This window comes from Salvia miltiorrhiza, chromosome 8, assembly GCF_028751815.1.
Source record: "Salvia miltiorrhiza cultivar Shanhuang (shh) chromosome 8, IMPLAD_Smil_shh, whole genome shotgun sequence".
NCBI lineage: Eukaryota > Viridiplantae > Streptophyta > Magnoliopsida > Lamiales > Lamiaceae > Salvia > Salvia miltiorrhiza.
The window spans coordinates 51,543,715-51,614,728 of record NC_080394.1 but is presented as its reverse complement, the minus strand read 5'-3'; the positions used below and the strand labels follow the sequence as shown (position 1 = coordinate 51,614,728).

Genomic DNA, 71,014 nt, shown 5'->3' with positions numbered 1-71,014 from the left:
GGAGGAGACAAACTTGTTTAGCTACTCATCAGTAGCTAATACTTGTATACATAAAATAAAAGAACTAAAACTTTTTAAACTAAAACTTTGAAAACTAAAATATAAATATTACAAAGATAGATTCTAGAGAGAGAGTGTGTTGTGTGAAAGAGTTGTGAATTTTCTGATGTCTCTTTCTCTCCAGAGCTCGGGGTTTTATAGAGGTTTGCTGCTCTCTATAATTGCTTGGTAGTTGGCCTTGGATTCCTTCTTCGTGGCCAGCTAACTTGGATAGTGACAGCCACCTTCTTTTGTCGGCAATAATTGTCGACACCAGCTATGCCTTCACATGCCTCCGTGGTCCTTTACTCCATTATTCAGCTGATAATGTTGTAGGAGGGGCCTGCTACTTTTATCCTCCACTCACTTCTGCTTTTGGTGAGTTGTCCGCCTGCATGATAACCCACTCACCTTTGTCGTTTTCTTTTTGGTGAGTGGGATTCCTGTTGTGAGTCACATGACTCCCTTTTCTCTGTCGGGCATTTTACTTTTTTGGTGCCCGAGGTACTCGTCCACGTGGAGTTTTGTGCTCCTCATGTTCATCAGATCGGAATCTCCTTCGATCGGGTTTTGGAAGAAAACCCTTTCCGAACTCCGGTTCCTTCTGCGTCGGACATTCCGCGCAGATATGATCGTTCCAATGACCCAAGTGAGCCATATTGCAGAACTTGCGACGAGTCTCCTTGCTCCCCGCGATCTTATTTTGCCAGAGCGTTTGCCTTTTTTCTTCAAAGGCCTTCTCAGCAAATTTGGTGGTGGTTCCTGTCATAGTGTTTAACAGGAACGATCCCAAACTTGAATTCTGGAAGAACTTAAATCTGGACTTGACTTTGTCCATCTCCGTGAGACAGACCCACAATCCCCATGCTCGTCTGGTGGAGATTTGATCCTCCTTGTATGTGACGACGATTGAGGACTGATAATCAGGGGCCTTGATTCGGTTCAGGGCCTGGTTGTCGGGTCTTCGAAGCTTTATGAAATGGAAAGCTTCGTGGTTCCCCTTCCCTGCTGGTTCTGGTGATGCACTAAAGAAGTATAGCTCCAAAACATCCCCTCGTTTGAGGGACTCATTGTTTGCCCAAGCATCATACACCGTCTCTTGGATCCATTTTGGTAGACCCTTAATTTCGGTAAATGCTGGAGATATGGTATAAACTGAAGCCAGAGCTCCAAACTCATACCATTCCTTAACGTCCTGCGGATGGGCGCCGGTGGTCATCCACACCCTCGGATATTTTCCTCCGACATCAACCTGGCAGTTTCCTGGGTTAATACCTTTCCTTGTGTTGAGTTTCTCCCATCTGCTCTGGTACAGCTGCCAAGAAGGAGACATTTCAACAAAATTACTATCAACCTTAGATTTGCCCGTCACCGGCCTAAGGCTGATCTCTCCCTCTTTTTCCCCAGAGGTGGAGGGTTGACATGTTGGTTCGGGCGGTGAAGCCTTAGCAACATCTTTTTCTTGAGGATCTAGTTTTGACACCTTAGCCTCAGAACTTGTGCTAGGGGTACTTGAATCCCCTGCTACCGGTAATCTGTCCGGTACGGTAATGCCTGCTTCAATCAGGGGAGCCCTAATCCCGAGCAGGAGCGGCATGTGGATTGCCTCATGAAGATTTATCATCTCCTTGAGACATTCTCGTATACGGTCAGACACTTTGGCTTCATCAGCTGACTGTATCCGTCCAGCTTGTTTAGCATGGAGTACGCACTCTTGCCATTCTTGTTGTAGCATCTCCATGTTTTCAAGGAGTTGCCTCTGGTTTATGATGATGGCGTCAACCTCAGTTGGCTCCATCCCTTGTTAAGAAATCTGCAAGAACATTATCATCAGATTTCAAAATGACATTATCAAAATCATAATATTGGCATTCAGCTTGCCATCTAAGTAATCTAGCCTTTTCAGGTTTAGATTCAATTTTCTTGGTTAAGAAAGCCTTAACGTTAGTGTTATCGACTTTCAAAACAAATTTCTTTGCAAGTAAGAATAGCGGCCATTTTTTGAACGCCTTTCTGACTGCATAGAATTCCTTCTCGTTGATGTGCCATCGCACAACTTCACTGTTGGAAAAGAGACCACTACAGTATCTGCACGGTTCCTGTTAGGTCCTGAGGGTCTCGAATAGGTGTATGGGGGGGGGGAATACACCTATGGGCTATTTTTAAAAAACTCCTCAATCAGAGGGATCTCAGACAGAGATCTAAACGAAACTTTACACGCAAACAAAGACACCTGTTCAACTGAAAACAGTTTTGACCAAACAGGGTTGACGATAGATACTGAAAACTCTTCAGTAGGGAGTTATCAGTTAAGTTGCTGGAACTTAACTGATGAACGTAAGGGCTTCAGTCGAGTTTGCTAAAACAGAGATGATAACACTCTTCCTGACTATCAGAAGATAGATCAGTCAGACTGATATCATACGCAGCGGAAATTAAACTTAGTTTCACAATAGCCTCGGTGGAGCACGTTGTTGGTCTTTAGGTTTCTCTTTGCAGTTAATCAGTGTTCAGTTTATGAATTGAAATAACACAAGTAAGAATATAAAACTGAAAGCTGTAAACAACACAGAGATTTTTACCTGGTTCGGAAAAACCCTTTCCTACATCCACGGTTGGTTGATCAGACCAACAATCCACTCCGCAAGTGCTTAACAGGTGCACTGCAAACCAAACCGTGTGCTTGTTGTTCGCTAATATTTTCACCACGCCGCAAGTATACGGTGTAGTTGCAATATAGGGAAGCAAGGTCGTATCCCACAAGGATTAGTAGTTCAATCTAGTGATTATCCTAATTCATTATGCTAGAGCTATTTAGACTAAACAAGGAGGTGAGTGGTTTGATTAACTAAAAAATTCAAAGATAAAATAAGAACAATCAAACAAAGTGGATTAATTAAGTGATGAAGGTGGTTTAGGGATTAGGCATCGATGGATTAGCAATGGACTTCAAATAAGCTCAATATTAGTCTTGATATTCCTATTTATCTAGAGTGATCTCCCCACTAGTTCTAGCCCCCTCCCGGACGACTAAAACGGTAGATTACGGGTCATAGTTGCCGTCCCCGGTCAACTTCTAACCTATAACTCCCAAAAGCACAAAGGATCGGTAAACTCTCACCTAACTCTCAACCTCCCGGTTTATTGAGTCAATATGTTTCAAGCTCCTAATCTATTATGATTATCCTCTCCCAATTCAAATCACAAATTAGAAATGCATAGAAAGTGGCCAACAATCCATACAAGAATTAAAGCTAGGGCTTGAAAAGATAATGAAGAAGGCATAATCAAAGACAAATATTGAGCATAATAATCAATCCATCACATAATCAACTAGCCTAATCCCCAAACCAATGGGGGATTTTATCCAAACATGTTCACAAACAACAAACCTAAATCAAAGAAATACATAAATGAAAGAGAGAGTAAGAAGTGACAAATCCTATTAATGAGCTTTCTCCAATCTTCTCTCCTCTTCAATGCATTCAATCTTGGTAAAAAGATGTGGTAATGGAGGCTAGGGTTTGGTGTGGAGGAATTGGGGAAGATGGAAAATGGGTGTGTTGAATGTTGGGGATGATGAATAATGTGAGGAAAAGGGGAAAAATGGGGGTTAAGGGCTGAAAAACGCGACTCCGCTCTTTTCCCGCGGTCATGGCCCGCGCCCGTGGTGCTCAAACGTGGGCAAAACTCAGGGAACCCGCGGTCCCGCCCCGCGGCCGCGGGTGGTGACCGCGGTACACCCCTGGAATTGGGAACAGCTGACCCGCGGTCCCACCCCGCGGCCGCGGGTGGTGACCGCGGGGTACTGGGCGTTTTGCACAGTCCGCTCGTTTTGCTCCGTTCTCCCTCGTCCGGACTCGGATTTGGTCGCCGTTTGCGCTCACGGATTCCTCTCGAGACGTACTTCAATCTCATATCTTCAAAATGCTCCAATTAATCCTTTATGTTTCCTGAAATTACTCCAAAACTACACCAAGATATCAAATCTTCATAAAACTAAATATTCGGGCACAAACAAGCATTCACAAGCAAAACATGAAGGGAAATGACAACAAAACATGTGGAATTGAGGTATGAAAACCATGTTTGTCACTTGCCGGGTGCACACAACCGTACCACTGAAGAAAACCCTTCTTCAGTACCCACGCTTCACTCGCGTCGGATTTCTCTTGCTCAGCACAACCCGTGCTAAGACTTCTCACTCAGAGTCAGAGTACCTTCCTGAACTCCGAATCACTCAAACACTCTTTTGGGGGGGAGGTTTGAACGAGTGCCAACTATACTACAAAGAACAAGTTCTTTGAAGCAAGTTTGACCTTTGGCTTCTGGGTAAACAGAGGTTTGCCTAAGGTCTAAGAGAATATGTGTAATCAGCAGTGACTGATTTTGGCTTTGGAATTCTCTTATTCGATTCAAGCTTTGGGGAGGTTAAACTTTAGGCTGAGTAGCAATTTCGGTAGAGCTTCAGCTTATGTCGTTGAATCGGTGAAGGTTGAAGTGATCCTCGAGCGCTATTTGTAGGAGAACTCTTGAATAGATCCGTTGGCGTAAAACGTCCTCAATATTTCTTCCGTTGGAGAGCAATTCGAATTTGGGCTGAGGCTTCAATCTTCGAGGTTCCTTGTCTGGGTGGAAATGGCTCTCTTGATGGACAGGAGATGTGACGTCTCTGAAAAGTAACCACCAGATAGGAATGACCTCTGCAGAGATAAGGATATCCTGAGATCTCTGCATTTAATGCGGCTGTACTTTGTGAGTACGTGGCTTCCTCTGAACGTTGGAAGATCAGTCCGAAGAGGAATGTTCAACTGATACTTGACTTTAGTATCAGTCCATTGCGCGCATTAAGTAATCAGTTCATAACTGATTCTTTAACTGATTCTTCAACTGATACTTCAGTTGGTATCTGCAGTCTTCAGTCTTCAGTCCTTCGTTCTTCAGTCTTCAGTCTTCAGTCTTCGACATCGCAAGCTAAACTAGAACCGAACTCTAACACTTGAGTTCAAAACAATTCTAGTCTATTACAATTACGACCTATGAATTTTGGTATCATCAAAACAAGGATTAGGATATTCCACAAGGCTTAGAAGGAGGTTAGGAAGAAGAGTGAGATGATGAGAGAGACAAGAAGAGAAGCAGAGGTTTTGAGAGGTGAGGGGACATCAATTCAGTGGTAGTTGTGAGGGTTCCACTGTTGACGTAGCGCCGGTTGACAACGAGCTCCTGCTCATTGTTGTTGCTCCGCATCGAAGCTTCACAAAAGGCGAGAGGCCTTTCGGAGAAGTCGATGAAGTCTGTCCTATTTCAGACAGGTACTTCAAACCGATGCACCGGGCATGAGGATGGAAGACACTCGCTCCGCTGGATACAAGTGAGGGTAGAGCAAACTTTGACGTCGGAGAGACATTGAGATCCAGTGGAAGGGTCCGGTGAAGACCAAGTATGTGAGCGTCATTCTCCCACTCCATGACTTTGCAGTCATAGATTTCTCCTTTAGTCGGAACAAAATTTCTCTGCAACTTTGAAGGTTTGAAAATATTCTCACAGTGAAGGCTGTGGAGAGTTGTTAGTTGATGCAGAAAACGAGTGCAGACAACATGGTATAAATAGACAAGATGTGTACCACTTAAGAAGATGAAAAGTTTTTCGAAAACTGTGCCTGAAATGCTTTTAAAGAAAAATTCACGTCCGCCGTCACTGCAGGGGACTGAGACTTCAAAAAGGTGAGAGGCATCATTGCATTCTGTCATGTCAATGAGGTTCTCAAGAAATTTTATCGCAGAGGCAAGGGGGTTGGAAAGATTTTTGGCAAAAGATCAGGACAAGTTCAATTAAAACAGATTTTCCCTTTTTAAAACACTTGTCCTTCTCGGATATTCCATTTTCCAACAATCAGTTAAAGTTTTTGAAAGAAACTGATCAGTTAGAGAAAGATTTTGAAGTAAAACTCAAAACTCTTAACTGAAATAACTGATTTAAAAAGTAAGCTTTTAAAATACTTACTGATCGACTGAACATTGTAGTCAGTCGATACCACTTGATCCTGGTTGAATCATCAGGATAACTTTTTCTTCAGATGAGCGTTCTGACTTCATTGCTTTCCACATCGGCGATCGTAGACTCAGCAGTTGGTTGACCACCAGTCAGCATGACTGTTTGAGAAAGTCTTCAAATACAGCATCACTCTTCAGGGTTGATGAGGCCGATCTTTCCGCACAGATCATTGAACCTCTCTTCTGGAAGAGCCTTGGTCAGCAGGTCCGCTCTCTGAACAGCAATGGGAATCCATTCCACAGAGATATTCTTCTTTTCGACATGATCATGGATTAAGTGATGTCGAATAGCAATATGTTTGACTCTGGTGTGATGAACTGGATTCTGGGAGATTGCAATAGAACTGGAGCTGTCGCAATAGATAGGGACTTCCTTTTCGTCGATCCCATAGTCCTTCAACTGTTGGACTAACCACAGGAGTTGTGAGCAGCAGCTTTCGGCAGCAACATATTCAGCTTCAGTTGTGGAGGTGGCGACTGAAGTCTGCTTCTTTGAAAACCATGAGATGAGCTTGTTGCCTAGGAATTGACATGTTCCGGAGGTTGATTTGCGATCAAGCTTGCATCCACCGAAGTCTGAGTCTGAGTATCCGGTGAGCTTGATGTCGTCATCTGCTGGATACCACAATCCTAAATTGGGTGTGCCTTTGAGATATCGAAGTATACGCTTTGCTGCATCCAAATGAGCTTCCTTTGAATTTGATTGATATCTTGCACATACCCCGACTGCAAATGAGATGTCTGGTCTGCTCGCAGTCAAATACAGAAAAGATCCAATGATTTCTCTGTACTTCGTCGAAGAGATAGATTTTCCTTATGAACCTGGATCAACTTTCCAGTTTGTGTTCATTGGGATCTTGACTGATTTCATGTGCTGAATACCGAACTTAGCTATCAGTTCCTTGACATACTTGGACTGACTGATCAGTATTCCTTCGCTGGTCTGCTTGACTTGCAATCCGAGAAAGAAATTTATTTCTCCCATCATGGACATTTGGAACTTGTTGGTCATGATGTCAGCAAACTTCTTGCACATGCGTTCGGATTTGGATCCGAAAATTATGTCATCGACATAAATCTGAACAAGTAAGAGATCTTCTCCTTCTTTGAGAGTGAACAGAGTTCTGTCCACAGATCCTTTCTTGAAACCTTGTTCAACAAGATACTCCGAGAGAGTATCATACCACGCTCTTGGTACTTGCTTCAATCCATAGAGCGCTTTCTTCAGCTTGTACACCTTTCTGGTCCAGCAACCTCAAAGCCTGGAGGTTGTTCCACATAGACTTCATCTGTGAGCACTCCATTGAGAAATGCACACTTGACATCCATTTGGTGTACCTTGAAACCTTTGTGAGCTGCGAAGGCTACGAAGAGTCTGACTGCTTCCAGTCTGGCAACTGGAGCGAACGTCTCATCGTAGTCAATTCTTTCTTCTTGACTGTATCCTTTTGCTACAAGCCTTGCTTTGTTTCTCACAACGTTTCCTTCTTCGTCTTTCTTGTTTTTGAAAATCCATTTCAAACCAATCACCTTTGCATCGTCTGGTCGATCCACAAGCTCCCAAACTGAAAACCGGTTGAATTCATTGAGTTCTTCTTGCATTGCGATGACCCATTGAGTAGACTTTAGAGCTTCTTCAACATCCTTGGGCTCTGTAGATGATAAGAAACAGCTGAAAATCTTAACTTCGTTGATGCAGTTCTGATTGATGTCAAAGACGAGGTTGCACATTGATCTCCGAGTCTTGACGCCATCTGATGGTTCTCCAATGATGTTCTCCTTTGAGTGGAGTTCAAACCATCTTCGATACTTCTTGATCTCTTTTGGAGATGGTGGGGCTTCTTCGGTCAGAATGGTTCTGAAGTGTTGACCACCTTCTGGAGCAGGGGAGAGTTGAGCTGGAGCTGCTTCTGCACGTTCAACTCGATCTTCAGCAACTGGAGTTCCCCCTTGACTAATGCCATCTGCATTGGCTCCAGTCTGAACTTCAGACCTTTGGCTGATCTTTTGATACTGAAGCTTCTCAGTAACTTCATCTTTGCCTGGTCCCCACACCAAGACAGTAGAGGGCTCGGTGTTGTGGATTTCAACTTTGGAACATTCAGTGTTCTGGACACACTTTTCAGTTTCATGTTCCCTGAAATCATCTGTAGACTCATCAAAGACCACATGAGGTGTTTCTTCAACACAAAGAGTTTGAGAATTAAACACTCGATAGGCTTTGCTTGAACGTTCTGTTCCAGAGTATCCAAGAAAGACTCCTGGATCAGCCTTGCTATCAAAAGTGTTTAACCTCTTCTTTTCATTGTTGTGGATGAAACACTTAGAACCGAAAGCATGAAAGTAGACAATTGATGGCTTTCTGACTCAACCTAGAACACCTCTAGTTTGACTTGCAATAGAACAAGGACATCCTAGCGATGGTAAGTTAACCTAATGTCGTCTCTCAAGGAAGATCTTTAAGGGAAATTAATTGTGTCACAAGAAAGCTATAAACTAAGGATTGAAAGCTGTAAAATTATCTAAAGCTGAGAAAATAAACTCAACTTAGAAACTCTAAAGTAGCAATTTAGGCTATAAACTTAATTGTGTCACAAGAAAGCTATAAACTAAGGATTCAAGCTTTGGAGAGGTTAAACTTTAGGCTGAGTAGCAATTTCGGCAGAGCTTCAGCTTATGTCGTTGAATCGGTGAAGGTTGAAGTGATCCTTGAGCGCTATTTGTAGGAGAACTCTTGAATAGATCCGTTGGCGTAGAACGTCATCAAGAATTCTTCCGTTGGAGAGCAATTCGAATTTGGGCTGAGGCTTTAATCTTCGAGGTTTCTTGTCTGGGTGGAAACGGCTCTCTTGATGGACAGGAGATGTGACGTCTCTGAAAAGTAACCACCAGATAGGAATGACCTCTGCAGAGATAAGATCCTAAGATCTCTGCATTTAATGCGGCTGTACTTTGTGAGTACGTGACTTCCTCTGAACGTTGGAAGATCAGTCCGAGGAGGAATGTTCAACTGATACTTGACTTTAGTATCAGTCCATTGCGCGCATTAAGTAATCTGTTCCTAACTGATTCTTCAACTGATACTTCAGTTGGTATCTGCAGTCTTCAGTCTTCAGTCCTTCGTTCTTCAGTCTTCAGTCTTCAGTCTTCGACACCGCAAGCTAAACTAGAACCGAACTCTAATACTTGAGTTCAAAACAATTCTAGTCTATTACAATTACGACCTATGAATTTTGGTATCATCAAAACAAGGATTAAGATATTCCTCAAGGTTCCCAACAGTTCCTCTCCATAAGGGGTGATTTTAGTGAGCACGGCTGCCCACCAGAAGTCACTTGCATCTGTGTATAGGAATAGTTCGTCCTCATCTTGAGGTACGGAAAGCTTTGGGAGATTTTTGCAAATCTTTTTTAGCTTTTTCATGCATTCGCGATGTTCCTCCTTCCATATAAATGGAACATCTTTCTTCAGTAGTGGACTGAAGATTTTCCTATGCTCTGCAAGGTTTTTGATAAACATTCCTGCAAAGTTTACAACTCCAAGAAAGCTTTGAAGCTGCTTCTTTTCCTTGAGATTTTCTGGAAAGCTCTGGACCTTTTCCACAATATGATCTTGTAGAATTATCCCAGGCTCATCGATCTCAATTCCCAGAAACTCCATCTTCTGGGTTGCAATGACTGCCTTCTTTTCAGACAGCACTAGTCCTTCTTGTTGACAAACATCTGCAAAGATCTCCAAATGTCTGACATGCTCATGAATGTTTTTTGATGCAATAAGAATATCATCAATATAAACAAACATGAATGAAGAATAATCTTTGAAAAGATTATCCATCTTCCTTTGGAATATCTGAGGCGTGTTGGCTAGCCCCATTGGCATGACATTCCAGACATAGTGTCCTTGTGGAGTTGAGAAGGCTGTGAACTTCTTACTCCCTTCCTCCATGCGAATTTGGTAAAATCCTGATTTGCAATCAAACTTTGAGAATACCTTTGCACTTCTGATGCAGTTGATGAGGTGTTCTCTGCTTGGGATGAAATATCCATCGAACTCAAGAATGTCATTAATCCCTTTGTAATTAATGACCAATCTTGGTTTTCCTCGTTTGATCTCCCCATGATTTCTCACCAGAAATTCAGGACTGCTGTAAGGCGAGTTTCCTGGTTCGATCAATTTTAAATCAAGGTGTTCCTTCATTATACTCCTCATATCCTGCTGGTCTTAAGTGTTCATCAGGATAGGTCTGAACCTTACGAACTCATGCTCCTTTCCAATTTTAACTTTCAAAGTGGCTTTGAGCTGGTTTTTGTCCCACCACGCCAAAGGATCCTCGTGATAACACTTCTGAATTCTCTTTTTGACATCGGCTATGGACACCTGTTCTTCTCCTTTAATATCTTTATGTGATATCAAGGAAACTTTGAGGATCTGTGTTTCTTCCTCGGAGAGATCTGGGAATCCCTCGGTTATGCATTTAAGCAGAATATCTCTGAATCTCTGTTGATCCTTCATTTGTGGTCTCCGGAGTCTGCCATCATCACCACGCTTGCTGCGGAATTTGACTGGCATCGAACGATTAAAAGCTCCTTCGAGCATTTGCACAATGATTTTTTGGTCACAATTGGTTGTGAACACAAGCCGTCTGGCTCCATTGTCCTGTGTATACCTTTTGAAGGTTTGCAGAAAATTGTTGCCGAACAAAATATCTGCTCCTGTATCATGGAAATAGATAGGTGGAGTCTTAACCTTGTACCAAGGTGTTTGTCCTGCTCCGCCGATCAATATTTCTGTCTGTTTTACTCCTTTTGATAAGAGTAAAATCTTCTTTAAGAAATCCCTTCCCGCAATTCGAGGCAGTTCTTCTTCCACTTCTGTTGGAAAGACTCCTCGTTTTGCTGTACAAATTCCTGCTCCTGAATCGATATAAGCAGCAAAATATTCTGCTTTAAATTTCTCGTATAACATCCCTACAGAGATGTAGATTGAGAATGGGCTTGTCATTGGATCAGCAACCGCTTTTCGCCAATTGTGATCTCCACTCCACTTGCTTTCCTTGACCATGGTTGATAATTGTCAAGGAAATTTCATCCTAAGATTAGGACGTCAGCTTCTTGTCCGGCTTTGCCTTCGATCTTGATCTCAAAGCCTCCAATTTCTAGAATTCCGATATATCGATTGCTTTCTGGATTATCCAAATAATACAACGTATTGCAAGGAAATTGATTTTTCCTTTCAGTTGTATCAATTTCTGTGGAAACATTTATCCATCCTTCGGGGCATTTGAGTTTCACTCTTATGCCTAGAGCTGATGTTTCCTGGATCGCCCTTCTTTCGTAGGAATGAGATAAGCTTGTTTCTAATGGCCTTGAGGTCAGCCTATCTCCTTGGAACGATAGCCTTGGTGCTCCAACTTGGATGTCGATTTCCCTTATTATGGAAATTTCGACTCGGTCAAGGCTCACTGCCTTGGCTACTTCTTTGAATATTTCAGGGACCTCAATAAAATTCTTCCCCAGAAATAAATCCGTGTGGTGGGAATTTGATAGGGCATACGATACTTGATATGTAATCGAGTATGGCCTATTTCCTTCCGTCAATAGATCCTTCCTCTTGTAGTCCTGGTTGAGTGTCAGGGCTCGACTGAAGGATGAATCTTGAAGATTATAAGCGATCTGTGGATATAATTCAGTTATAATCTTCTTGGCGTAGAGATTGCCTGAGAAGGTTCCCAGTACTGAATCTTTCGTATTTATGACCCTCTTGTCACAAAGTGCAACATCAATTGGTGTATCCGTCCCTCGTTTGAGTCCAGACTTGATTACCAATTGGATTGCTCCAATATGAATCCATTTCATCGTTCTAGCGACTTATAGCTTCATTTTTCTGAGATCCCTCCGCACATCTTCGGCTGGAACTAATTGGATCTCCACCTGGTTGTTTGTTATCTCTATTGGAAGTGTCAACTCTCGACTTGTGGTGCCGAAATAGACACGATGCTTCATTTTGAATGGACTCAAGCTTTGTATAACTTGATTCATTCTTATGCTTGAAAACCCTTGGAATGTTTGTACATCCATGGTCGTATCTTTAAGTTTCTTTACGAGTTTTTCCACCACATTTTCTTGGGGAATCAGGAAATGGCTGGTAAATCCTTCCTGATCCTCCTTTTGAAGGTGAGTAACCTCATCCTCCTCCTTAGTCGGACTCGTCTCTGGATGATCCATTAGTCATCTCCGAATCTTCAGAGCTAAAGATTTATTCTTGCTCGTATATACTCTCGTCTGAGGATATATCTTCGAACTGATACACGGGTATCAGTTCCTGGTTGTAGAGGGCGTCTTCGATATCCGGTGTGGATTTGAATTTCCTTATCCCTCTTTTCTCGTTGTCCGGGCAATTGGTAGAAATATGCCCCTTTGCACCGCAAGTCCAGCAGTTGCAATCTTTAAAACTTTCATTTGTTTTAGCTTGGGTTCGCCTGAAAGTTTTCTTGCCGGGATCCGCTTTTGAGATGAAAATCGGCTCCTTGATGGTTCGCTCCGTTGGCTTGATTTATAGGAGCGTGCCTTCTGTCTGGTCCACATAGTTCTTGGCTTCCAAGAACTTCGTCCTTTTCGCTCATAGGGTTGATATCTCAGCTCCAATCTCCGTTGGAAGATCAAGATTGTTGCACATCAATGGAGATTCTTTATTGAGTCTCCTCAATTTCTTGAGATTTCTCTGGTCCGCCGCCTTCTGGCACCATTCGGACAACTTCTTGTGGACATATGACATCCTTCTTGATGCACTATCAAGTGGATAATCTCCTGGTGACACGTACTCGTTGATGAGCATCTCCCTCCATGGACTTGGAAACTTTGTGAAAAAGAGGTCCCTGGCGGTTTGATCATCAACTAACCCCATATGAGTATATAGGGCATATAGGCGCAGAAATTCATCGAGAGCTTTTGGCTCCAGCACTACCAATCTTAGATTGTAAAGTGCTTGTCGATATTTTTTGCGCTTCTCCTCTGCTGATGCTTCAAAGAAACCCATTCCAAGAAAATGGATTTTAACCTGGTGTGCGGCATTTTCGAGGATCTCCAGAGCTGATTCCTTATTGAATAACTCATTATTGCCCTCCGTTGATGCCTTATCCCAAAATTGTTTTGTCATTCCAGCAAAACTTGCCTCGAAGATTTTGATAAATTCATCTTTACCATATTCTATCGTGGCAATCACAACCTTCATAGCTGAAGCCCAGTCATCAATAAGAACTTCCCAATCTTTAAAGCTGGCTTCATCGAGGTTGAGAATCAATTCATAGGGATGGATTGGTTCAAGTGTGGCTTTCCCTACAGGAGTATCCTGCATCTTGGGCAGGCGTCTTCTGGTTCGTTGATAATGGCTCGTTTCCTCACGAACCCTTTCTCCTTTGGATGATCCTTCTTGTGGATGCTCTGCTTTAGGCACCCACCTCCTTGGTTCATCTTTAGATCTACCATATTTAGGTTAGCAAAGGATTCTGCTAACTCTTGTAGATCTTCTAATCCGATTCGTTCAAGGTTATTCGTGTCTTTTCCCTTTCACGATTCGGATTATATCCTCCGGATGCAACTCCTTGGGCGCTGCATTAAGTGGTAGTGGATACGTCGGGTCTTTGGACCATGTATTCCGAAGTCTCCCGGAACATGGTTTCCGCCGTTCGATCTCCTCCACCTTTCTCTTGATATCTCGCAAGAGGGTTAAGATTTTCTCTTATTTCATCGATATCTGGCTCATCTCCAGTGGTAGATCATATAGCTTGTTGTCATAGTATTCCACCGTCTTTTGGATTTTCCGTAATTCAATATTTACGGAAGAATCCGGCTTGATAGGCTGGTACTTTGGGTAGACAGCTCCCGCCTTGTCCTTCTGTTCCATTAGTCGTGTGACTGATGGGCCTCGTCTTTTGTTCGTTCAATCGCCGTTTTGATCCCGACGATTCCCATGAGAGTTTTATGGTAGGATTGAATACCCGTGATAATATCACGAATAATTTCTCCATCTTCTCCGCGGCGAATGTTCGTCACGAGGGCTCGATTATTCCAGTTGAGATCGTCTAAGAGACGAGTAATTTCTCTCTCCAAATTTTGAAGAGAATTCCTGTATATAATACATCTCGGACACTCGTCCGGATCCATAAATTTTTAATGGAGTCTCCTCCCACATAGGTTAATTATAAAATAAATTAAATATAATATAATTCCTCCATAAAAACCCGCTCTGATACCAATTTTGAAAGCGCGGATTAATGTATAAGATGAAGGATTAAGAGAGATATAGTATAAGGGTAGGAATGGTATTTCACTATGAAGTGGGTATTTTTTATAGATGTTTTATAAGAGTGGGTAGATTTGATAGATATATTATGGAAGTGGGTATTAAAAACCATTTGCCCATATATTATTCCCCATTTTTCACGCTTTTTCACACATTATCTTAATTAAAAAAATTTCCATAGGCAGAATTTTTTTTCCCCGATAGCCCATTTCCCATCTTTTCACTCCAATTCATGATATAACTATTAGGAGACGTTTGGTTTGAATGATAAAGCATGATTAATACTCTCCTCGTCCCAGCTTTTAGTATTTATCTTTTCCTTTTTTTAACCGATCCATATTATCTTTCCTTTTTTAACCGATCAATTTCTATTTTTAATAAAAGTAGGTGGGACACTTACTCCACTTTAATTATTAATACTCACATAAAAGGTGAGACACTTCTTCCACTCACAACACACTCAACCACTTTATTAAAACATGTATCACTCTCAAATGACTATTAAAAGCTTGGACGGAGGGAGTAAAATAATTCACCTTAATCAAGTGTTTGATTTACATGATTGAGACCGTTATTGATAATCCGGTCAACATTTAATCATTCAATTGACTGATTATTTATCACCTTAATTCATCTCTCTAGATTCTATCTTCCTTTTCTCTCTCCATTCCCTCTCTCTTCATAATATTTCCATATATTTTTCTACCAAAAAAATGAGATAAAAAAGAATGGAACTATTATTATGTTATAAATTTTTTCTATTTTATTTAATAATAAATTTATAACAAAAAAGAATACAGCCTTAGACACTTGAGCCACTTGACAGACGGCGATGACATAAGATTTCCAAGTAATTGACTGGATCTCCAGATATATGAAGGTTCCATCATTGACTGGAGCCACTTAGATACTTCAAACAATTGACTCGACTTAGCAAACTTACTGTTTAAGTTTCATACAAATTTCAAGTGTAATTACCAACTCAACCCTAATTATAAGACCCTATTACCTTTTTTGCAATAAATGTTTGAGGTGATAATTGTGTTCGCACTGCATGATAAACCAAAGTGTACGGCGATCTATTACTCCTTCCGTCTCATAAAGCAAGACCAAGTTTCATTTTTGGCATGTTCCACAAAGCAAGATTAATTTCTAAAAATAGTAAAAAATTTACTCTTTATTCACTTTTTTACCTATCAGACTTAACACACAAAATATCAATTTCTTAAATCCCGTGCCGAAAAGAACTAAGTCTTGCTTCATGGGACGGATGAAGTAGTTTTTTTTTCTTTTTTTTTGTGCACATCAATTTATTGAACATATAATTTGGAATTATTCGCGTGAAAATACATAAACTTTAAACGAATTTTTGTAAGGTCCAGAGGGTCTCGAATAGGTGTATGGGGGGGGGAATACACCTATGGACTATTTTCAAATCCTCAATCAGAGGGATCTCAGTCAGAGATCAAAACGAAACTTTGCATGCAAACACAGACTCCCGTTTTACTGAAAACAATTTTGACCAAACAGGATTGACGACTGATACTGAAAGCTCTTCAGTAAAGAGTTATCAGTTAAGTTGTTGGAACTTAACTGATGCACGTAAGGGCTTCAGTCGTGTTTGCTAAGACAGAGATGATAACACTCTTTCTGACTATCAAAAGATAGATCAGTCAGACTGATATCATACGCAGCGGAAATTAAACTTAGTTTCGCAATAGCCTTGGTGGAGCACGTTGTTGGTTGTTAGGTTACTCTTTGCAGTTAATCAGTGCTCAGTTTATCAATTGAAATAACACAAGTAAGAATGTAAAACTGAAAGCTGTAAACAACACAGAGACTTTTACGTGGTTCGGAAAAACCCTTTCCTACATCCACGGTTGGTTGATCAGACCAACAATCCACTCCGCAAGTGCTTAACAGGTGCACTGCAAACCAAACCGTGTGCTTGCCGGGTGCACACAACCGTACCACTGAAGAAAACCATTCTTCAGGACCCACGCTTCACTCGTATCGGATTTCTCTGCTCAGCACAACCCGTGCTAAGACTTCTCACTCAGATTCAGAGTACCTTCCTGAACTCCGAATCACTCAAACACTCTTTTGGGGGGGAGGTTTGAACGAGTGCCAACTTCACTACAAAGAACAAGTTCTTTGAAGCAAGTTTGACCTTTGGCTTCTGGGTAAACAGAGGTTTGCCTAAGGTCTAAGAGAATATGTGTAATCAGCAGTGACTGATTTTGGCTTTGGAATTCTCTTCTTCGATTCAAGCTTTGGGGAGATTAAGCTTTAGGCTGAGTAGCAATTTCGGCAGAGCTTCAGCTTATGTCGTTGAATCGGTGAAGGTTGAAGTGATCCTCGAGCGCTATTTGTAGGAGAGCTCTTGAATAGATCCGTTGGCGTAGAACGTCATCAAGATTTCTTCCGTTGGAGAGCAATTCGAATTTGGGCTGAGGCTTCAATCTTCGAGGTTCCTTGTCTGGGTGGAAACGGCTCTCTTGATGGACAGGAGATGTGACGTCTCTGAAAAGTAACCACCAGATAGGAATGACCTCTGCAGAGATAAAGATATCCTGAGATCTCTGCTTTTAATGCGGCTGTACTTTGTGAGTACGTGACTTCCTCTGAACGTTGGAAGATCAGTCCTAGGAGGAATGCTCAACCGATACTTGACTTTAGTATCAGTCCATTGCGTGCATTAAGTAATCAGTCTTCAACTGATACTTCAGTTGGTATCTGCAGTCTTCAGTCTTCAGTCGTTCGTTCTTCAGTCTTCAGTCTTCGACACCGCAAGCTAAACTAGAACCGAACTCTAACACTTAAGTTCAAAGCAATTCTAGTCTATTACAATTAAGTCCTATGAATTTTGGTATCATCAAAACAAGGGTTAGGATATTCCACAAGGTTCCCAACAATTTCCCCATTTTTGATGATGCCAAAACCACACAGCAGTTCTAGACAACAAAAAGACTGAACTCATAGTACAAGTTCTAAACCTGGGGTGAAAACAGTTCCCCCTTAACAATAGAACCTAAAAACTTGTACTTAGAGTTAAGAACGAAACAGTTCTAAAAACAGAACAAGGAGAAGACAGAAAAATATAATCAGAGCCTGGACAAAGAGTCATTGTCTTCAGGTTGAGATCAAAAAGAAGTTATTTTCATTGATAAAAGACTGATAATCCATCAGTCTAAATTATAATTTGGAATCGGAAAAGAACAATACAGAAGACAACCAAGAGATTCACGGTTTCTGATTGTATAGCTTGAAGACTGCTTCCCAGATCTTTTTGGCTTCATTGGAGTCCGGATGCAAATTCCAAATCTTGCATATGTCTCTGAATTTTGTCTCGATTCTGTCTCTGTTGACTCCATTCTTAATCCTTGGTGGAGTCACAATTTTCTTCTGAGGGTCAGGAATGCTTTTTCCGAATTTTCTTTGAGCATCTTGCATTTGTAAGACCAAATCTCGTTCTTGCAGCTGCAGCAGGAAATACTTCCAGGCATCATTCCTGTAATCCCTGTCACCTTGGATGTTTGCAAAAACCATCCATTTGGTGTAGCATTCCTTAGTTTTCTCCCACCAGTCGTTCAACTCAGACGGTATCCATTTGTCTGGTCGCTCAAACTTTTCCAAATATGATACTATCAGTCCTTTACTGAAGTAGTGTTCGAGCTTTTGACATTCCTTTAGAGTTGATACAAAATCGAGTTTCGTCTTCTTCAGCTCTAGCTCATTTGAGGAGCTTTCTCTGCCTCTCTTCTTGTTGAGTTCGACTGAGGAAATGGTAGGAGCAACCTTTGAGATAATCTCTTCAGCCCTGTTAAAGTATGAAGGGATCATTTCCTCTTCCCTTCGGATGCGCTTCATTATATCCTCTTCCCCCTTTTTGGCATCATCGGGAGGAAGTCGACTTTTCAGCTCTTGAAGATCGCTAAACATCTTCTGAAGGAGGGCAGAGTCAGGGGACTCTTGAGGTTGTTGGATTTGCAGTTCCACTTTCGCAAGTCGTTCCAGGATATGTTTTACTGTTTCTGCAACGAGGTGTCTGACTGCAGTTTCAGGCATGAGCGTCTTCAGGAATTCAAGATGCATTTTCCTAATCTTCTCTGAGAGCTCAAGAAGTTGCGTCTTCATTTGAATCTCTGATTCAAGAAAGAGATTGCACAAGTTATTGTGATCTTTCTTGATTTTAGGAATTCCGTTGTCAAGATCAAGCATTTCCGTCTTGAATTTGAGAAGAGCAACTTCTTCTGCCCCCAACTGTTGTTGAAGCTTATGGATCAACTCGGAATGATAAATCATGTCTGCAGTTGCCTATTCCTGAACTGCTTTGAGTTGCTTCACAAACTTTTCTCCATAAATATTCTATCGTTCGAGCTCATGATGGAGTGAATCGATTTCAAGCTGTTGATCGGAGAGCTGCTCAAGCAGTACAACCATCGGATCTTCTACATCGTCAGAAATTCGTAAAAGATTCTTGTGCGGCCGATTGTGTTTCCAGATGGTAAGAAGCTCGTCAGTTTCTGCATCTGAATCAAATAGAACTAGTCCCGTTGGGCGAGGAAGCTCAACTTGTTCTATTGGTATTTCCTGATCGGTAGATGGAGTTTTTGAAGTGGATGCCTCTGCTGTGCTCAGTGGAGCAGAACATTCCGCTCTATCTTCAGCAGGAGGCTGAGAAATCGACTGCTCTTGACTAATGGTGACGCCTTCAAGAGGAGTAGGCTCATCACTATTCAAGAGGGGTGATGATGAAGGCTGAGGAGACTTGGCGATGTCCTCGACTCGTCCTTCAGAGGCTGGGAGATCAGCATTGTCAGCTGATTTATGTTCTGCTTCTAGCAATGGTGCATCAATTTCAGTGACACTAGCCTGGTCAACTTCAGCAGAGATTGTTGATGGCAAGTTCAACTGACTGATTTGATTAGTCATCGGTTGCTCAGAGGCGGCAGGATCAACAATAGATTCTGCCGATGGAGCAGTGTCGCAAACTGGAGAGTTGAGTACAAAAGTTACTTGTTCGAAGATGAAGGGCTCTTCAGATGCCTTCGAAGTTCCAGCATCGTTGTTGAGTGAGATGAGATGTCTGAACTATTTGGAAGAACACAGATAATTCATGGCGAAACTGTCAAAGCCATGAATTACATCCCAAACTTTTTCAATTTGAAAGAGGCTGATCAGGGATGCCTCTTCCATCTCGAATGAGTCTTCGGCTTCAGAGCTGTGAAGACTGTTGATTTGTGGGCAGGGTGCCGTCTTCAGGAAGGTATACGTGAGAAGTCTATGAAGGTTCCGGTAGACTTCTAATGACGTATCGAAATCACCAAGTAAACGACGGAGGTGACTTGTAGCATTTCGTTAAGCTTCAGACTGAAGTTCAACTGCTTTCTGAGTCCCTTTTGAAAGAAAGATGGGAGCCGGTTCTGGGACAGCTTCCAAAACTGCTTTGCCTTTGGATTTTGGAGAAGATTTCCATGGCATCTCATTTGATCTTTTGGAGGGTTTTTGAGGGAGGATGGAACGGAATCGGCGGGGCACATTCGTGCGAGCAGGAGGATTTGATGGAGGTGAATCAGGGGCATCAGAGTCAGATGATTGTGGAGATGAGATATCAATTACCTTCGTCTTCAGAGAAGGTTTGGGTTCTCTTTTTGCCGGTTTGAAGAGACGAAGACTGTCTGTGAAGTCAATCATCTTTGACCATCGCACAAATCTGTGCTCCTTTGTTCCTTCGATGATAATCTGGGAGATCCTGTTCCCTTGTCGAACCATTGTCGCCGGCCTCGTGTTGTGAGCTTCGTTGTAGAGAAGCTTCAGATAAGCTTCTTCCCAGTTGTAGGACTCATTCTTCAGAAGAGCAGCCATAACATTCTTCTGAGGTTGATAAGCTTTGTCCGGAGTTCCGGTGGCACCTATCCAGCATTTCTGGATTATCTTGCCCAGCATGGCATACTCTGGATGAAGATGGGAAAGAGTAACTTGACTTTCTGTCGATTCTGATTCATCCTTTAGAGCAGACTTGAGAATCTTGTTCGCTTTCTCATCAGTCAGTCTGGAGAAGGAAGTTCCACTGTTCGGGAGTTCGAACAATTTTCTGACAATCTGAGAGACGTTGAGAGTCTCTACAACATAATCTGTCGAGGTGATGACACTGACTTTTGAAATGAGCTCTTCAGAGTTGTTGAAACGAAGGTTCTTGTAGAATTCTCGGACAGCATCATCGAGTAGATATTTTGGTTCACTGGTGACGAATTTGATCCATCCGTGCCGGTGGAGAATTGTCGAGACCTTTGCATATTCAGGCATCTTCTTGAAAGATTCCTTGTGCACAGACTGTTCATATCTGACTTCTTTCTCGATCGGAGCCTCCTTCTTGTTGTCGTTCTTCTTCATGTTGGTCTTGGCCATTTCGAATCTGAAATCTGTGAAGAAAAATTTGCAAAGAGTAATCTCACAGTAGGGTGCTGTGGATTTTGGAAGTTAGAGAGAATGTAAAAGTAATGGAAAATGGAGGAGTGGCCGTAATGGAGAAAGTGTGATCGTGGAGGATGAACAGTTTCCTAGGGTAATCGAAAAGACGTGGGCGGTTTGAAATCTGCGCGCCAAGTCAGGTTTAATGAATTTTGACGTCCGTAATAGATGCCCGTCAGAAAAAAAATACCTTAAAATAAGAGATTTAAACTGATATGGAATATTTGGCACGATCTCTTGCTGAAAATAGGCGGCGTACAGTGCATGCTATGATTTGAAACGATATGCCCAAAAAGAGGTGTTCAGAAGTTGAAAGTTCAATACTAAACACAAAGTCGCCAGTTAATCATGATGACACATAAGCCCTATTTTCTTTAATAGACAAAGATAAAAGTGAATAAAAATAAGTTCCCAACAATCAGTCAGGAAAACAGTCAAGTACTGATAAAGCTTTAGCAGAGTTCCCCCTAAATTGGATAATCCATAATTAACTCAAGTAAATTAGGCAAAGAGAACAATGACAGAGTAATCGTAAATCAGCTAGAAATCAGTAAAAGACAATATTCCAAAAGTGTGCAGAAAAACAAAACAAAGAAGAATGAACTATGACAATCTAAGAATATCATGTACAAAATAAAGAGTTTCTGATTAGATGACATTCCTTGATCTTCCTTAGTCCTTAGTTGATGCGGAGCTGTTTGCTTGGTTTCCTTGGAGGACTTCCTTTTGGTTCTTCAATCATCTTCCCTTTTTCCTTCTTGTCTTCTTCTTGTTTGTCTTTGTCATCAAACTCAGGAACACCGCTGTACTTGTTCTGTATTTCCAATTGCTGTTGAAGATGCGTGACTGTTGATTCAAGAATAGCTATTTTGACTTTCAGCTCATAAGTTGCTTCTTCTTGAATGAGCAGCCTCTCATCCAAAATTTGAAATCCTTCATCAGTGAGAGGTCTTGCAGGTCTTTGCTCTTCAGCTGGTGCTTCTTTATCCTTTTCGTCGGCTGGAGCAGTCTGACGCGGTGGAGACTCATGGTGGTCTTCAGCATCAACTTCTTTGAGAAGACCTCTGGAAATCAGGTACAGTTTGAAGTTGGGTGCCCAGTCGTGGATAGCATCCCAAAGATTAGTGACTTTGAATTTCTCAAAGATGCTGTTCTCCAAGACTTCCATTTCTTCCCCAGTGAGAACTTCATCAATTTCCTTGTATTGAGACTTGGGCAGGGTTTTGACGAAGATGAAGAAGAAGTAGCTGACGAGATCCTGGAACTCTTCAGGATTCAGGGTCGCAAGGATTGAGGGAAAGAGAGTTGTGACACAGTGTTCAGACAGTTGTGTCACAAAGTTTTTGAGAAGGGCAGTTTGATTGACATTGGCTGAGGATGAGGATGCGGCATTGATGTCAGTAGGTTCATCAAACTTTGCCTTCTTGTCGAACCCTTCCAGACATAAATGAAAGAATCCTCTGAGAGGAAGCTCTTCTGAATCAGTTTCTCTGGTGTCGGTTGCTTGTGTCTCTTCTGGCTGTTGATTTCCTTCATCTTGTGGAGGAACAGTGTGAGACTGTTGCTGAGTCGTTTCAGTGCTTGGAATTTGCACTTCTTCTAAATCTTTCTGTGCAGCTTCTTCATGATCCTCATTGAGTGACCTTTGAGGTGTGTCCAGTGAGATCTTGACTGGAGATGACAAGCTGTCAAACTTTCTTTTGATCGAGCCTCGAGTCTTGTAGCGTGGCTCTGAAGTGAGGAGAGGGATTTCAGTTGACACACTGACATTCCCTTTGGCTGAACTTTTCTGTCCTTCGAACAGATGGATGGTGGAAGACACTCGAGTGGTGTTCTTCCACAAGCATTGAGTCTCCTTTGTACTGTAGAGAATAAGTGCCGAAACTCTGGTTCCTTGACGTAGATGCTTGGTGGAATGGGATTCCTCATTTTCTTCAGCAAGGATCTGAAGGTAGGCCTTCTCCCAGTTGAATGGGCCTCTCTGAAGTAGGGCGATCAGCACCAGTTTGTGTGGTCTTGAGAGATGACCAGGGGATCCAAGAGTGCCAAACCAGCATTTCTTGATCATTTTGGCGATGGGTCTGAGATGATGATGTAATCTTGAAAGGCTCAGAACATTAGTGATGTTGTGGTCAGCAGATGTATTACTCATCAGCGCTTCTTTCATGAGATTTGTGGCTTCATCATCGGCAAAGAATGGGGCTGGTCCGTCAGTTGGGAGATTGAACATTTCTCTTGCAGCTTGGGAGATGTTGATGAGTATCTTTGTGGAGTCTGAGAAATCTCCATTTGTGAACACAGAGATTTCAGTTTTGAGATCACCAGTTGACTCATCAGTCTTGATGTTGTCGTAGAATTCTCTGATGATCGACTCGTCGAGAAGAAACTCCGGTGAGCATTGAATGAACTTCATCCATCCATGTCGTTCCAAGATTTCATTGATCTTGTTGAAATCAGCAAGATTCTGGAGTGCCTCCATTGTTACAAAAGATTCGTAACAGACAACTTGTTGAGATGCTGATTTTCCCATGTGGAATTTTGAGTGTTGAAGATTTCTGCAAAAATCTGTAAATTGGTTCTCACAGAGGTTGAACTGTGGATTTTCACTGTTAGTCTTGCAGGGAAAACACACTCAAGGAATTTTGCTCAAAAGATTTCTCTAAGATTGAGTAAATCTTTAGTCGAAGATGAAACGTTTTTGAAGAGAATGTAAAAGATCGTGCACGAGGCGGTTTCAATAAACTTTTGAAATCCGTGCAAATGGAAACGTGGCACGTGGATCACTCCGCTTGTTAGTAAAAAGGACGGGATCGTGTGATCGTGTGTCATCCGTTTTGAACAAAGTTTATACGTGTCAATTAAAAATAATTGAGAATGAAAGAAAAAAATGACACGTCGGACTTATCACATTACAGCCGAAAAGGATAAAGAGGAGCAACATAGATACAAGTAAGATTGTTGAGAGAAGCTTACACAGTGACTATTACAAAATTATTCGTTGTCTGAAGTGCACGTTCCCCCTGGAGTTTATGACTGGTTCTCCTTCGATTTCGAGTCCGTCGGCTGTTGCTGCACGTTCCTTTCACGTTTCATCTTTCTTCTGTACTGAAGTGATTCTTCATGAACCACTCCTTCAAAAACTTCTGACGCCCTTTTCACTACAAGAAAGACGACCTTTTGCGACATGTAAAATGTGTCGTAAACTTTAGTTTTTATGTTGCAAAAGCTAATTTGCGACATTGTCTGCGTCACGTAAGATTGTGTCGCAAAAAGTGATGTGGTTAATTTATGACATTCTTTTTCAATAATGACGCAACATATACGACACATTGTGCTTCAGTTAAATAATTGTCGTATAAAATTTGCGACATACTATGTGTCACTAGTCATAATGACGTATGTTAGTTTGCGTCACATTACACGACATTGATCGAAATGACGCATCTTAATTTGCGACACTAGTTTGTGACACTAAATAAATGTGACGTAGCATTCATACGACACTTTGTTCATCACTAATTGAAACAATGCATCATAATTTGCGACACTAATTTATGACATTACAAGTAGTGTGACTTTGAATTTCACGACGCTTATAGTATCATATTTAAAGTGTCGCATAGTATTACGACGTATAACAATTGTTGCAATTTTTTTTATAAATGTCGTAAAATATACTTCAGTTTTTGCAACACACTTTTACTATGTCATAAATTGGCATCACATATCCGACATTAATTGAAATGACATGTCCTAATTTACAACACTATTATCAATGTGACGTAATTTTTTGTGACCCATGTGGCGTCATGCTGAAAATGTCGCCTAATATTGCAACATAAAACATCTATCGCAAAAATTGATTAATGTCATAAATTATACAACACCATCTGCATTAATTTTCTTATCATTTATGCGATATTTAATTGAGTAATTTTTTGAAACAATAGAATATTTATCACTTGAATGAAAGAAGCATATCAATTATTTAAAATATTGAAATAAATATATATGTAAATGAAAAAAATGTAAAATAATACTATATTGTTAAAAAAAAATCTAACACTAAATATCAAAGTCTAAATTTATCTAGCTATACAAAACTGTAAATATCAAAGTCTAAATTTGAATTCTGTCTCTGTTTCCTCGAGACGTGGCAGAAGTTCTTGTTTCTGAGACTGAAGTAGTTTTAGTCTGCTGATCAGTCTGCGCTCTTGAACGTCTCTTTTGTCAGCTTCGTCTTCATCTGAAATGAAGTGGCGCATGACGATCCTTCGAGCATCTTGCACAAGATCAATTTCTCTGATGATCTGTTTGTGCTCCCTAAGGAGATTTTCAAATCTCGTACTTAGGTGTTGATACTCTAATCGTATTTGATCATATCTGCTCGTTCCTTCTGACTGTGAGTGGGTTGGACTCTAATTTTCCTCTGGAAAGATGAGTCTATCTTCGTTGTCAGAATCCAGTGTCCCGATCTCAAGTCCGTTGATTCCTCGAAAGTATGTATGAACATAGTCGCTGGAGGAGTCTTTCTTGTTCTTCTACATTGAAGAGAAAACAGGGAGAAACACACAGGAAGGAATCACGGAGCAAGCAATCTCAAGAGGAATCTTGAGAAAAGATTTTGATTAAAAACAAAATGCCCTCATTAGGATCTAGTTCAATTAGAACCTAATCAGATACAGATAGTTCTTGCGAACAACCTGCTCTAATACCAATTGTTAGGTCCAGAGGGTCTCGAATAGGTATATGGGCGGGGGGAAGGAATACACCTATGAGCTATTTTTCAAATCCCCAATCAGAGGGATCTCAGTCAGAGATCAAAACGAAACTTTGCATGCAAACACAGACTCCTGTTTTACTGAAAATAATTTTGACCAAACAGGAATGACGACTGATACTGAAAACTCTTCAGTAAAGAGTTATCAGTTAAGTTGTTGGAACTTAACTGATGCACGTAAGGGCTTCAGTCGTGTTTGCTAAGACAGAGATGATAACACTCTTTCTGACTATCAAAAGATAGATCAGTCAGACTGATATCATACGCAGCGGAAATTAAACTTAGTTTCGCAATAGCCTTGGTGGAGCACGTTGTTGGTTGTTAGGTTACTCTTTGCAGTTAATAAGTGCTCAGTTTATCAATTGAAATAACACAAGTAAGAATGTAAAACTGAAAGCTGTAAACAACACAGAGACTTTTCGTGGTTCGGAAAAACCCTTTCCTACATCCACGGTTGGTTGATCTGACCAACAATCCACTCCGCAAGTGCTTAACAGGTGCACTGCAAACCAAACCGTGTGCTTGCCGGGTGCACACAACCGTACCACTGAAGAAAACCCTTCTTCAGGACCCACGCTTCACTCGCGTCGGATTTCTCTGCTCAGCATAACCCGTGCTAAGACTTCTCACTCAGAGTCAGAGTACCTTCCTGAACTCCGACTCACTCAAACACTCTTTTGGGGGGGAGGTTTGAACGAGTGCCAACTTCACTACAAAGAACAAGTTCTTTGAAGCAAGTTTGACCTTTGGCTTCTGGGTAAACAGAGGTTTGCCTAAGGTCTAAGAGAATATGTGTAATCAGCAGTGACTGATTTTGGCTTTGGAATTCTCTTCTTCGATTCAAGCTTTGGGGAGATTAAGCTTTAGGCTGAGTAGCAATTTCGGCAGAGCTTCAGCTTATGTCGTTGAATCGGTGAAGGTTGAAGTGATCCTCGAGCACTATTTGTAGGAGAGCTCTTGAATAGATCCGTTGGCGTAGAACGTCATCAAGATTTCTTCCGTTGGAGAGCAATTCGAATTTGGGCTGAGGCTTCACTCTTCGAGGTTCCTTGTCTGGGTGGAAACGGCTCTCTTGATGGACAGGAGATGTGACGTCTCTGAAAAGTAACCACCAGATAGGAATGACCTCTGCAGAGATAAAGATATCCTGAGATCTCTGCTTTTAATGCGGTTGTACTTTGTGAGTACGTGGCTTCCTCTAAACGTTGGAAGATCAGTCCTAGGAGGAATGTTCAACTGATACTTGACTTTAGTATCAGTCCATTGCGCGCATTAAGTAATCAGTCTTCAACTGATTCTTCAACTGATACTTCAGTTGGTATCTGCAGTCTTCAGTCTTCAGTCCTTCGTTCTTCAGTCTTCAGTCTTCGACACCGCAAGCTAAACTAGAACCGAACTCTAACACTTGAGTTCAAAGCAATTCTAGTCTATTACAATTAAGTCCTATGAATTTTGGTATCATCAAAACAAGGGTTAGAATATTCCACAAGGTTCCCAACAATTTTGATTTTTGAAATGAATTTTAAAAAGTGATGAATAATATAAGAACTTTCAATTTGCTTGGAATTTAGCATTAAGTAAAATTTCCTCTAAAATTGAAAATGACATGGTATTAACATGACAAATCCAAACTTATTTGGCATGACTGTAATTGAAGAAAAACAAGCTATGACTATCTTATACTACAAAATATGCCTAACATTTGCACTTGTAAAATGAACAATTGCTCTCACTAATTCCACTTGGGTAACAAATTAACAAAATCACAATCACAATCACAAATCCAACCGGTAACGGTCAACATAATACACCCGCTCGGGTCGGCAAAAAATTAGGAACTTTTCTTTAACACTTTCATTTTTTTTTTTTGAGAATACAAAAGATTAGCAAGTTGATGAGAAGGCAAGTAATAGCCTTTTGTTAGCGACTTTTACTTATGTTTGTTTTTATTGTTTTTAAAGAATAATATATTTATGCGGCGTAACGCCCACAAATTAGTGAAATAGGAAAAATTATTAATTTAATTTATTTTTTCAAATAAAAAATATTTAGTTATTTTACTGTATTGTTTATAGCGTAATTTTTTTTTGGTAATTTTTTGTTTTTGTTTTTATTTTATATTTAAATATAAAAAATAATTACAATGTGAATAATACAATCAAATAATTAAATTATTTTTTTATTTGAAAAAAATAAATTAAATAACTCATTTTTCCCCCTATTTAACTAGTTTGTGGGTAACTATACTATGATTGTCAAGGATGTGACATAATATTGACGCAAAACTCATTGTTTTATATGAGATGAACAGAACCGATCACCAAGTATAATGTGTCCACCACTGATGTAGTAATTTTAATTTGGAAAGGGAATTAATATATCTTACTCTAATTAAAATTATTTTACTCTAATTATAAAAGAATCACAGAGAGTAATTGGATTAACCGCGGATTAATTAATATAGTCATTAATATTGTTGCCTTAACTACTAAGTTTATTTGAGTGGACCATAATATTGTAGGTTACTAGGTTTGACCTTCACCTAAAATTAAGTCTAATATGCCACGGGAAATAAATAGTGAAACACACAGTTTTCGTCCTAGCGTGGCTAACGATGCAAAATTATTCACTAAAATACAGATCAAAATTACAAGAAAATTGCAAAGCTAACTTTGTCTTGAATGAGAATATTTCCAAGAACGGCTAAATCATGTTGATATACTATACTATCAGGGGCGAGGCTAACCTATGGAAGGCCCAGTGCGAAATTTAAAATCGGGCCCTTTTTATAGCTAAAAATGTATCAAAAATATAAAACAAAAAAATATATATCACCGAGCGATAGTTTTTATTATTATTATTATTTTATTACACAATAAGCATGTAAAAACTAAAACATTTACTTAGAAGTGTTGCTCTCCTTGTAAATTTTGAAACAAAATCACTAATAACACTTTGATCATCAATTTCACACGCCACTTAATGAAGGAAAAGAGCCCCAAAGCAATAAAAATATAAAATTATAACTAAACAAAATCACTAATAACACTTTCATCATCAATTTCACACACCACTTAATGAAGGAAAAGGGCCCCAAAGCAATAAAAATGTAAAATTGTAACTCTCAAGAATCGAACCTGCATCAACAAGATTTCACATAACTCGAAGAGAGCATCTTTTCACTAAACTAGTTAATAAAGTTATTTATTTTTTAATTATGTAAGTATATATAAATATATAGACCTATATATAATCGGGGGCCCTCAATTTTTCGGGGCTCTGTGCGGTCGCCCACCCCGCACACCCTCAAAACCGCCACTGTATACTATGATCTTTACTCGAGAAGACCACATTTGTTGAAAATTCGAAGGAAATCAAAATAGGGAATTTCAGACATTGGAAGTTGTCCACGTTACTCACTTGGCTCTTAAATATCTTTTTCTTGGTCAAATCACATTTCATATAGATTTCTTAGTCTCCTAAATAACAGAGTAGGTGCATGCCTTAAAGTTATAGAAGAACCATCTTATTATTATTGCAATAAAAGTATTATTGCCATAGAATCGACCTATCCTGATGTCTACAACTTTATTAAAAAAATTGTGGTTCAAACGAAATTTGTTCTTTTTGTGTTTACCCTTATTTTTTTTTCAATAATATTATTTGAACAAAATATGTTCGGACAAAAAATGATTAATTTTTAAAAAAAATCCATTTATTTAAACTTTTCAGTAAATCTATTTATTTAAAATTTTAGTTAAAAAAAAAAGATTTAGTAAGTTTTATGGTTTTCTCTATATTGTAATTTTTTAATATATTTTTAATTTTATAAGTACAAAAGTTATAAAAAATAATAAAAATTAAAAAAACTTACTGAAAAAACTATAATATGGAGAAAGCAATAAAACTAACTAAATCCTTTTTAAATCTGAACCAATATATAAATAAATTATTTTTTAAAATATTTAATATTTTTTTAATCCAAAGATATTTTATCTAAATAGCATTACTCTTCTTTTTTTTTTTTCCCATCATTTGTAGGTCGTATTCTCACGTGAATGTGTTTAGTGCGGATGATTGAGATTTAAGTATTTTAACTGTCACAAATTAAACCACGTTCAAAACTTATATTGTTATCATATAACGCGTTGTCCCTTTATATAATGGAGCGTGAATACAAATAGTCAAATGGAAAGTTCTAAATAATTTTTTTGGAGAAATCTATTTATCAATCATTATGAATAATCTCTAAACAGAATTAAAACGCAATAAAATAAATAAATAAATAAATAAATTAGAAAACCTAGGGTGCCTTTACTTTAAATAATTAAATTAAATAAATAAATGGATTTTTTTTAAAATTTAATCATTTTTTGTCCGAACATATTTTGTTCAAATAATATTATTAAAAAAAAAATAAGGGCAAACACAAAAAGAACAAATTATGTTTGTTGAACCATGCAATAATAATAAAATGGTTTTTCTATATATAAAAAAAAATAGTAAATGGAGGGAGAGTGGAGAGCGGTGACTGGTGAGGAAGAAAGGGGCAGGCCAGATCCTTTACGAGAGAAATCCGGCGAGGCACCAAAAAAACCCTAACCTTAGGTTCCAAAAAACCTTCAGATGGAGAGAAGATGTTGGGTATGGAGACGCAGCTAACTGGAACCGACGAGGTTCAAGTGGAAACAAAGAGAGACTCCTGAAGGACGGTGGTAGGATGACAACTTTCTTCTTCAACAATATCCCCGAGGACTGCAGTGCTGATTTTCTCAAAAGGAAGTTCGGAACCGTCATGGAGACAGCAGATGTTTTCTGCCCAAAGAAAAGAGATTTGAAAGGGAGGCCGTTTGGTTTCGTCAGATTTCTGAACGTGGAGTCTGAAGATCAACTTCTAGAAGATCTCAACAATTAGTGGATTGGCAGCTACAAGATAAGAGTTTTTAAGCCAAGGTTCGGAAGAGACCGGGAGAAGACATGTAACATGGAATTTGAGAAGACAGCCGGGGAACAAAAGGTTATCGAGCGGAGCTGCCCCATGATGACTAGTAACAGAAATGAGGGGGTTTCTTTTGTGGAGGTCCTTACTGGTAAGAAAGCACAGGAACCCTTAGTTGACGAAATCTTGCAATTTGAATCTTCCGATTCAGAGAAAGATTGGCTCTGGGGAGCTTTCACTGGATACATAAAGTCGGAATTCCTTTGGGAAGAAATCAGGGAGGAACTAAATAGTGAATGCGCAGGATGCCTCAAGGTGACATCCCTGGGTGGAAATTTGGTAATCATTCAGAGCTTAGGGGAGAAGCTAGTGGAGAATGCAATGGTTGATCTCAACGAGTGGAGCTCCTTCTGGTTCCAATGGTATAGGCCGTGGAGATATGTGGACGTCAACTATCAAAGAATCGTTTGGACAAGATGGATGGGAGTACCGTTACATGCATGGAATCCAAGATTTTTCGACGTTGCAAGTGCAAAAATTGGCATGGTGCTGAAAATCGATGAATGCACAAGACATAGAGAGAAACTCGATGAAGCCTTAATTCAAATCTCCACAGGAGTTAAGTCAGTAGACAGATTGATTTAGTGCAGAATCGACGGAGCTTCTTTTCAAATCAGGGTGGAGGAAATCACGTCTCACAAGGCATCTCCATCGGGTGACGAAACTTTTATCGGGGAAAGTGAATCAGATTCCGATTGGTCCTGGGAAGAAGACTCAGCCTTACCGACGGACGCCTTCATCGGAAATTCCTCTGAGTCTGATGACACGAAGGAAGACGCCTCAGTTACCCAGGAAAGAGGCTCTTTGGTTCCCGCAAGCAATAATGGTGGCTGCACAGTCGATGAGAATGTTAATGGGATTGCGGCGGTGTCGGGTGTTTCAAAAAAATCCTCTATAAAAGATACCACGCTTAGTATTACGGGCCAGGGTGTAAGTGGGCTGGAGGCTCCCCTTTTTAATAATATTAGTGGAATAACTGCTAGTGGGCTTAGTAAGTTAAAAGATAAGTCTCTGGCCCACGAAGACGCACTAGATGAGGAGAAAAGGGCATTGGGCGGAAAACTCATAACCCTTGAACACACTCCAATGGAGGGAAGAGGGCCGCTAAACCCCACAATGGCGAATACCTCATATCGTGAAAAATCGTAGGAGCAGAATATCTCTGAAACAAGGATAGATGTCTTGAGCTCATTTAGAGGGTCAGATTCAAGGAACGAAGCATGCCCAAGGAGCTGCCAGCAAGTCAGCAAAGAGTTGGAGGTGATCCGAGATAGTGACGGGGAAGAGTTGGAAGCCGCAAATCTCAGGAAAAAGAAACCCAAGATGAATAGGGAGCGCAAAAAATTTCAAAAAACAGAGGCAAGGAAAAAAGAAAAGCAGAGATGGAACAAATTCATTGCTCAAATCGAAACGGAAAACCTTCCGTACAGAAATGATGAATTATTGGGCGATGGGGATGCAGGAAGACCCTCAAGACGAAAAGAGCTCGATGAGGTCGAAGAGGGACTTAAAGTTTGGAATTTCGGTAAAGAGTTGGGGCTTTCAAGCAATTTAAAGGATTCAGAGATGGCTGCACAACTCATGACACAAAGCGATAAAGAAGAAACAAAGAGAGGCTTAGGCGCTAAACGGGAAGGTAATCCATGAATCTTCTTTCATACAATATTCGAGGCTTGGGAAGTGTGGTGAAGCGAAGAGAGATTGGAGAGTTGATTAGGAATCAAAAAATCGGCATATGTTTCATCCAGGAAACAAAGATGGAACAATTCTCAACAAATATTTGCCAAGCTTGGTGGGGAGCAGACATTTTCGACGTAGCGGCAAGAAATTCTGATGGAAGAGCAGGTGGAATTCTGAGTGTGTGGAACAAGGATGTCTTCGCGGCTTCGAGCAAGTGGGACGTTCCCGGAGCAGTGATTATGAACGGCAAATGGGCTTCAGGTAATCTGTCATGCTGCTTTGTTAATGTGTATTCGCCTTTGGATAGACTTAAAAAGAATGCCTTATGGGACTTGCTGAGAAGCATAGCTGAACAATATGAGAATGAATGCTTGTGTATTGCGGGTGATTTTAATGCCATCAGGGAACCAGGAGAAAGGGTTGGTAATGGAAATGATAGTGGATTTTCTGAAATGAGATGTTTCGACGAATTTATTCGGGAAAGCAAATTGGTCGAAATCAGGACACAAGGGAGGAAATATACATGGTATCAACCGAATGGAGAGTGCAAAAGCAAGCTAGATCGCTTCCTTGTTAACGAAAGCTGGCTTAATGCGTGGCCAGCCACTTTTGGAAGGGGCCTCCAAAGATTGGTTTCGGACCATTGTCCGATTTTGTTATCTACAAAAATGGTTGATTGGGGGTCAAAACCGTTTCGCTTCATAAATGCTTGGATTACTCACCATGAATTTGAACCAGAGGTGAGGAAAGTTTGGGAAGAATCGAAGGTTCAGGGTTGGAGCTACTTTGTTTTTAAGGAAAAGCTTAAAGAAGTGAAGAACTTTATGAAGTTGTGGAACATGAATTCTTTTGGAAATATCGATCAAGGAATTCAATCTCTAAAGGAAGAACTTCAAAAACTAGACATACTTGACGACACTTTCGGCCTCGAAGATGGGGAGATTTGCAGGAGAAACGAAATCAGGGCCAACCTTTTTCTCCAATCAAAAAAGAAGATCAGCTTGTTGCGACAAAAAGCTAAGGCTAATTGGCTCAAGGAGGGGGACTTTAATTCAAGATTTTTTCACAAATGCATTGTCAGGAGGAGAAAAAAGAACGAAATGTCTGGGATGTTTTTTGAGAACTCATGGATTGACGATCCGATTGTCATTAAAGAAAGAGTCAAGCAACATTTTGAGAGTTTTTTCAGGAAGTCAAAGAGGATACTCCCAATCTTGCCTCCCGATTTCGTATCTCGGAAACTTTCGATTGAAGATAAGAAGCAGCTGATCAAGCCTTTCACAATGGAAGAAATTAAAGAGGCAGTTTGGGATTGTGACGGGAACAAAAGTCCAGGTCCCGACGGCTTTAACCTTACCTTCTGGAAAGCTTCTTGGGATTTCATAAAGGCAGACCTTCTACAAGTCCTAAAGGAGTTCCACACCTATGGAAAGATTTCGAGAGGGTGTAATTCTTCGTTCATTATCTTGATCCCAAAAAAAGATGAGGCCTGCACCTTGGACGACTTCAGACCCATTTCTCTAATTACCAGTCTTTACAAGGTTGTCACAAAGATTCTAGCGAAGAGGCTGAGGGCGGTCATGGATACCATTATATCAGATAATCAGAGCGCTTTCATTGGCGGAAGATTCATACTCGATGGAGTAGTCATTCTCAACGAAGTGATAGCAGAGGCAAAAAAGAGGAATAAGGGACGTATTATTTTCAAAATCGACTTTGCCAAGGCGTATGATTCTGTGGAATGGGACTTCATTGATATTATGCTTGACAAATTCAACTTTGACCCCCTTTGGAGGAAGTGGATTAGAGGCTGCCTCAATTCAGCGTCGGCAAATGTGTTGGTGAATGGTTCTCCGTTGGGATAATTCAATCTGGAACGTGGCCTCCGACAAGGGGACCCTCTATCCCCGTTCATCTTTCTCATTGTGGCCGAGGGCCTACATTCTTTGATTGCCAGAGCTGCTGATCGAAACCTCATATAGCCAGCTATGATTGGGAAAGAAAAATTGAAGATTTCACTTCTGCAATACGCCGATGACACTATATTTATTTTGGGGGATGATGAAAGGAATGCGGAGGCAGTGAAAAACATCTTGAAGCTTTTCCAGCTAATTTCAGGTTTGGCAGTTAACTTTGACAAAAGTAATTTGATGGGGATTGCGGTGGACGAATGCAAGTTGGAAAGGATGGCAGCGGTTCTGGGTTGTAAAGTCGGCTCTTTTCCTTTCGTCTACCTTGGGATCAAAGTTGGTGGTTGCAGTAACAAAGTTTCGGAATGGAATTACATAGTCGATAAAGTCAAAAAGAAGATTGATGTGTGGAAGAGTTTAAAATTATCTCTTGCTGGGCGAATTACGTTGGTAAAAGCGGTATTGCAATCCATACCCATTTATCAGCTTTCATTTTCCTCCATCCCAAAAACAACTGTGAGAAATCTTAACTCCCTTTTCTGCAACTTTCTTTGGGGAGGGAGGGTGAATCCAGGGTCAATTGCGTGGGTCAAGTGGTGTGAGCTGTGTTTACCAAAAAACAAAGGGGGGCTAGGCTTTAGAAACATTGAGTGGTTTAATACATCACTAGTCGTCAAATGGGTATGGAGATACTTGAATGGGGAGGGCAGGATGTGGAGCAGTGTAGTGAGATCAATATATGGGGAGGTGGAGTGGGGGGAGCAGGGCTTACACTGCTTGGGGAAAGGGAGGTCTGCATCTGGGTGGTAGCCGAAGATAGTGTCGACAGGGGGGGGCAAATGCAGTTTGGTTCTTAGATAAGATTAGACGCAAGCTTGGAGATGGAGGGAGAACGAAGTTCTGGAGTCATACTTGGGTTGGATCGAAACCTCTTAAGCTTGTCTACCGTAGACTTTTTCACCTGAGCGCTAACAAAGAGACACTTATTAGCGAGTCGGGAAAGTGGAATAATGGGAGCTGGTCATGGGAGTTAACGTGGAGAAGGGATTTACTCGAGAGAGAAGATAGTGGTCAATGATTTGGTAAAGAATATTGCTGGATTTGGAATGGCGCCAAGGATGGCGTTTTTTCCACGAAGACAACTTATGAAGCCATTACAGAAGCAAAGAACGCAGCAGCAGATACAATTCCTTTTCAGGAGTCCTTGTCCAAGGTTTGGGGTATGGCCGTTCCACACAAAGCAATGGTGTTGACATAGAGACTGCTTAGAAACCGTCTACCAACTTCTGACAACCTGAGAAGAAGAAATATCTTGGCGAACGATGATGATAGCAGCTGCAATGCATGCATTCAAAATCTTGAAACGGCAAATCACACTTTTCTACATTGCCCAAAGACAGAGAAGATTTGGGACGGCATCTATTCATGGCTGGGTTTCAATTTTATTCGCCCACAAAGCATCGCCACACATTTCATCCAGTTCACACAACTTGGCAAAGGAAAAAAGATGGAAAAGTTTCTAAAAGCATTGTGGAGTTGTACTTGTTGGCTTATCTGGAAATGGCGAAACGAGAGCAAATAGGAAGGCAAGGACATCAAGAAAGCGATAATGGAGGTAAAAGCTAGGATGTGGAGTTGGAACAAAATTTTTGGAATTTTTGAGATTGAACTTAGTTTTTCTACTTGGTTGCATGGCGATTTATCACAATGGTTGCTGTAATTAAACATGGTACTTCTGGTACCGAAGTTTGCTCTTTTATATAAATTTTCTTATCAAAAAAAAAAAAGATGGTTTTTCTATAACTTTAAGGCATGCACCTACTCTATTATTTAGGAGACTAAGAAATCTCAATTAAATGTGATTTGACCAAGAAAAAGATACTCCCTTCGTCTCACAAAAACATGAATAATTGAGAGTGGCACATGTTTTAAGAAATGTTAGTTGAAAATTATTGTGATTGGATACAAGTCAAATGGAAAGTTCTAAATAAATTTTTAGGAGAAATCTATTTATCAATCATTATGAATAATCTCTAAACAAAATTAAAACGCAATAAAATAAATAAAATAAATAAATAAATTAGATTAGAAAACATAATTATATCTCTCTTTTTTTTTCCATTATATTTTTCACTTTCCAACTCACTCATTAAGATATTTCTTAAATTTATTTATCTCTTCCTCTTCCAAAATACTCTTTTAAAAGAAAAGGACTACTAATCTTTTACTCCCTCCATCCATTAGTATGTCATTTTAGTTGGACACAAAATTTAATAAAATGTTTGGTCATTTTATGTATTACTTCGTCTCACTTATCTTGGCACACTTTCCTTTTTAGTTTGTCCAATTTATAATGGCACTTTCCAAAAGTAGTATGTGATCTCAACTTTCTCTACACACATTAAACAAATGGTGCTCACTCACTTTACATTTTTAATCCCTTATTATTAATCTTTGTGTTCAAAGTAAAAGTGCCAAGATAAGTGGGACGAAGGAAGTAGTAGAGTAAGAGTTCCAGCATTGTATGAAATGAGTGATTGAAATTAAATAAGAGTTTATTTTTTTTTTTATAAATACTAGATATTTGTAATGATAAATAATAAGAAAAATATGTGGACTATATTTTAAGTGACATACTCTTTGCGAATGCTCAAAATTACAATTGTTATATACTATTGACGGTCGAAGGAGAGTGTACTATTTAACTTTATTTAAAAATGTAGTAGAAGAAGAAGTACATTAAATTCATGGTATGAGAAAAGAGTACGAGTCCTTATAATTTGGTGTTAGTTAATTTTTCGTAAGTTTTGTACAAAGGCTTCAAATATATTTTGGAAACGAGGGAGCATGTAATTATAGCCAAAACTTAATAATAGTGTAGCCACAAAATGAAATAAGTCAATAAATTATTCGCCCAAAATAATTAAATAATTATGTAGTAGTAATTAATGGAGGAGGAGGAAGGCTGGCCAACTGTAGTACCTGTCGTCCATTTCTTTTTCTTTATTCTTTTGTTAGCGGAAGTCGCCCATTTACATATGTAGTCCACCGCTTTAAACGGCAACGGAGAAAAACTATCACAAAATATCCCACACGTTTAAAGACTCCTATAATTCAAACTAGAGCGAGACAGAGACACACTGAGACAGAGAGGGGAGAGGAAAGGAGAGAGAGCAAAGCAGAGCACCATAAAACCACCTCTCCAACCTCTCCCATTTCCATAAAAAAAATATATTATCTCAATCCATTACAAAAAAAAAAAAAACAATGGCGGAAGACGGCGGGATGAAGAAGAAGCTGATCACCTCCGACGAGCTGAAGAAGCACAACAAGCCCGACGACCTCTGGCTCTCGATCCAAGGCAAGGTCTACGACGTCACCGATTGGGCTAAAACCCACCCCGGCGGCGCCACCCCCCTCCTCAACCTCGCCGGCAACGACGTCACCGACGCCTTCATCGCCTTCCACCCGGCCTCCGCCTGGCGCCACCTCGACCGCTTCTCCACCGGCTACCACCTCGCCGACTCCCACGTCTCCGCCGTCTCCAAGGACTACCGCAACCTCGCCGCCGCATTCGCCCGTTCCGGCCTCTTCGACGACAAAGGCCACGGCGTCCTCCTCTCCCTCCTCTCCATCTCCGCTATCCTCTCCGCCGTCGTCTGCGGCGTCCTCCGCAGCGACAGCCCCCTCGTCCACGCCCTCTCCGGCGCCCTCCTCGGCCTCGCCTGGATGCTGATCGCCTACCTCGGGCACGATTCCGGCCACTACAACATCATGCCCAATTCCTCCCTGAACAAGGTCGCGCAGATCCTCACCGGCAACTGCCTCACCGGCATCAGCATCGCGTGGTGGAAGTGGACCCACAACGCGCACCACGTGGCCTGCAACAGCCTCGACTACGACCCCGACCTCCAGCACCTCCCCATGCTCGCCGTCTCCTCGAAGCTCTTCCACTCTCTCACATCCCGCTTCTACGACCGCCGCCTCACCTTCGACTCCCTCTCTAGATTCTTCGTCAGCTACCAGCACTTCACCTTCTACCCCGTGATGTGCGTCGCCAGAGTCAATCTCTACCTCCAGACATTCCTCCTCCTCTTCTCCAACCGCGGCCTTCACGTTCCCAACAGAGCTATTAACATCCTGGGGATCGCCGTCTTCTGGACGTGGTTCCCTCTCCTCGTATCCTGCCTGCCTAGCTGGACCGAGAGGGCCGTCTTCGTGCTCGCCAGCTTCTGCGTCTGCGCGATCCAGCACGTGCAGTTCTGCCTCAACCATTTTGCGGCGAGTGTGTACGTGGGGGCGCCGCAGGGGAACGACTGGTTCGAGAAGCAGACGAGCGGGACCATCGACATCTCGTGCTCGGCAAAAATGGACTGGTTTTTCGGGGGTCTGCAGTTTCAGCTGGAGCATCATCTGTTTCCGAGGCTGCCGAGGTGCCATTTGAGGAAGATATCGCCGTTGGTGAGGGAGCTCTGTGAGAAGCATGGGCTGCCTTATGTGAGCCTCTCTTTCGTCGAAGCCAATAGGTGGACTCTTAGGACTCTCCGAACTGCGGCGTTGGAGGCCAGGGAGATGGCGGATCCTGCTTCCAAGAATTTGATATGGGAAGCTGTCAATACTCATGGTTGATTTCATTCCATTCTCACTTGCTTCGTCGATTCATATATATTTTTTTGTTTTTTTTCCAGCTGATTTTCTCAGCAGGAAACGAGGCGTTTTGTAGCTTATTTTTAGAGATATGATTTATCATTTATCAAAGGAGGAGATATACATTCTTGATCGTGATGTTTTTTATTTGTTCTGTTTCTGTTTCAACTCTGTTGTTTATTCGTTCTACCCCTTTTCTGACTAGAAGAAAATATGTTAATTTCACACAGAAATCATCAATCTCCCTTTTATTACACCAAAACAGAGAGAGGTTCTAAGATCTCAACAGAGATACATACATTCTTGGTATTGATGTGTATAATGTGTTTGCTCTGTTTCAACTCTGTTGTTTATTAGTTGTAGCCCTTTTCCGACTAGAAAATATGTTAATTCACACAGAAATCATCAATCTCCCTTTTATTACACCAAAACAGAGAGAGGTTCTATTATAATGTGTTTGTTCTGTTTCTATTTTTCTGTTTCAACTATGTTGTTTATTTGTTCTAGCTCTTTTTTTACTATAAGAAAGTTGTGGTTAGACAGAAAATATGTTAACTTACACAGAAATCATCAATCTCCCTTTTTTTTTACATGAAAACAGATTTGTTTTACATGAAAACAGAGAGGTTATAATATCTAAACAAAGACATACATTCTTGATCTTGATGTGTATTTTTTTTACATGAAAACAGAGAGAGGTATTAAATAAAGAAATTTAAAGGCCGCACCACATAGGACTCGAACCCGAGAGAGGTTCTAATATCTAAACAGAGACATACATTCGAAATCATCAATCTCCCTTTTTTTACATGAAAACAGTTTTTTTTTTTACATGAAAACAGAGAGAGGTTTTAATATCTAAACAGAGACGTACATTCTTGATCTTGGTGTGTATTTTTTTTACATGAAAACAGAGAGAGGTATTAAATAAAGAAAGTTGGTGTGTATTTTTTTTACATGAAAACAGAGACATTCTTGATCTTGGTGTGTATTTAATACATTCTTGATCTTCGTCACATTGGACTCGAACCCAAGACCTTTGGCCTCGGGCATTAACCCCTTACCGCTTGGCCAACGCACGCCCACGTTCTAACACTTTTCTGATTAGAAGAAAGTTGTGTTCAGACAGAAAATATGTTACTAATTCACATGATAAAACAAACACACAGAAATCTCCCTTTTATTACATGAGAATAGAGAGGTTCTAAATTTCTAATATAATATCTAAACATGGGTTTTAATGGCAGAGCTGTAGCCAGTTTGATCATCATAGTATTTAGACCACAGCATAACACCTCCATACTTGGCAGAGCCCTTGATCGCAGGCAGGACTTTCGCGGTGAGATCAGCCACCGGAATGAAGCCGGAGCCGGCTGCAGCCGGGGCTGCAGGAAGCCCCAAGAAAATCTTCGTCGCAGGACCTGCGACGAAGTCCAAACCTTCCATGAATTCTCAAGATTTGCAACCCCTCCACCACTGTACTGGCAGGGAGGATTGTTGTAGAACTGCACCCAAACGCAGTCGAAGAGGCCCGTCTGCAGGGCCCCCCCGACCCAAGCATCGGGGAACGGGCACTGAGGAGCAGCGGTCAGGTAGACCTTCTTCCTGCTGCTCTGGCCGTGGCCGTGGAGAGCCCGTGCTAGCTCGTCCCAGTGCTGGCTCGTCCCGCCCTCAATGTCAAAGTCGATACCGTCCAAAACAGAGGGACCTAGTGGGCGGGAGTCTGAACTCCCGCCCAGGAAGTTGTCCCATAGGTAGGAGGCGAGCTGGGTCGCCTCCTGGGACGAGGTGAGGGTATAGCCACCGGCGCCGCCTCCAATGGAGAGTAGCACCTTGACGCCCTTCCTCTGGCAAGAGGCGATGTCGGGGCTCAGCACGGTGCAGCTTCCGGCGGTGTAGGGGTCGCAGTGGCTGGCGAGGTTGAGCATCGGCTTCTGGCTGTTGCCGAAGGAGGAGAGGAAGGCTATGATCACATATTCGAAGCTGCCTTTGGCGCAGGTTGATGCTAATGTGCCTTCATTCCCATTCTGGCCCCAATATATTGCTATGCCTCCTGCTTCACATCCCACCACCACCATTACTAGTATTAGTAAAACTGATTTCTTCAAATCCATATTCAATGTGTGTGTTTTTTTTTTTTGAGATATAGTGTTGTTAAGTGAGATGAAACTTCTTTTTGCAGCATTTTATAGGCATGAGGGTGCAACTTTTTTTGGACAGAAATTCTTGTTGTCATGTTGATAAACGTAGCTGAATGGTCACGTTGTGTTTTAATATAATTTTGAAATTTAAAGTAGATCAAGTGAAGTAAAACTATAGTTGTGTTTTAATATAATTTTGAAATTTAAAGTAGATCAAGTGAAGTAAAACTATAGTTGGCGACAGAAATTGTGACTGTGTATATCTGTTTTTAGTTTTCACAAGATATGTTTGCATGTCTTTCAGGTGTTTGTTTGTTTCTGACAACCTTAACCTATTCTGGAAGTTGCATTCAGATGCAAATCTTTGCCTACTGTTGTGATTTCCATAATTGGCATGTTTTGTATTGTCAGCAAACTAAACTATTTGTGCAGACAATATTAGAAAAAATAATTTGTGGTATATATTTTAGTGCTTCTCTCTGACAGAATGAACCTAAATAAATACGATTCCAACTAGTAAATCTATTGCAGTATCTTTTGTCAACAAGGACAAATTAAGGTTATAAGATTATAGCTTCAACTTTGGCTCGTTTTGTATTCTAACAACCTTCAAGATATGTACATGAGAAAATGGTTAATGGCATATAAAAACACAAACTTTCGACAAATTTAGGTTTAACATTTAATAAAATAATCTGCGTATATATATTTAAACTTTTAATTATTTCTGATCTATTCATCGTTATATTAATTTATTGCAAAGTGAAATTGCTGCAAGTAGTAATTTTTTTATTTCCCTAATTTCAATCCCCCAAATATCAGTGTTAATAAGTTAAACAACGTTGTTTAGTATTAAAAGGAATAATGTTGTTTTGGTGTCACCATCGATGAAGCCACGGTGGATTTCAGGCTGCCGCGTCAGCCTGTTTTTGGCCGATAATTACTCCCATAACTAAAATTAGGAACAATTAAAAATTTTACTAATATTTATATGTAAAATCTTTTGTTAGAGGTTAAAATCAAAATACATTCAAAATTTATGGTTTTACAGACAAAATCTTTCATTAGAAATTAAAACTAGAATATGCCCCAAAGTTGATGATTTTACTATGCCATTAATCCTTAAGAAAATGTCAACAAATAAAAATCGTGGATATCAAATTTCTGACTTGCCACACTGCATGTAAATGTGTATCGAATTTTGAAATTTCCGACATGGGTTCTTTCTTCTTTATCATTTAAGCTGATCATATATGAATAAGACCTGAAAAAATAAATGTAAATATATAGTAGTACTTGACAAGAAGTCAAAAATCAGCTCAGGAATGAAAAAGATAAAAAGTTACTCTTTTGAGATACATTTATTCAAAGCTCGAATACTATGTACAGACTTCGGTAAACACACACTAAATAGTCATTATATTTACTCGATGGTGACGCTATACAGATAACGCAATTACACTGCAGAAACTCGAGTTACTATCAACACCATACATATTCCACAAATTTCAAAATTAACGAGGCGAAAATCATGAAGAACACACCTCAAACAAGCCCCCGGGGGCAATGCTCGGACCAGAGGATTCCGCGTAGTGCATCATGACTTGACCTCGAACTTCAGAAGTCTAGTTAGAACAGAAGCTAAGTAGCATTTAACAGCAGATAATTTCATCAGTGGCACAATATTTGTCGTTGAAGGAGATAGAAGTTCAAAATAAGTCGGCTTTGGGGTGGAGGGGCAACCTATTGATTGAATCAACAGCTCCACACCTATTACTTGAAACTTCTGAGGTCCGTTCAATGCAATGTTGTGAACTTTGTGCTCGTAGATCTTCCCGTCCTTATCAAGCTTGTACTCTGAGGTACCATCGAATCTGCTATGACTCTCCCATGGGACACGTGGGATGCCGTGGACAGTCCAACGGACCATTATCAGGTTCTCCACAGGCTGCCACACGCTTACAATGTCGACCCACAGGGCCTTGAAGAAAATCCTTCCGTGAAATCTTAGAGCCCAGAAGATCGACTTGTAATTCTCTATGCCATAAAAAGTGTTGAGGGGATCCTTGAAGACGATGTCATCCCTATATTAAGACAGTGAGAAACCGAAGATTAAAAGAATTTCATTTGTGGAAAAATCTTCATTCCTCCAACGAGACAAACCAAGAGCTATTGAACATCAAATTTTCCCTATGTTGTCCATTTTCAAATGATTATGTCACCTCAGAAAACAACCATGTAAAAAATACACTAAAAATTTAACTAATGTACAAAAAGTAGTCTTCCAAACACTTTGTTAGGAGAAAGTGCATACTATTAAACTGCAGGAATGTGATGACACGGTGCAGATTAAGCATAAACGTTTCATGAGTTCATTTTATGCATGTTGCTAATAAATTCATCTTATTAATTCAATGGATCAGTACCAAGAAGCAAGAACATGTAACAGCCGTGAATGAATATAATCAATAGAAGATGCTGATCATTACTAGCGGAGCGTTGTCCCAAAAACGAACACCTACAAGTGTGTGTGTTATTGTAAAGAGGGTACAAGAATCACCCCCTCACTCAATATAACATCAACCCCTTTACTGAAGTGGCTAAATCAACCAACTCCGACATCACTACAGCGCTCGAATCCTGCTTGCAAATTTTGCAGGCAGAATACATCTCTTTCATGGTTTTTCAGCAAACAATCATCTCAGAATACAAATTTTCCATGTAGAGCTACATGATTAATTCATTGAAGTTCAAAACTAGCAACCAATTCATTCTCAATCTATTGCATTAACACAATTATTCTCAGTTCTCACAACTCATAAACCTTCGAGCAAAAATTCATCCAAGTGCTATAATTAGAAAACTACGCTGAAAATAGAAAAAATCAATAAAAATTCATATATACCTGTATATATCAAAGCTTAGCTCTCGGTAGAAAAGCTCCGGAAACTCCTCTCGGATAGTCCGAATCGCGTAACCCGTATTCACATAATAATCCTGCTTCTTCCCTTCCTCATCCTTAACCTCGCTCACGGAAAACGACACCGTCTCCTCCTGCTTCACCTGCCCGTACAACCACCACAGACTATCCTCGTATCCATCGCCGCCTCTCCTCAATTTCGAAACCTTCTTCTTCTCCAAATCCTTAACGCCCGAACAGACGGAAAACCTGACGTTTCTTCTTCTGGTTGCCGGAGTGATTCTCCCAGGCCTTCCACTTCCGGCGAGCAATGAAATTCCCGGCGAGTGAATCGAGAACGCCATACCTCGAATTTGGGGGAATTTTGATAGTTGAGACTAAAAAAGATTTCTAACTTTTTCCAATCTAAGTTTGGTTTGAAATTGACATTTGGCGTTCAATATTTCTGCGATGCGAATATACGAGAGAGAGAATTTTGTTTGATTGCAAAGGAAATAGTTGGAAAATCATTGCTGGAAAATGAAGATGAAGAATGATTGGATAGGTCTTGTGTTTTTGGATAATCCGAAATCTAATATACATAGTTTATGAATTGATTGTTTCGATAGATATAGTGAGAAAAAATCTTGAGTTTGGGCTTGTTTGGATATATTATATTGGGCTTGGGCTGGTCGGTTTCGCCCAATTTGGCCCAGAATGGCGTAAACATTGAACAATCATGAGTAATTGGCGTCTAAATATACGAACTTTGAAGTCACTCATTTTGGTTTTTAGTTGTCAAAAAAATAAACGAACTGTAACTCTTTTTTTTTTCCACAGACTTTCAGAATTATCAAAACAATACACGAACTTCGACTCATTTTGTTTTTGCCATGAAATATATTATTTAAAAAAATGATCCAAATAATTTTTTTATAATTAACTAGCTAACTTAATTAATTTAATTAATGACAGATGACATTTATTCACGAGTGACATGATTTTTTTAAAATATATTTTGTAATCAAAACGACATCGTTTTGAAAAATAAATAAGAATTATTTGAATTATTTTTTAGGATTAATTAAGCCAAAAACCATGAACTATACCCCAATTTCCAACTTTTCCATAAACTTTTTTTTTTATCAAAAATTCCCTGAACTTAATGTGTTGAACAATTTTTCCATAACTTTCAAGAATCCCCAAATTCATAGCTGACATGGCATGTTTTAAGTGACCAGATATATGATATGGCATCGCCGACGGAGAATTGAAACAACGTTGTTTAATTGGAGGTAAACGACGTCGTTCAACATCAGCCCCCTTTCTGAGCCCTAATTTCGACGGAGGCGAAAGCGGAGGAAATCGGCGGAGGATCAGTGCCGGAGATGCAGTGCAGCGACGTGCTGGTTTACAACAGCGACCTCGCGCGGTGCTGGTTTGCTATTGCCCGTTCTCGTGCGGCGTCGGACGCTAACCTTATCGCAACAATTGATGTCTCTTCGATTTTAGATAGAGGGGTGGATCTGAGGGGGTGGGCGGCGGCAAGGGCGCCGGATCTGCTGCGGCGGCGGGTGAAAGGAGGTGAAATTAGGGTTTGGGGTGGGGGAAATGGGGGAGACGAAATTAAGGTTGGGGCGCCGGATCTGCTTTCGCCCTCTCTCTTCCCTCCTTTCTCGCTCTCTCGGTCGGACGACCATCGGCGAAGAGCCAACGCCGCTCAATTTTGCTCTACTATGCTCTACTCTTCTCTACTCTGCTATACTCTACTCTGCTCTGATCTACTCTCTTCTGCTCTACTCTACTCTGCTCTGCCCTCGGACGACCATCGGCGAAGAGCCAACGCCGCTCTATTCTGCTCTGCTCTACTATGCTCTACTCTTCTATACTCTGCTCTACTATGCTCTACTCTTCTGTAAACCCTACCCCCTCTGTGCAGTCATAGGGTTGTCGCCGCAGAGCTCCAGATCCCCCACCTTCTTACGCCTCTCTACGCTTTGATTGGACAACAACCTGACCACCACCGTGCAAACGAAGAGAATACATGTGTAACTGTTTCTGAGATGGAGAAGGAGTTCGCCGGACATGGAGGAGGGAAGGCGGTGGGCGGTGGAGAGAGAGGGGGCGGCGGATCTGGTGGGACGGTGGTGTTCGCCAAACATGGAAGGGGGGGGGAGAAAGAGAATGGTTTTTTGTTTTTTTGTTTTTTTTTTTCAAGTGTCAATTTTTAGTCCAAATAGACGCCACGTCAGCTCTATATTACCAGATAGGCGACAAGTCAGCCCGGAGCTTCACCGGAGAAAAAAGTATGGAAAAATTGTTCAAATCATTAAGTTCGGGAAATTTTTGATAAAAAAAGAAGTTCATGGAAAAGTTGAAAATTGGGGTATAGTTCATAATTTTTGGCGTAATTAACCCTATTTTTTATAACAATATAATGAGCCAAAATTTGTGTATTTTTTTGATAATTTTCAAAGTTCGTGGGAAAAAACAAAATGAATCAAAGTTTATGTATTTTTTTCAACTTTCAAAATTCGTGGGAAAAACTAAAATGAACCCAAAGTTCGTGTATTTAGGTGCTATTTTTTTAAAAGATATTTAGAGTATTAAAATTGTTTGCAAATATTAAATACGTATCTTTTTAACATATAAAAGATAGATAATAGTTGAGTAACAATCTTGCTCGTTGCACAAGTGGAAGATATAGGAGATGCTGCCAAAAATATCTCAAGAAATTTTCAAATTCAACAAAACACACTAATAACATTCTTGGTATTGTCTCAGCCAAGTTTTGGGACATGAAATTGTGTGGGCCTTCTAAACTATCTAGAAGCAAAAGCAAATCCAAAATGAAGTGCCACAACACAATAAAGGAATCTAGTGTGATACCATTCAAGGGTTAAAATTCATACACCTTAGCATTGTATCTCAATGGTATTTTCCCTCTTTATAAGGGTGGATGATCATACTACTAATCTCAATCCCTCTATCCCCCAACTTAAAAGAAAGGTTAAAATCCATAGAAATTATTTTTAAGATACATTCAGTGAAAAGATTGAGCCTCACCTCATCCCCCAGTGCTTTATATCACAACGCCTGAGAGATGGTACCTACGAGCTCAATAGAGGCTTCATCTCTGAGTTCCTGTCGAGTTAATAGCTTACTGGAAGGCTCAAATTGAGAGGAATGATTCTGGATATCGTCTGCATCGGGTGATCTCAATGAAAAATAGGCAGCAACTCCATCCGTGGTTCCATTAATGAAATCTGACCTTGACATGAACTCCTTCAAGCGGCATATAAACTCCACATGATTCCTGGCCTTAACACAAAGAACAAGCCAAATTTACTGTCAAACTCAAATTCACACAGCAGGGTTACACTATTGTTTTCAATGCAGTTAGCAAATGATCTAGCAACATAGATGCAAACACGAAAGCTGCATAATCAATCTTCCATTCATCATCATTAATTAACATTACAAATTTACAATTTAGCTCCAGTTACTGGAAAAATGCCTGGACTTAATAGATTGCGAGTGACCCCAAAATATCGCAACATTAGTTATCAGTCCAAGTACCCTCCTTAGACAGTATCCAAATCTCTTAGCAGAAGTCATAAATTTGAAATTTCCAAGGGAAAATACATAAAAAATGAGTAGTTTCTGAAAATCTAATATAACTCTATAGGCATTGTTAAAAATATAACTCTATAGGCAACATACTCATTTCTACATAGTATGCAAAAATAGCCAAGGGAATTATGAGAGGCATAAATCATCAAAATCATGAAGAGATCTACACAGACTACAGAGATTTGAAGAATCCAAGAATGGCTTAAATGAAACAGCTTTGTTAGGGGATGAATGGAAAATGTTTTAAAGTATAACCCCACCTGTCGATATTCAGGAACTCGTGTTGGCATTTTGAGATAACCCATGTTACTGACCTCATAATCCCATAAAAAGGAAGTATGGTGAACCCACCTATTTTTGGTAATAGACTGAGCATTTCCACCAAATTTGCGGTTGCCAAGCACGTAATCTGTTAAAAATGAGCAGTGCAAGGAGCATATCAAATTCATAACTTAATGCTGCTGAGAGATATACAAACTGAGCATATTCATATTTTCTTCATTTTATAGAATTTGATACATTGATGTAATTGGAACTGAATCAATCTACCTAGTGCCTTCTCACTCAAGACAATTACCATCTAGTTATAGGACTGCAGGGACCATCATATGATAGAGGCCGGGTACTATATATACGTACCATTCTCTCGAAGGCCAAACTCCCCGATTCCTTGAAACATGTTCTTATATATTAGGCTGCTCCATGACATGATAGGTCGAGGATATGATTGTAAACCTGGAATAGCATCCTTGTTGCATATAAACGTTACGAAAATAGTGCCCTGATCAACAATAACAGTACCACCTCCTGTAAACCTTCGGATGACTGGAATTTCATCTCTTAGAACAGCATCAGTTTCAAGAAGTTCCTTAGGTTTCCTATCAGAATATTTTTTCCGCGCACATCAATTTGTTTGCATTCTAGCTCGATATCATTTCATCAAACTTAAAACTTCAACAAGACAATAACAAACCAGTAACCACCAAATCCACGCAGCAGCTCAAGAATGAAGGCAATTATCAGAACTAGTTCAATCACCAAGTTAGCCATTCTGGGAAAACCCCATCATAATTTTTTAAAGCCTCCCCAAATAAAATTCCTAAGAACTATCGCAAAAGGCAATTGTAATTAGATTAAATCGAGACGGAATTAGTTGGGAAATAGAAAGAACTAGATGCTTGTGAAGATTGAATGACTAATCTGATTGATCTCAAACCTAAAAATAACAACAATTTATTGTGCTTTAACCCATCTACAAAGCAAAATCCAATTGAATTAACTGCTTATTAAAACAGCAAGCACATTAAACATTAAGTAGAGGGAACTATATTAAAGGACAAGATTTTCGGATTACTGACCCTGAAACACCCATGACGATGGTGGGGCGGGTTGTTCCGTCGTTGATGATGCACCAGTTTTCAGACGAAGTCCGCAGCAGCCTCTCTTCCAAATGCAATTGCTGCAAAATGGACACTCCTTTTAACCGGAGAAGATTGATTATCGGCAGCCCAGCGTTTCTTGCCTGAGATGCCGCCATGAATACTAGAAAACGGCGGTTTTTGCGGTCGGAACAGCCGATTGCCGGCGCCAAATTGGTTCTGCAATTCAAAGTCGTGACATGAGGAGGAAGTGAGACGAGGGGAGAAGGTTCGTCTGGCCGTCGACCTCGCCTGATTCTGAAGCCGCGCCGGCGAACCCCTCCGTGAAGAGAAACCGAGACTGATTATTGAGAAAGAGGGGCCGACTATTTTCGATGATAAGGAGAGAGAAGCGGGTGCGACCACGCCGGGCCTAGGCTCGGTGGCAGCCGACGCCGGTCGGAGCAGAGGCGGCTGAAACCCTAACTGACTGTTGAGAGGGAGAGCTCGACTGATTTTGAAGGAGAGGGAGAGAAGTTCTCGACTGTTTTTGAGAGAGAGGGACCGCGACTGATGTTTGAGGGAGAAGACGAAAGTTCTCGACTGATTTGAGAATGAAAGAGAGAGAGATTCAATTGGGCCTTTATTTATTTCAATTGGGCTGAATTATATGATTCTCTGGGCCGAATCTTTCACTTTGAGCCCAACAGACCTTATTTTATTTGGGCTGTTTCTAATCCTTGAATTGGACCCTTGTTATCTTATTTCTTTGGGCCGAAGGCCATTTAATTGCAGCTGGGCCTTGCATACTTTATTTAACTTAGCCCAACTATTCATTTATTTATTCATCTGGGCCAAGATTTATTTGATTACTTAAGCCAATGAATTATTTCAATTGAGCCTTTCATATTAATTATTCAAGCCCACTTCTACTTAATTAATTATTAGGCTGCCTTATGTTGGGCCTTCTAATTATTCAAACTTATAGTATTACTATTTTTCCTACTCGAGTCCGGGTAAATTTTACGAGGTTATACAGCGAATAGACCGAATTAGTTATTTATCTTCTATCAATAACCTCGAGTGAGACTTTTAATCGGCAAATTAGAACACCCTGAAGAGAACAGATTAATTTTAGTTAATTATCCAGCTACATGAGACGAGACGTAACTTTTGTTTAAATCCGATAGCCTGGATTAACAATAGAATTTCCCCGATTATTATCTCAGAATAATAATTCATGCATAAGAGGATCATGCATCGTTAATTTCGTATTCTCATTATTTGAGGATTTTGCTCGAGCAGTATCTTATTTATACTCTCGTAATAAAGGTCAAGCACGAGATTAATAATCAGTCAAGGAGCTACTGTACCACATAAAGTTTCTATCAGGTGGGCATTACTTTCATATATATCAAATGAGTTTAATGTTACAATTGAACAAGTTATTCCGTTCCAAATCTTTGAACTGAAAATTATTTCAACTGTTGTTTTGCCATAAATGTTTCAATTTTGGTATGATATCTATCTGATGTGTTATGTAATCGAATTCGGGTCCTGAGCAGTTGATAGTTATCCTGCCAGGGCTAGTATACACGTGTGACCGTGAGTCATCGAGCGGGTTGGCCGATCAAGTGTCTGTGAGAGGTGGCCACCTCTCCGGCACGCAATTCCAGATATGATAGATTACAAGAGAACTTAGTCTGATCAGACGAACTTTAAGAATCACAAATGAATTTAGTAAGCTTGGGCCTTTTTAGCGAAAAACCCACTTGCTGTACTGTTTATGATGGCATGACAATTTACAACTTTACAAAGCATGTTATATTTCATTATAGGCATATGTGCCCACTGAGTACCTTTGTACTCATCCCTGCATATATTTCTAAATGTGCAGGTTGAGTAGTAGCCGATGGTGATGAAGTGACGAGCGGGATCTTCTTTTGTCTCGATGTTATATATTTTGAAAAACTCTTGGGTACATGTCTTCATACATGTAATCAGAAACCTTATTACTTCCGCTGCGTACTCAAAGAAGTCTTATGTTATTCTGACTAAGTCGGAGATATCCGAACTTACTAGTTTTATTTAATCATTGCAACTAAACCTTCGACATATATATATATATATATATATATATATATATATATATATATGTTTCCTTCGTTATCAATGAAAACGCACGATCCTTCTCTATTTATTCACTCCCCTTTCCTACTCCCGCTTCTTATCTCCCTCCCTTAGTCATGGTTTCCCAGTTTAATTATCCTTAATTAAGTCCGGTCGTGACAGAGAAGTTGCCTCCTAGTTGGAGGAGCTTTCAAAACCTTTTGAAGCATGAGCGCTCGGAGATGTCCGTGGAAACCTTGGTGTCAAAGCTTCAAATGGAGGATCACGTGAGGAGTCGTGATCAAAAGGGCAAAGCGCCGATGGATGCAAAGGCCAATCTCACCGAGAAAGGCGGTCCTTCCAACAAGCGTGGTCGTCCTAACCCCAATAACAAGGGCAAAGGGAAGCAAGGTGGTAGCCAACCATCAAAGTTTGAGGGTGTATGTTTCAATTGTGACAAGCATGGTCACATGGCTAAGGATTGCCGCAAGCCAAAACGGAAGAAGGTAAAGAACAACGTCAACAACGTCGAGAAGGACTTTGACGATTGAAACCAAGACGACTTTGCTGCGATGATTTTCGAGGTGAATCATGTTGATAGCCCAAATACTTGGTTCGTGGATACCGGCGCTACCGTCCACATTTGCATCAATCGTGAGTTGTTCCACAACTACAAAGAAGTGGAAAACAAGACGATCATGAAGGCTAGCGAGCGGACTTCTCAAGTCCTTGGCATGGGAGATGTGGTTCTTCAACTCACTTCAGGCGTGGAGATCACCTTGAAGGACGTGCTACATGTTCCCACCGTCTGAAAGAATTTGATTTCGGGCATTAAGCTCACTAAGAAAGATTTTGAATTATTTTTCAAAGCTGATTATGTTGTAATTCGCAAGTGGGGAAAGTTCCTTGGGAAAGGCTATGCCTCCGAAGGGCTTTTCAAACTTGGCGTGAGAGCTTGTAAGCCTGCCAAGGCAACTATCAATAAGAAAGAATCTACTTATTCTGCTTACTTGATTGAGTGTTCCGATTTATGGCATTGTAGACTTGGACATGTTAATCTAAATGCTATAAAAAGACTAGTAAAAATGAATTTACTAAAAGTTGATGATTTTAACTCACAAGAGAAATGTGAAGTTTGTGTTGAAGCTAAAATGGCTAAGTTACCGTTTAAATCGGTTGAAAGGAGCACTAAACCATTAGAACTAATTCACACCGATGTTTGTGATTTAAAGTTTGTGCAAACTAGAGGTGGTAAGAAGTACTTTATCACTTTTATAGACGATTGCACAAGATATTGTTACCTTTACTTATTGAAAAGTAAGGATGAGGCTATTGAAGCTTTTAAAAACTTCAAAAATGAAGTCGAGAATCAACTTGGATGTCGAATTAAGATGGTTCGAAGTGATAGAGGTGGAGAATATATAGCTCCGTTTGCTAAATTATGCAACGAAAGTGGTATAATCCATCAAACGACGACTCCTTATTCACCACAATCTAACGGCGTTGCTGAACGCAAGGATCGAACTCTTAAGGAGATGATGAATGCCTTGTTGATTAGTTCAGGATTACCCCAGAACATGTGGGGGGAAGCTGTCTTAACGGCCAACTATATCTTGAACAATATTCCACTCAAAGGGAAAGACGTAACTCCCTATGAGCTATGGAAATGAAGAAAACCTTCGTATAAATACCTCAAAGTGTGGGGGTGTTTAGCTAAGGTAGAAGTTCCTTTACCAAAGCAAGTTACAATTGGACCTAAAACGGTGAATTGTATCTTCATTGGTTATGCACTTAATAGCAGTGCCTATCGTTTCATAGTACACAAATCGGAGATACCCGATATGCATGTAGGGACAACGATAGAATCAAGGAATGCTATATTCTTTGAAAATATCTATCCCAATAAGGATAAGGTTGTATCTAACTCAAACAATGGAGTTGAGTGTGAAGCTACAAGTTCTAAACCTTTAGACATAGCTAGCAGTTCTACACAAGTAGATGATGCCACGAGTTCTAATCCTATATCACCTAATAGGAAAAGACCAAGGTCTAAACCTGTGGATGTAGAACCAAGACGTGGGGAACGAGTTAGAAAAGCAAAGGTCTATGGACCGGATTATGTTGTCTTAATGTTAGATGGCGAACCGGTGACCATCAAAGAAGCTTTATCTGGCTCTGATGCAGCTCTATGTAAAGAAGTCACAGATATTGAAATTGATTCCATTATGCAGAATCATACTTGGGTGTTAGTAGATCTACCACCTGGAAGTAAAGCTTTAGGATACAAATGGATCCTAAAGAAGAAGTACAAATCTGATGGTACTATAGATAAGTACAAAGCCCGACTTGTCGTTCAAGGTTTCAGGCAGAAAGAAGGGTATGATTTCTTTGATACCTATTCGCCTGTGACTAGGTTGACATCTATTAGGATGCTTCTCGCTATTGCTGCTTTGCACAATCTCGAGATACACCAAATGGATGTGAAAACTGCATTCTTGTACGGCGAGTTGGAAGATGAGATATATATGAAGCAACCTGAAGGGTTTGTAGTACCTGGGCAAGAGCACAAAGTATGCAAACTCCAACGGTCTTTATATGGATTGAAGCAAGCACCGCTTCAATGGCATTTGAAATTTGATGGCGTAATGTTGTCAAATGGATTTAAAATCAATGGGTGTGACAATTGTGTCTACATTAAGAATTCTAATAACAACTATGTTATTGTTTGTCTTTATGTAGATGACATGCTCATCATGGGAAGTAATTCCCAAGTGATTCAAGAAACGAAAAATATGCTAAGTAAGAACTTTAGCATGAAAGATATGGGCTTAGCTGATGTAATTCTTGGAATTAAAATTCTAAGAAAGCCTGATGGTATTGCAATAACACAAACTCACTATGTTGAGAAAGTGTTAAAGAAGTTCAATGCTTTTGACAAGCCAATAGCTAAGACTCCATGGGAACCTAATGTACATTTGAATGTACATAAGGGAGAACCTGTTGATGCGATAGAATATGCTAAGATTATTGGGAGCTTGATGTATCTAACAAATTGCACTCGTCCCGATATAGCATGCTCGGTCAACAAGTTGAGCAGCTTTACAGCCAATTCTAGTAATGAACATTGGAAAGCTCTTGAAAGAGTCTTGAGATATTTGAAATATACTTAGAACTATGCAATTCATTATACTAGGGAGCCCCCTGTACTTGAAGGGTACTGTGATGCAAATTGGATATTTGATGCCAAAGACTCGTTCTCAACGAGCGGATATGTATTCATTGTGGGAGGTGATGCTGTGTCTTAGAAATCCAAGAAGCAAACTTGTATTGCTAGATCGACCATGGAATCTGAATTCATAGCTTTGGATAAAGCTGGTGAAGAAGTCGAGTGGTTTAGAAATTTCCTCGAGGATATTCCATGTTGGTCGAAACCTGTGTCGTCCGTAATAATTCATTGTGATAGTCAAGCTGCTATCGGACGAGCACAAAATAATTTATATAACGGTAAGTCGAGACATATTCGTCGACACCATAATACCGTGAGACATTTGATCACGAGTGGTGTTATCACAATTGATTATATAAGATCAATTGATAATATAGCCGATCCGTTGACTAAAAGTATCCATCGAGATCAAATGTATAGACTGTTAGGGGAAATGGGTTTGAAATCCACATCTTAAAGATGATCATAGTGGATACCCAACCATGATGACTGGAGGATCCCAAGAACTTGGTTCAATGGGACATCTAAGCTATGAGAAATTGTGTGTTGAACACTCGAGTTGTCTATTCCTTGTAGAACAGTGAGTGTTCGGAAACCTGCATGTGGTGAGGTTAAGTCTTTGACTTTTAATAACTCTAGAATTCCTCAATGAGGACAAGTATAGCAGGATGCTTGAGTTAAGAGTTACCTATATAAGTGTGAAGTGTGGCCGCTTCGATTGAAACACTTATGAATCCAAAGGGGTGTTCCAAGGCCCGTAATGGACACAAACGTAAGAACGAATGAGGGTTGAAGCAATATTGTGTCAATATTGTTAACTGGGAACTTGGCGTGGAGCCTGCCACGACCCTTCACCGTGATTTGCCGCCCAGTATGCCGTGATCTGCCACCTCCCTTTCCCCCACCGCGATTTTGTCATGGTAAGTATTCTATTAGAAAATATTACATTTGCGCCTCAAAAAAAAGGAAAGATTACATTTGACTATGATTGCTGCTCAATTTTAGAAAGATCAAAATTTAGAAAGATTTACCTCTTCGTCAATAATCAATCAATTTAATGAAAATTTATTATGTTCGGAAATATTACATTATACTATGATTAGTGCTCAATTTTAGAAATATAAAAAAATTTGGAAAAATTTACCAATCGATATCATATCAGCCAATTTTTAGGGTTTAGGTTTAACAATGAAAACTTTATAACCTACATTTTTAGCTGTAAATTCATTAGTTGTAATGATTAATTTTTTTGTCGCATTGAGTTTTACGGCGAACAAGTACTTTTCTTCTATTTTTTACATCTACGTCAATAATCAGATTTTAGCTTTATTTAATTGTTAGTGGTTTAATTCATTTTCTTTCTCTGTATTGTAGTTCGAAATTCGCCGTTGAGGAATTTAAAGTGCTTCTCAATCCATTTCCAACATCAGTTACGCGCTGACGGTATGATTTCTATTTTCAGTTCCATCTTTCTTTGGTTGGTGCATGTGTATACAGTTTCTCTACCTTCTTCATTCCTTACTGTTGCTCTTTGATGGGTTTGAATTATGTTGAAACTTTTTACTAATAATTAGAGGTATGTTGAGTTCTTTGCCATTGTGCAATACTCCCTCCGTCCCGGCTTTTGGTATCCAGTTGAGAACGGCACGGGTTTTAATAAAGTGATTGATGTGTTGTGAGTGGAATAAGGGTCCCACATTTTATGTGAGAGTTAAAATAATTAAAGTGGAGTAAGGGCCCCACCTACTTTTACCAAAAATAGAAATGGATACTAAAATGTGGGACGACCAAAAAAGGAAAGTTGGATACTAAAAGCTGGGACGGAGGGAGTATAAGATAACAAAATATGGGTTTTGTTGTACTTTTAATTTTTCTACGTGGTTTGATATATGAATCTGCTATGAACATGGTGTTTTTAATCTTTGCGAATAAATTACACTGTTGTTTGTCATCATTTCGAGGTTCTGCACATTGTATTGAATGAATGGTTTTTCTTAGATTTTTATTTCCATTTTCCAGATTTTTGGTTTAGATTTAGTGAACTCTGCATTTTTGTGAAATATTGTTCTGCATATTCAAAATTTGGGGATTTTAGCAAATTAGTTTCTAGAGTAAAAACCTTCCAGTTGATTATTCTGCCATTTTCTACAGGGCTATGGTAGTATTGGGCAGAGTCTAAGCTAAATCTACAATTTTATGCGTATTTGCAGGCTTGAAGTTACAGATCATGTCTATGGTTATTTCCAGTGATGAAGCTTCTGGTGAAAGGATAATAGTTGTTCTCATGTCTACATAAGTTTGTTGTCATTCCATGTTTGTCAGACATATAAGTGGCATGAAATTTAAATATGCAATGTAAAACAGTGATTAAGGAATCAATTGAAAATAGTCAAGGGATAGGCCTTAAGCATGGCATGATCATATTAAGTTAAGATGCAAATTCTCTCAATGCGTTCTCACTGCAACATATTTGTTCTAGCTATCTAGTATTTCTTTTAGAGCAACATTAGAAAATGGTAAGTATTAATTTAGTTTCCTGATTTAATTCCTACACAGCCATTGTAAATACAAAATGATTATAGTTAGCTATAGAAAGAATTTTTTTTGAAAAGAAGTTTAATAATGGAAACTTATAACCTAGATTTTTAGCTATAAATTTCTTAGTTAATAATGATTTGCGCCACATTGTGTTTTTTCAGCCAACGAAAGATACTTTTCTTCTTCTTTGTTGTGTTTCTTCTTCTTTATTCATTGCTTCATTTTTTGAGGCTAAATTTGTAGTTGTTGTTTATTGCCTTTTTTTGTCGTTTGATTTGGTTGAATTTGCGTTGATGAATGTTGATTTTTTGTGTATATGGTTTGATTTGGTGATCAAATTTGTGTATATGACTCTACTGCAACTGCGTCTACATTAATTAGGCATTTTAGATCCCCAATGGTTCCTGTTAAAAACTTGTGCACTGTATTACATCTTTGAAGCTAGGAGATTTATGAGTTGCATAAACAACTTCTTGACCTCCGAAGCTACAGCTCATTGCCCCGACATTTCTTCTACTAACTTTGGCTTCTTGTAATTTGTATGATCCACCCCTAAACTAGACACCTATAGAGCGTATACCCTCTCCATTCTCGACCTTGGCCCAAATACACCCCCAGAGCCCATCAAAAGAATGCATTTAAACCCAGCAAGTTAACAGCTGTTTCTTGCCGTTAACTTGCTGGGTTTAAATGCACCATTTTTATGGACTCTAGGGTGTATTTGAGTCAAGGTCGAGAATGGGGGGTGTGGGGGATGAATCCAACAATCACGGAAGTGACGTCAGTCACGTCAGGATCGACGGGCACTAGCAACCTGAGACCACAAATAACGTTAGAGCCCTCCAAAGAGCACCGGTGGGGGTGTCGATGGAAGGGCCTCCGACGCTCAAGTCAGTAAACAATAGTAGTAAAAATCATATTGAAAGTAATTGAAAGTAAATGAAATAATGAATCGGATCGAATTAGTCGATGGAGTTGAAGATGACTGACCAATGAGCAAGGGCCGTTGGGTCGTCCCGGTTGATCTGATCACCAGAAAACCTAAGGCTGGAAGTGTAGAGGTAGAATAATGCTAGAGAATGTGATGGAATGGGAATGATCGTAGGTCTCCGACTGAGTGTTAATGACGGCCTCCCCCCATTTTGTGCTAATGAGGTAGTATATATAGGTTATGGGCCTGCAAGGAGGTGACTAGGGTTAGGGTTTTGCTGGCACATCCTCTTAACCCCTGGTCGTTTCGATATTTGGGGGATCGTATCCCTGACCTCGTTCCTTTCTTTCTCTCCAAGTCGCTGCCCTTCTAGGGTTTGTTGGAATGTTCTTTGAAGCCTTTAGCGGTTCCGATTTTTTAGGAAACGATCTTCCGTGACTTCCGTTTGACCATGGTGCCGCTGCCAGGGCAAAGGGGTCGCGTTTTTGCCCGAGCAGAGGGATCGCTGATTCCTCTGGCGAGGACTTCGCTGATTCCTCTGGCGAGGCGCCAGAGGAATCGCGGCGAGCAGGGAAGTCGCCCCGAGCAGAGGAATCGCGGTGAGCAGGGAAGTCGCCATGAGCAGAGAATTCGATGATCCCTCTGGCGAGGGTTTCGCTGACTCCTCTGGCGAGGACTTCGCTGATTCCTCTGGCGAGGCGCCAGAGGAATCGCGGCGAGCAGGGAAGTCGCCCCGAGCAGAGAATTCGATGATCCCTCTGGCGAGGGTTTCGCTAACTCTTCTGGCGAGGACTTCGCTGATTCCTCTGGCGAGGCGCCAGAGGAATCGCAGCGAGCAGGGAAGTCGCCCCGAGCAGAGAATTCGATGATCCCTCTGGCGAGGGTTTCGCTAACTCCTCTGGCGAGGACTTCGCTGATTCCTCTGGCGAGGCGCCAGAGGAATCGCGGTGAGCAGGGAAGTCGCCCCGAGCAGAGGAATCGTGGTGAGCAGGGAAGTCGCCCTGAGCAGAGAATTCGATGATCCCTCTGGCGAGGGTTTCGCTGACTCCTCTGGTGAGGACTTCGCTGATTCCTCTGGCGAGGCGCCAGAGGAATCGCGGCGAGCAGGGATGTCGCCCCGAGCAGAGGAATCGATGATCCCTCTGGCGAGGGTTTCGCTGACTTTTGGTCAGTCGGATTTTATCCACTACAGTTTGTCCCCCACTCCATAGTTGGAATTTTTTCAACTATGGAGTGAAATTTAAGTTGTATAGAGTGCGCATAGTGAGCAGGGTGTTGCCCTTTTCTTTGATTCCCGGCAATTCGCGTGAAATAGGTGAGCCGGAAAAACGTGGTATTAAATGGTCGGGGTGACATGACGCTGGGCGTCCTCGACCTGCGGCTCTTTTAGAGGCCCAAATTGCATCTACTGGCGATGGGCGTTACGGTGGCGTTGAGCCATAAATGAGTAGATATAGAATTAATCGGTGAGTTGTCGTTGAACCGCGAGTTGTACCTAGTGTTTGATTGGAAAGGTGAGAGAGGGTAATTGGATTGTTGAGAGCACGAGAGTAAATTGCTGTAGTGTTGCAAGCAAAGATAGCGTAGATTTCAGATTACGCGTTCATGGCTATTTATAAACCCATGTTGGGGGTAAAATAGTAATTTCGTTGCTAAAACATGCACCTCGCGTGGTCGAGGGCATAAGAGTAAATTTGCCCCTAGGCGGGAGATTTCCCCGCTCTTTTGGTGATCTTTCCGGCGAAGGCCGTTTCTCTGACACGAGCCATTTCTCTGGCGAGTGCGATTTCTCTGGCGAAGGCCATTTATCTGGCGAGAGTCGTTTCCCTGGCGAAGGCCATTTATCTGGCGAGAGCCATTTCTCTGGCGAAGGCCATTTATCTGGCGAGAGTCGTTTCTTTGGCGAAGGCCATTTCTCTTACACGAGCCATTCCTCTGGCGAGTGTGATTTCTCTGGCAAGAGCCATTTCTCTGGCGAAGGTCATTTCTCTGGCGAAGGCCACTTATCTGGCGAGAGTCGTTTCTCTGGCGAAGGCCATTTCTCTGACACGAGCCATTCCTCTGGCGAGTTTGATTTCTCTGGCAAGAGCCATTTCTCTGGCGAAGGCCATTTCTCTGGCACGAGCCATTTCTCTGGCGAAGGCCACTTATCTGGCGAGAGTCGTTTATCTGGTGAAGGCCATTTATTTGGCGAGAGTCGTTTCTCTAGCGAAGGCCATTTCTCTGACACGAGCCGTTCCTCTGGCGAGTGTGATTTCTCTGGCAAGAGCCATTTCTCTGGCGAATGCCATTTCTCTGGCAAGAGCCATTTCTCTGGCAAAGGCCACTTATCTGGCGAGAGTCGTTTCTCTGGCGAAGGCCATTTATCTAGCGAGAGTCGTTTCTCTAGCAAAGGCCATTTCTCTGACACGAGCCGTTCCTCTGGCGAGTGTGATTTCTCTGGCAAGAGCCATTTCTCTGGCGAATGCCATTTCTCTGGCGAAGGCCACTTATCTGGCAAGAGTCGTTTCTCTGGCGAAGGCCATTTCTCTGACACGAGTCATTCCTCTGGCGAGTGTGATTTCTCTGGCAAGAGCCATTTCTCTGGCGAAGGCCATTTCTCTGGCAAGAGCCATTTATCTGGCGATAGTCGTTTCTCTGGCGAAGGACATTTATCTGGCGAGAGTCGTTCCTCTGGCGAGTGTGATTTCTCTGGCAAGAGCCATTTCTCTGGCGAAGGCCATTTCTCTGGCAAGAGCCATTTATCTGGCGATAGTCGTTTCTCTGGCGAAGCGAAAATTTTTTAGTTTGGGAGAGGCGCTCTTTGCGCTGATGGACACGACGGGTCTTTACCTCAGGTTTTGCGTGAAAACGGGCTTGTGCCTCGTATATGTAAGTTCTTCCTCCCCTATTTAGACTTAGTTGTTGAAACTTAAGTCTAAATTCAGGACGTTCGGGGTGGGACGGGCTTGCGTCTTTGACATGAAGTTTTCTTCCCCCCATTTAGACTTAGTTGTTTGAACTTAAGTCTAAATTCAAGAAGTTCGGGGTGAGATGGGCGTGAGCCTTTGACATGAAAATTTTCTCCCCCCCATTTAGACTTAGTTGTTTAAACTTAAGGCTAAATGCAGTATATGCGGGGTGATACGGGGCTTGCGCCTTGTATGTGAAATTTTTTTTCCCCCATTTAGACTTAATTGTTTAAACTTAAGTCTAAATTCAAGAAGTTCGGGGTGAGATGGGCGTGTGCCTTTGACATGAAAATTTTCTCCCCCCCATTTAGACTTAGTTGTTTAAACTTAAGGCTAAATGTAGTATATGCGGGGTGATACGGGCTTGCGCCTTTTACATTTGAAGTTTTTCTCTCCTGGGTGTGGAGGGGGAGGGGGAGGGGGGTTGCGCTCCTTAGAGCTGCCTAAATACCCAAGTAAGGGATCAAGCCCGAATGTAGCTCTGACCTGCATGCAAAGGTCAGTAAACGTGTAGTAGATTGAGTTGGTCTCGGAAGACCTTATGAAATAGAGTAGAAGCGTAGAGATCAAGCGTGATACTGTTTGAGATGGATGGCGTTCCAGCTGTTGTTGATGTCACGTCCGTCTGTCGATCGCAACTTGTATGTTCCACGTTCAATCACTTTGGTGATCAGATATGGTCCTTCCCAATTCGGGGCCAGTTTACCCGCACCTGATTCCTTGGTGTTCTGGAACACTTTTCGTAACACCCAATCGCCCGGCTTAAATGTGCGGGTGCGGATATGTTTGTTGTAGTGTATGGCGATGCTTTGTTGGTAGGAAGCTAGTCTGATATTTGCTTTGTTCCGTTTCTCATCGAGGAGATCTAACTCGTGGCACATGGCCTCTTGATTTTTCTGGCGAGAGCCATTTCTCTGGCGAAGGCCATTCTTCTGGCAAAAGTTGTTTCTCTGTTCTGACATTACCCACTTTATTTCTTTGCAGATGGAGTCCCGAGTCTGGGCGGCCATCCAGTGCATTAATAATTATGATGCATTGGAGAAGGAGAGAGAAAAAGAACAAGAGGAGGTGGCCAAGCGTGACGACGACGTTGCCAGCGTAGTGGAGCGCCTCAGCAAAGCTGAGGCTGTACCTGTAAGTACTTTGAATTTCACTGTGGATGTTGTTGAGGGATGATTTTTCCCCTCTGGTTGTCAATATTATCCACCCATTTTTTGATCTGACTTTGCGTTTATTTATCTTTGATGCCATTCTGTCGCTTTGTCTTTGGAGCTTTGAGATGTGATGATTGTTTCCTTCATGTGAAATGGCGTGTTTATCCTTTTAATCAAAGTGTTGAAATTTTTCCTTAGAAATTTTGCTAACTCCTTCTTTGATGATTTCGCTGACTCCTCTGATTGGATTTCTCTGATTTTGATATGGTTGAGGGTTTCCTTATGACATCTTTGCATTCGTTGACTGGTGTTGCCGTAATTTCTCTGACTCTTCCTTTGGCGAACTCCCTGTGTTTGCCTTTCTGTGGATTTCTCTGGTCCCGCCTTTTGGGGATTTCTCTGATTCCACTTTTTGAGGATTTCGCTGACTCCTCTGGCGAGGACTTCGCTGATTCCTCTGGCGAGGACTTCGTTGATTCCTTTGGCGAGGGTTTCGCTGATTCCTCTGGCGAGGGTTTCGCTGATTCCTCTTAAATTTTACTATCAAATTTAATTGTCATGATTCACCCCCATTTAGACTTAGTTGTTTGAACTATGGAGCCCATTAGGGGCGATAGGGGTGATAATCTTATGCATGATAATTTTAGACTTGGGACCATCGAGGCGATAAGGGCAATAGTTCTTGCTTATAATAAATATGGACTTAGCCTTTTAGGGTCAATAGGGGCGATAGTTTTCATATATAAAACTTAAGAATCGGGCCCAACAGGGCGATACCCATATGTGTAATAAATTGAAACTTGGCCCCATTGGATCAATAGGGACAATAATTTTCATATAAAAACTTAGGAGTCGCCCCCAACAGGGCGATGGGGGTAATAACCCTTAAGCGTAATAAATTAGGACTTAGCCCCATGGGGCGAATAGGGGCAATATGAACTACATGCTTATCATATATAAACTAAAATAAGGGCAAATAGATAACATAGCCAACACTTTAAATGTATGATAACAAATGATAAGCCCCGATGGGGGTGAATTGGTTGATGACTTTCAAATATGAAAAGTAGAAGCTAAACCTCATTTGGGAAACACGGTCAATAATATCACAATATTCATGGTAGTGTAAAGGTCAAGCATGCTCTTAAAGATGATGTTGGGCAATGGAGTCGTACCTGTTTATTTGACTGAATCGCCCTTGTACGAATGCATTCTTATTATTCTTAACACTACTTGATTGGGTTGGGGCGGTCCTTGTGCTCATATGGCCTTCATCCTTGATACTTTAGGGGTGGTGTGGAGATTGGGGCATGGCGATGGTGGTGAATGAACTAACTGTAGTTGAAACTTTATTGAACTCTTTTTATGTGATAGTAAGTAGGGTCTTTAGAATTTGATATTATCTATCATTTTCCCTCCAGTTTGAGTCTATGCCCTTTTGCCTAGGCTTAAACTTGGTATTTGCAGGACATATGATTTTCCGGTATACCCGGCCCGATCAGGGGGTTTGATTGTTCGTCGGGAATGTTCGTTTTGGGTACTCATGGTAGAACTCGATGATTGTTCGTCGGGAATGTTTGATTGCTAGGGCCCCACGGTGGGCGCCAAATTGTGGGGGATGAATCCAACAATCACGGAAGTGACGTCAGTCACGTCAGGATCGACGGGCACTAGCAACCTGAGACCACAAATAACGTTAGAGCCCTCCGAAGAGCACCGGTGGGGGTGTCGATGGAAGGGCCTCCGACGCTCAAGTCAGTAAACAATAGTAGTAAAAATCGTATTGAAAGTAATTGAAAGTAAATGAAATAATGAATCGGATCGAATTAGTCGATGGAGTTGAAGATGACTGAGCAATGAGCGAGGGCCGTTGGGTCGTCCCGGTTGATCTGATCACCGGAAAACCTAAGGCTGGAAGTGTAGAGGCAGAATAATGCTAGAGAATGTGATGGAATGGGAATGATCGTAAGTCTCCGACTGAGTGTTAATGACGGCTTCCCCCCATTTTATGCTAATGAGGTAGTATATATAGGTTATGGGCCTGCAAGGAGGTGACTAGGGTTAGGGTTTTGCTGGCACGTCCTCTTAACCCCTGGTCGTTCCGATATTTGGGGGATCGTATCCCTGACCTCGTTCATTTCTTTCTCTCCAAGTCGCTGCCCTTCTAGGGTTTGTTGGAATGTTCTTTGAAGCCTTTAGCGGTTCCGATTTTTTAGGAAACGATCTTCCGTGACTTCCGTTTGACCATGGTGCCGCTGCCAGGGCAAAGGGGTTGCGTTTCTGCCCGAGCAGAGGGATCGATGATTCCTCTGGCGAGGACTTCGCTGATGCCTCTAGCGAGGTGCCAGAGGAATCGCGGCGAGCAGGGAAGTCGCCCCGAGCAGAGGAATCGCGGTGAGCAGGGAAGTCTCCCTGAGCAGAGAATTCGATGATCCCTCTGGCGAGGGTTTCGCTGACTCCTCTGGCGAGGACTTCGCCGATTCCTCTGGCGAGGCGCCAGAGGAATTGCGGCGAGCAGGGAAGTCGCCCCGAGCAGAGAATTCGATGATCCCTCTGGTGAGGGTTTCGCTGACTCCTCTGGCGAGGACTTCGCTGATTCCTCTGGCGAGGCGCCAGAGGAATCGCGGCGAGCAGGGAAGTCGCCCCGAGCAGAGAATTCGATGATCCCTCTGGCGAGGGTTTCGCTGACTCCTCTGGCGAGGACTTCGCTGATTCCTCTGGCGAAGCGCCAGAGGAATCGCGGCGAGCAGGGAAGTCGCCCCGAGCAGAGGAATCGCGGTGAGCAGGGAAGTCGCCCTGAGCAGAGAATTCGATGATCCCTCTGGCGAGGGTTTCGCTGACTCCTCTGGTGAGGACTTCGCTGATTCCTCTGGCGAGGCGCCAGAGGAATCGCGGCGAGCAGGGAGGTCGCCCCGAGCAGAGGAATCGATGATCCCTCTGGCGAGGGTTTCGCTGACTTTTGGTCAGTCGGATTTTATCCACTACAGGGGGTATACACGCAAGTTAACTTATTATTATTTTTTTAATTTCTAAGTGGCGTCGACGTGATTTCGATCCCAATCGGCGACGGATAGGGGATCTCCCCCCTTACTACCTCGATCCCATCGCAATCGGCACATACGGCGCCGTTTCAAGGGGAATTTTCGTCTCATCCTCAGTTGGCAACGACAACGCCAACAGAATGTCGGTGACCAACCTCGCGTCGTGGCTCACCACCATCGGCACCGACACAATCGACCGCAATTTCCCCGCTGACGTCATCTTGAGCGACGACGAAAAAATCTCTGGCTTGTCCCTCTACTCCAGCGCGCCCCTCAATGGCAAAATACACGATTTAATTTACCCGGGAGACGGCGACGATGACACAACAGAGGGGGGAACCTGTCGGTGTCGGCACTGGGGTTGAGCTCATTGGCACTGGTGCCGGTGGAGCGCTCACGACGGGAGGTGAAGCTGGAGGAGTTGAGACCGGAGCTGCAGCCAAGAGTTTTTTTTATGGCGGTGAAGGCCGGGGTTCTGGCGAAGGCTGACCGAAAAAGTTTTAAGGGGCGAAATCCATAATTTAAAATTTTAAAAAAAGTTAATAGAGAGATAACGACCGTTAACTCGCTGGGTTTAAATGCACCCTTTTTATGGACTCTGGATGTGTATTTGGGCCAAGGTTGAGAATGGGGAGTGATACGCTCTAGGGTGTCCATTTCAGGGGTGGATTTGTACCTTAACCCTATAATAATTTTCACGTCTTTCTTTCTTTTATAAATTATTATAACATCAAATAATTTCTATAGAATTCGATGAGCTGCACACTAATTTAATGTATTAGGTCGAAAGTAGTTAGCGCTAGATGATCCGAACGTGTTATGTAAATCAACCATAACTGCTTTCAAAAGCTAGTAATGTTTTGAAAAAAAGTAAAATAAACCATTTTTTCAAAATAAATAATTTTAAAAATTATGTGATGATAGACTCAATAAATCCTTTTGTTTTTGTTTTCCATTTAGTTGTTATCCAACTTATTAATTCTCATTAATTTCTACATAAAAAAATCATGTGAATTAAGAAAAATATAAAGCAAAATTATTTGATTTCTCAAATTGACCATAATTCCAAAAATATAGTACTACTAATATTTATGACTGGTCATTAAGATAGTATGCTTGAATAAGTATCGTGTCGTGTGCACGCGTTTTGCCTTCACAAATTTACATAAGACATTATTTCATGACTCATGAGTACATATTTTTAAATATTACTCTTTCGTTCATAAAAATCATTTTTTTAAAACTATTTTGATCCATTCATTCGCTCATTAAATTTTGGTAAATATATTTATATATTTTCAACCCCATTCATATTCAATATTTATATATAAAAAAAAGTCATTACACAAATTATTTAGTACTATTAATTACCTAATAAAATTAACTTTGATAATCTTGTTCTCCTTTTGATACACACGTTCTATCATTTATAAAAAATCGTGTCCCAAATCACATCATATACTTTTTATGGACGAAATAAGTATAATTGACTTTATTTCAAAGCTACAAGAATATTAATTTTTTTGTATGATAATCATAAATATGAATGTGTCAATTTTATACTAGCTACTAGTTTATAGATTATAACAACATTAATAAGAATAATATTTACTCCATTATATATAAATTGAATTATGTTAATGGGTAAAAATGCTTATATTTATAACTTGTAATTAAAAATGTTCATTTAAAAAAAATGATCTTATGCCCAAATTAAAGTGAATGGTCGAAATTGTCCTTAGATGTTGATGGCTTTATATCATTTTTTGTGTAAAGTCTTACACTTTTCTGACACAAGTACAATTGTGTAGGAAAAATGTAAGAAAAAAGAGCTTGCGGTCAGAAAAATAGGTTGACGCCCTACTTTTTCGACCGACAACCTACTTATTCTCGTAGTGAATTAAAATTTTCAATTAAAAAAATAGTTTGTCGATCGAAAAAGCAGGTTGCCGTCCGAGTGGCAATCTACATTTTTAACAATAAGTATTTTTGTCTGTGCAAATATATTGATTAAGAATAGGCATTTTTTGTTACAACTGAATAAATGGGGGTATTTTTAATTTTTATTCGATTGAATTTACCCAAATTGCACCATAAAATATTTCTTGCAGATTTGTATAGTAAAAGTGGAAAAGAAAAACGTAATAATGGATAAATGATAGGTAGGTAACTTGTGAGAATTTAGGCAGTGGTCTATAAAGAGTAAGACCCTACAAACTTCAAACAGTGGGCCCCCTAATCTATTCCAGTTCAACTACCTTTCTACTTCTCCATACGACGACGTCGCTCTCTCTCTCTCTCTCTTGTGTTTCACTGCGAGTTGCTTCTCCCACACACACGCGCACATTTTCTTTTTCTTGTTTTGTTTTCATTTTCTCAACTCCAGATTATATTAATCCATTATACTTTGCGTCGCTCTGAATCAACTTTCATAAACTTGATTCCTCCCACAATCGCTTCATTATTGTCTTCTTTTTCATAATCATTTGGAGATCGAATGAGGCATTTTTTGGTTTGTGTATGAAATTATGATATGATTGAAAATTTTGTACAATTTGAGTGAGATTTTGAGTTTGATGGAGGCGGGGAAAGATCGACCGGAGAAGCAAACCATGGCGTTTGATGAGATGTCGGTGGACAAGAGTATCAGTTTCGTCACGGCATTACAGGTAAATCTGCTCGATTCTTCTGTCTCTCTCTCTCTCTCTCTCTCGATGAAATTCTGTGTGAAATTTAGGAATTAGGAGGATTATATGAAGCGTGTGAAAATGCGTGTTCTGTTTGTATTGGTATTTTCTGATTGACTGTTGGATTGGTTGGAGTTTTTACTGATTTTATTTTTATTTTTGCTGTTGTGGAAACAAGAAAAGGCTAATCGTATTAGATCAATCTGTTGTCACTGATTGAAGTTTCTAAGTAAAGTTGGTGAAATCTGTTGTGTTGATTTTCCTTTTTTCTTTTTAATTCACTTTATGTTGATGAATGAAGGAGTTGGTCTCTAGCTTTGAATATGAGTTTATATTTGTTGAAAAGTTCTTGTTCAACAAGGACCTGCACTTCTCCGTGTAATTAGTCTGTTTGGATGATTTTAATCAAATTAACTTTTTTATTTTATTTTCTTTTCTTTTCTTTTTTCTATTTCCGAGGTGTTCTCTACTGCATATATGCTTTTTGTTTATCTGATTAATAGTGAATTACAAATGCAATAACTAATTGGAAGCATGAATTTTTGTGGCATCCTTTTTGAAATCATTTGCCAGTTATGCTTAGGAGTTAACAGCACTGCAGTGTCATTGAAAATTGAAATATATTATTTGAACGTTTAAATTTCTCCTTAGTCTGATTGATTTTGGAATGTTGAGGATGGATTCTCTATAATCTATGCACATAATTCTGTGTCTTCTATATATCAACAACGTCTGTATTAACTGAAATAGTCTTCCTCTCCCTAGGAACTGAAGAACCTCAGACCTCAACTGTATTCTGCAGCAGAGTATTGCGAAAAGTCGTATCTCAACAGTGAGCAGAAGCAGATGTGAGATTTCTGCCACCTTACTTATGTAATTTGTCTTAACTCGTTTCTTAGAGATAATCCACGAACCATGACTGAGTTCATTGTATGTGCTTTCATATTAAGGTATGTTAAATTGGTCTTTGGTTATATGTTGCTTGGACAATTAAGATGGACTCATGTGTTGACTTTGAGTTCCCAATTTTTTGTCCCTTTGAATGCTGATAAAGTTAAGAGCCAAAAGAGAATGTATCGATTTGCTTTGACTGGGGACATTACCCATTTGTTGTCTTGTTCACAAGGTTTCTGGACAATATGAAGGATTATGCTGTTAGAGCTCTAGTCAATGCAGTTGATCACCTTGGTACGGTTGCTTACAAGTTGAGTGATATCGTGGAGCAACAGACACTGGAGATCTCATCCATCGATCTGAAAGTTGCATGTGTGAACCAGGTAACTCTCACTGCACCACCCCGCTGTAGATTCATATAACAGTAAAACATTACTGAGACTGCAAATTCTTCTTTCTGTCCAAGAAACTTCTTACTTGTCAAACATATACGGATAACGAAGGCCTCAGGCAACAGCAGTTATTAGCTATCATCCCAAAGCATCACAAACATTATATGTTGCCAAGTAAGATTAAGGCTAGTCTGAATAGTACTCGTGTTAATATTATCAAGCACATTTTTGGGTTATGTCATATCGGTCTTCTTTCACCAATCCAAGCTAGATTCCATCAAGAAGGTCCACTTCAGCCCACATGTGCAGACAGATCCTACGCAATCCATACTAGTGAAAGGGCGTCATTACCCTTCAGGTGCCTGGTTCTACGAATCGAACAGACCTTACTTGTATGCAACTGCAAAACATGCATGTTAACAATTTGGTTTAATGCCACCTTTGGTTCAGGTGCTTCAGCTGCAAGAACTCTTTCTTGGCATTTGGCATCGGCAACCAAGTCAAACATGAAAGGTTCCTCATGCGATATACTGAGGTTAGCCATGGAAATTTTAAATCAAATGAAAATTAGTTGAATCTGTGAATCAGGTTGCTTGAGTACAAGAAAAGTGATATCTCTTGCCTTTTCAGCACTGATGAAGCAAAAGTGGCTGGAAAAAGCTCTCCTGCATTCAACTCGTTAGGTATGTAAAGACCAAACTCGGGTTTGAGATACGAGAAGTAGATGAAGGATTGCAGATGTACTTATCTTTTGTTGAATTCATTGTCTTTCAAGGAGATGGTCAGAAGAGTAAGCGGATGAGATCTGCTCCAGCCACAAGAGCGGCTATGCAAACCTTGGGTGTTACAAGACGAGTAATTTCTAACTTCCCTATAATTCTGAATATTTCACTGATACATATAAACTGATGAACAATTCCAACTCTTTTATTGATTATTACTTGAAATGATAATTACAATGTTGGTGATGGCCTACAGAAATTGCCTTGTGCACTGGTGTTGTTATGTATCTCTCCAATCTTCCATTGCAACACTCATGATTAAAAGAACCTCATTTTTGCAGGATTATTCAGAGGGCCCCAAGCCTCTAACTCAACATAGGTCATTCGATAATCCGACTGATTCTCAGAAGGAGATCGTTCACCCCCCTGTCCGTAGTAAGAGCGTGCTTTCTGCATTCTTCACCAAGCAAAAAACACCAAACCCGAGGATGAAGTGATGAATCTGTCATGAAACTAGGACAAAATAGAAACTTTCAGATTTCACCAAATACTTGTGCCTTGCTGAAAGAAAAAAAAATTGCCCCAACTGTCTATACTCAATTGATGTAGGCTGCTGCTTTTTATGTGGATGAATAAACCAACAATGACAGTAAATGATTTTTCTTGTGCAGAATATTTGATACCTGATCCTGTAAATTGGCTTGTAAAAATTCATGCAATCAGAAAGTATATATTTTCACTTGTATTCCTTTCTGATTCTTGTAATTGTATTTTTTTTTATAGAGGAATTCTTGTAATTGTAATTGTTCGTTCAATTATTTTGGTGAGTATATATAGAAAGGGCCCTTTGATTGAGTTATATTGTGTGTTTGGTAAATACAGATTAAATATTTGATTATTTATTTATTTTCATAAAACAAAACGTGATTTATCTACCTTATTGCTGCTTACTTGAGATCTTTTCTATATCACAAAATATGAACAAGAGAAAAGAAAAGAAAAATCAAGAACATGTATCAAAGGAGTCCATAAACATCACATTTAGATTAAAAGTGTAATAAAATATATGCTTTAAATAATGATGAAGTAGTTGGAATCCAATAATTCAATAATTAATAATAATATATCAATGGACGTAAAATTCATTGAGTTGGTCTTGGATACAACAGGGTGTACCATATAACCGGGTTGACCTGCATCCAGATCCTGATTCGTATCCTGATCCAAACCTGCATTCTGACCCAAATCGTGTAAATGGCGCTATCAATTTTTTTTTTGAAGGGTTTCGTTGTTGTTTTAATGGGAGCTTATCATTTTTGGTTGTTTCAACAAGAGCTTATCATTCGAAATAGTTTGGAGCAATTGAAGCTATGACCGAGGAGCAAAATTCTTTGGTAATCCCAACTACTTTCCCTATTGTGTAAATTTCATGTTTTTGTTTTTTATTTTTTT

At 40.6% G+C, this 71,014-nt stretch overlaps 5 protein-coding genes and 1 pseudogene across 8 annotated transcripts; 2 read left to right on the top strand and 4 right to left on the bottom strand.

The window, feature by feature from the left end:
• Positions 1–11,179: 11,179 nt before the first annotated feature.
• Positions 11,180–11,950, bottom strand: LOC130998640 (uncharacterized). Its single transcript, XM_057924055.1, has one exon. The coding sequence runs from the start codon at positions 11,948–11,950 to the stop codon at positions 11,180–11,182; it is 771 nt and encodes a 256-aa protein (XP_057780038.1).
• A 25,261-nt stretch (positions 11,951–37,211) lies between these two features.
• On the top strand, positions 37,212–39,033 carry LOC130998952 (delta(8)-fatty-acid desaturase-like). Its single transcript, XM_057924395.1, has one exon. The coding sequence runs from the start codon at positions 37,507–37,509 to the stop codon at positions 38,866–38,868; it is 1,362 nt and encodes a 453-aa protein (XP_057780378.1). The 5' UTR covers positions 37,212–37,506; the 3' UTR covers positions 38,869–39,033.
• Positions 39,034–39,948: 915 nt separating this feature from the next.
• Positions 39,949–41,250, bottom strand: LOC130998950 (acidic endochitinase-like; annotated as a pseudogene).
• A 1,103-nt stretch (positions 41,251–42,353) lies between these two features.
• LOC130998951 (uncharacterized) lies at positions 42,354–44,524 on the bottom strand. Its single transcript, XM_057924394.1, has 2 exons — positions 43,933–44,524; positions 42,354–43,111 (listed from the first exon to the last, which is right to left on the bottom strand). Exons 1-2 carry the CDS (start codon positions 44,289–44,291, stop codon positions 42,625–42,627), a joined length of 846 nt encoding a protein of 281 aa, XP_057780377.1. The 5' UTR covers positions 44,292–44,524; the 3' UTR covers positions 42,354–42,624.
• A 2,125-nt stretch (positions 44,525–46,649) lies between these two features.
• LOC130998949 (uncharacterized) lies at positions 46,650–49,175 on the bottom strand. Of its 3 annotated transcripts, none has more exons than XM_057924390.1 (4): positions 48,918–49,175; positions 48,199–48,437; positions 47,820–47,968; positions 46,650–47,247 (listed from the first exon to the last, which is right to left on the bottom strand). In XM_057924390.1, the coding sequence occupies exons 1-4, from the start codon at positions 49,094–49,096 to the stop codon at positions 47,014–47,016; spliced, it is 801 nt and encodes a 266-aa protein (XP_057780373.1). In that variant the 5' UTR covers positions 49,097–49,175; the 3' UTR covers positions 46,650–47,013. The 3 variants fall into 3 exon arrangements, with proteins under 3 accessions (XP_057780373.1, XP_057780374.1, XP_057780375.1); XM_057924391.1 differs by having other exon boundaries at positions 46,650–47,242; positions 47,911–47,968; XM_057924392.1 differs by having other exon boundaries at positions 47,038–47,242.
• A 17,902-nt stretch (positions 49,176–67,077) lies between these two features.
• On the top strand, positions 67,078–70,421 carry LOC130998947 (protein ABIL1-like). 2 transcript variants are annotated; one of them, XM_057924389.1, is made up of 9 exons: positions 67,078–67,536; positions 68,320–68,402; positions 68,681–68,831; positions 68,915–69,014; positions 69,112–69,198; positions 69,291–69,375; positions 69,471–69,523; positions 69,619–69,695; positions 69,904–70,421. In XM_057924389.1, the coding sequence occupies exons 1-9, from the start codon at positions 67,444–67,446 to the stop codon at positions 70,057–70,059; spliced, it is 885 nt and encodes a 294-aa protein (XP_057780372.1). In that variant the 5' UTR covers positions 67,078–67,443; the 3' UTR covers positions 70,060–70,421. The 2 variants fall into 2 exon arrangements, with proteins under 2 accessions (XP_057780372.1, XP_057780371.1); XM_057924388.1 differs by having other exon boundaries at positions 67,099–67,536; positions 69,616–69,695.
• Positions 70,422–71,014: the final 593 nt, after the last annotated feature.

Bases quoted from the DNA above. Each gene is read 5' to 3' on its own strand.
- LOC130998640 (XM_057924055.1), bottom strand. From the start codon at position 11,950: ATGAAATGGATTCATATTGGAGCAATCCAATTGGTAATCAAGTCTGGA.
- LOC130998947 (XM_057924388.1), top strand. From the start codon at position 67,444: ATGGAGGCGGGGAAAGATCGACCGGAGAAGCAAACCATGGCGTTTGAT. The intron at 69,015-69,111 runs GTAAGATTAAGG...AATCCAAGCTAG, and splicing joins CAAACATTATATGTTGCCAA to ATTCCATCAAGAAGGTCCAC. The intron at 69,696-69,903 runs GTAATTTCTAAC...TCATTTTTGCAG, and splicing joins CCTTGGGTGTTACAAGACGA to GATTATTCAGAGGGCCCCAA.
- LOC130998951 (XM_057924394.1), bottom strand. From the start codon at position 44,291: ATGGCGTTCTCGATTCACTCGCCGGGAATTTCATTGCTCGCCGGAAGT. The intron at 43,112-43,932 runs GTATATATGAAT...GTCTTAATATAG, and splicing joins CTAAGCTTTGATATATACAG to GGATGACATCGTCTTCAAGG.
- LOC130998949 (XM_057924390.1), bottom strand. From the start codon at position 49,096: ATGGCGGCATCTCAGGCAAGAAACGCTGGGCTGCCGATAATCAATCTT. The intron at 48,438-48,917 runs GTCAGTAATCCG...ATATTCTGATAG, and splicing joins ATCGTCATGGGTGTTTCAGG to GAAACCTAAGGAACTTCTTG. The intron at 47,969-48,198 runs GTACGTATATAT...CATTTTTAACAG, and splicing joins GTTTGGCCTTCGAGAGAATG to ATTACGTGCTTGGCAACCGC.
- LOC130998952 (XM_057924395.1), top strand. From the start codon at position 37,507: ATGGCGGAAGACGGCGGGATGAAGAAGAAGCTGATCACCTCCGACGAG.